Raw genomic sequence first — 60,906 nt, 5'->3', positions numbered from 1 at the left:
TTGCCTACCTTTCTTTTTAATTGACTATTTCACTAATCTAATTTTTCCTAGACCTAAAATGGCCTATTTGACTGGCCCTTGAACTCCTGAGCATAGTCGATCCTGACACTACATGCACTATAACTTGAATCATCATAGGCTTAAAGCCCTTTTTTTTTTTTTTTTTTTTTTTTCTTCGGTAATCAGTATCTATTTTTACATGGGAGATCTTTTTCAAGAGATCTTGTTATGGAGAAGAAGATTCCTCACAAAAGTATTTTATTAATGATTAAATTATAATAATATATTGTACAAAGTAAGATTCATGTTGGATTACCCTTAGTAACTTATGATTTTTCTCTCTCTCTCTCTCTCTCTCTCTCCTGGATTTGGTCATGGATTGGTGGTAAAGACTGTAGCACAAGCACGAGACCATTTGTGAGTCAGTCCAAGAAAGCATAATGCATGGGTTTAGTGATTCAAAGTGTACGGCACCAACCAACTCAACTAAACTAAACTAAAAATTAATGGTTTCACTGTTCTCTACATTTAGAGACAAATTGTGATCCCGTTCATGGAGACAAACTGCTTAGCTTTTCATTAGGTAGAAAGAGTTCTTTACCTTTTATTAATCAGTGTAGCTTACACTTTCATGTCTCTAAATGGGGCTTTGAGATTCTCTTTTTGGTGGAGAAATTTCATTGACCCTCGTATTTCTTTTCTCTTTCTTTTTTCCTTGGAACAAGAATCTTCTACTTAATTAAGTGCTATGTTGAGCTAATGATGATCTTCTAATAAGACAAAGTAGAAATTATTATCCAACATCACAATTCAGTGAAGTTGCACATACACTCTAGACTCTAGTTCAGCTATCAACTTTGGTTTCTCTCTCTCTCTCCCTCCAAGAATCTTGCTGCTAATTGATTGCGGCATTGAACTATTGGTTTTTCACCCAATACAGACATGGTAGCATAATGATTGATGAACTACAAGTCTACAACTCCACTTGTTCCAGATTTAAATGAAGGCTTTTGTTAACAGATGTTCCGAGGGAAGTAGTTGAGAAAAATTTAATGCCTTATTTGATAATGTTTTTTTGCAATGAATATGTTCATGTAAGTCGATGACTCATTAACAAGTGTATTTTATTCTTAAAAAAATGTGTATTACAATTCATAATTGAGCATTTATTTATCTTTAATACGTGTCCATTTGTTAATAGTACCCACTAAAAATATTCACTAATTATGTGATTTTAATTTTTTTTAAGACAAAAATAGTAGTGCTTCTTTTGCGTACACACGCACATGAACTTTATAGAGAGGGATGAGAAGATATTTCATGAATCACATATATGCATCATTCCTTTCATTGTGTGGGATGTGTGGATCCCACACAGTTATAAGGTTCACAAACTATAAGAGGAAAGATGTATATATTCAATGCATGCGTTGAATATTGCAATGAGAAATGTGTATTGCAATTCATAATTGAGCATTTATTTATCTTTAACATGTGCCTTTAGGGCATTTGTTAATAGTACCCATTAAAAAAGTCACTAATTTTTTTAAAGACAAAAATAGTATTACTTCTTTTGCGTACACATGCATATGAACTTTATAGAGAGGGATGAGAAGATATCTCATGAATCATATATATGTGCATCATTCCTTTCATAGTGTGTGGATCCCACACAGTTATAAGGTACACAAACTGTAAGAAGAAAGATGCGTATATTCAATGTATGCGATGAATATTGCAATGAGAAATGTATATTGCAATTCATAATTGAGCATTTATTTATCTTTGACATGTGCCTTTAGGGCATTTGTTAATAGTACCCATTAAAAATAGTCACTAATTATATGATTTTAATTTTTTTTAAAGACGAAAATAGTTTTGCTTCTTTTGTGTACACATGCACAAGAACTTTATAGAGAGGGATGAGAAGATATCTCATGAATCATATATATGCATCATTCCTTTTATAGTGTGTGGATCCCACATAGTTATAAGGTCCACAAATTGTAAAAAGAAAGATGCATATATTCAATGCATGTGATGATATTGAAATGAGAAATGTAGAAAATATTCCATAATTTCTTTCTCTTGGTAATTCTAATTCTCCCTCTTCTTCAAATTCTTGAATTTTATTATTTATTAAAATTTGATAAATTACCAATTCTTCCAAAAGTTTAAGTTAAGTGGTGAATCTAATTATTTAACAATTATTCTTACACTCACCATCATGCATGACCTCATACAATAATATATACAATAATAAAGTACCAATTATTTTGAAAGTTTAAGTTATTAGAAAATTATGAATTTAATCATATAATCATTATTCTAACAAGATTAATTGATTGCTCAATGAATTTGATGGATTCACTAATGTGAGTTTGGGAAGTGATTATAATTTAGTTTTTCGCTTATTTTATGTACTATTTGTGGTTCTCACGTTTTGTTTTTTTGTTTTTGTTTTTGTTTTGTTTTTTTGTTTTTTTTTTTTTCATATTATGCAAATAAACTACTGAAAATAAGTAATTCTCAAATGGGTACTGACTAGGATGAGTTGGTATTGATAACAAAATGGCAAATGCTTAATACAATATTTGATATTCTAGGTACAGTATCTCATTCCCTTTCTCTCCTATTGTCGTTGCTGTTGCTTTTATATTTTTTTTCCTCCCTCACATTGTTAATAGTATTTTTTTTTTTTTTTTTTTTCTGTAGCACTATGTAGCACTAACTATCATAAAAAGCCTACTAACCACCCATATGACGTGCATATGGTATATTCAGTCCCATCCATTAAGCAAGGAATTGAGGGCAACAAGAGCAATATGGCCGTTTCCAATTAGTTTTTTTCTTTAGTAGATGACAAACTACCTACCTTTTTTATAAAAAAGGAGAAGCATTTCAGCAAGTTGCAAAGGAAAGCATATAGTCCACTTTATTCTTACTTTGATCAACACCCTAACAAGTTGTAACCACATACATAGTATCACAGCTTCACACTTTCGGTCATCTGGTTTTCTCTATTTGTTGAACAAGATTCTGATTCTTAAACGGCTTTTAGTGAATCAAACATGGAACTGATGTATCTGGGTGAAGCTCCAATTCTTAGATAAGATAAAGAAACTGAGGAAAAGTTCAGACCGTTCAGTGGTTAGTTTTGTCATCTACTATAGTGTGAGTGTGATTCTCTAAATTGCTCCAATGGCCCACAAGGGATTATTCCCACAAAGATGTATGAATAATCTAGTGGGGGCTTACATTACATATCCTAAAAGGAACATAGGGATGGGATTATGGGAAGCAGCATATATCATTTCTCTATAGCATTAGTAAAAAAAAGCCACTCAAGGATTTTATATGCTCCTACAAGCAAAATACATCTGAGCATCAGACTATAACATGATGTTAAAATTTTGAAGTTTTGTGGAGAATGTGAGATTGTAATACACGAGATCAAATAATAAGCTAACGCGAATTGCTTACCCTTATTCAACAAACTTTAATTTATTTTCCACAAAAAAGCAGAGATGGACCCCATGCACTGTGCACAGAAAAATAACAATGAGCCTTAGTAGAAATGGGGCTGTGGTAGAATAATAAGAAAGGAATTGGGTGAATTCATACCCTAAGTACAGACAACTTTGATACCAAGGGAAAACCTATTCATGGATAAGCTGTTTCTGCATAAGTGGTGTTGAGAAACACAATTTGTCTAACCAGCCTTGGTTACACAACTAATCAGTCTGAAGAGTTCTCCTTGGTGCTTGTCAACCCAAAGCCTAGGGGGAATAAAGGGTCATATGAATTGATTCCAATATGCAAAGGCAATTGTTCGACCTGCTTAAACCATGTCACTGGTAGTCGGCCCTTGAAGTCATAATCCCCAAAGATCACATCAGTAATTCCCCCTCCTTCACTTCCAGGCAACCAAGCAGCAATCAGAGCATCCATCTTTTCCAAAAGCCATGGCTCTAAAACTAAGGGTCTTCCAGATACCAGAATCACCAATGTGGGGATACTGTTAGCAACCGAACTTATTATGTCAGCTCCATTAAAGGGGATTACAAGTTCTGTATTATCACCAGGGGTCTCTGCATAAGGTTCTTCACCAACAGCTACAATTGCAAAAGAGAAATCCTGACGTGCTAAGGTGTCTGCTGATGGAAATTCCTCGTAAACTACTTCTGATTCATTGCCCACTGCTGCTTTGATTGCATCCAAGATGGTTGTGCCTAAAATCCATTGACATCATAGGTTCAGTCCCAATGTGCATCCAAGAGTTATGTACTCATAAAAAGAAATATCTAAATTTATAAAATTTGTGCCCATAGATGTCTTCTTGGAACAAAGTTTTGAATATTTCAAAAATCTTCCATGCATTTAATGCAAGTTGTTCAAATTAACTTGAATCATATAGATTGCCGCACACTTTGATGCAGACCAGTTGTGACAAAATTTATGATATTTTTATTGTATCCTTTTTCCTTGTTACAATAAGATTTTTTTTTATTGTTTTGTTTCCCTGGTTACAAAGAGCACTCTACATTAGGAAGAGCTGGGATTATGCCAGATGCCAAATGGCTTCAGTGATAAACAGAACCCAGAGATATAAAACCAGCCTTACAAAGGTAAATAAACATAGCACAATGAATAACACTGAAAGTCTTAGCAAATAGCAAAATGAGTTTTAATAAAAACTAGTGCCTCAAAAAGCTAATATCTTGTCACTTTGATTGTGAGAGTCAATATATAGCTTAAAACTTAGTATAATGTAATTTGTACCAATTGTAATCCTGCCGCTGCCTCCATACCAAGTAGCTGTCCAGCCTCCACACTGATACCCAAGATTATCAGCATGTGTTCCAGTAACAAAAATTCTTTTAGCATTTCTGTCTAAAGGAAGAAAAGGTTTCTTAGAATCCTTTCCATTTTTTAACAGAACCAAGGACTTGCGGACTGCTTCACGTGCTAGATCTCTGTGCAACTGCAGAACATTTCAAAGCTAAAACTTTATGTGAGCTTTGAAATAATAAAATTAGTTGGGTTACTTGCATATTGTAGTTGGATGCTAACTAAAACCATTCAATTATTTCCAACATGTAATATGATACGATATATTGTAAATCATAGCAACAAAAATAGTAATAATGCAAGTATTTCTAATTTATTATCAGGATCCATTCATCCTCGGTGTTAAAATACTTTTGAGGGCTCAAGATGCATTAATTTTAGTGATTCTTGGCCTTTAGAAATGCTTCTTCCTCCCCTGATGTAGCTTTCCTTTTTAGTTTAGACACTGCTGGTGTGTATGCTAACAGGTTAACCACTATTGGAACTTCTTTATCTTTTAATTGAATGAAGCCTTAACTTAGCAAAATAAAATAATAAATAATGCTTCTTCCTCTTGCCTTATTTTCTCCCTTTTCTGTCCATAGTTAGTTGCCAGTGATCCATGCTTCTCACGTAATAGTACTTCACTTTTTTTCGTTACAATTCTTGTGTAATTATGAGGTTCCAGGTAAAATTCATGCATGAATGCAATATTTGGCAACAAAATAGGAAGTTAGATTTTGCAAATTTGGCAAGAACTATGAAGATTTATTTACAAGGATAGACTTTTAGCCTTTGGCTCAGGTCATCCCACCATTCTCACCAGGGTCAGTGTAGACAATTTAGGATATGAGAAAAAGGACCTAAAAAATCAGTTTGTTCTATCTTTGGGGAAAAAAAGAAGAGGAAGAAGAAGAAGAAATAGACTACTTCCTGATTCAGATTGTTTTTCTTCCTTTAGTGTATGTTTATCATAGACAGAAGGACAGAAAAGGAGGCCAAATTCATGGGAGAGATGACTAATTCAGCTTGATGAAATTTGGGAATGCTTCTGCATTTTCTAAAGATAAAACATTTAAACGATGCAAAAGCATCAATAGACCATGTGCTAAATTCTGCAAAAGTTACCTTGCAACCAACGGTATCTAGTAAAGATCTATCCGTGAAAGGAAATTCAAAAAGACCAGCCACAAACTTCACTCTAAGTATCCGTTCAACAGCGTCATCAATCCTGGCCATTGGTATCTTGCCTGATTCAACCAGAAATATCAAATCCTCCACAAAATCAAATTTAAGAGGCACCATCACCTGCATATTTTCTCAGTTAGGCAGAGGACAACTTAAGTCAAGGAAGCAACCTTAGCTTAGGCACAGTAATTGAAGTTCAATCTCTACCATGTCTATTCCTGCATTAATGGCAGTGGAAATGCAGAAGCGATAGTTTGAGCCTCGAGGTTCGCTAAGACGGTCAAGTCCTTCCCAGTCAGAAATTACAAAACCCTGTAGCAGAATACTGCCTCAAGATATATTAAGCTGTATATAAACCGTAATCTCATAACCCAATAAAAATAAAGGAGTTTGATTCCTGTGAGGGAAATTTCTCTAATAGCCTCACCCCTCCCCCACCTTTTCTGCAACCCAGTCCTCAAAGACCCAAATACTTTGAATTTGGAAAAAAAAATGTGAAAACAAAATTAGAGGTTTCTCTTTTTATGTAATTGATCAACAAGAAGAAAATTCGAGACTTGAAAGCTAGCAAAAAATAAATCAATCCTTTTTCCACTAGAATATCCAAATGCTTGATTATAAAACTGTATAATGACAAGAAAAACAAATTGATTTGTCTCACAAAATGAGTACTATCAGGATTTTTACCTTAAAACCTAGCTTGTCTTTTAAAACTTCTGTCAAGAGAAAATGGTCAGCATGGAGTTTACGGCCATTCCAGCTAGAATAGGATGCCATAACAGTGGAAACTCCCTGAGAAATACAGTCAAGATAAGGTGCCATATGGATCCTTTCTAAGTCCTCATATGATGATATGGTATCCCCCTCATTTATTCCCCGATCCGTGCCCCCGTCTCCAACAAAATGCTTTGCACAAGCAATAACATTGTTCCTGGAATCAAAAGTCAGATTATGAGAAAAAATCCAAAGGATGGCTGTTGACAGAGGAATTTACCATCAAGGTAATTCCACATTATGAGTAGAAGAATGGAGTCTGTTACATCAGCTGTATAACTACTTAACAATCAAAAGATATGAAAACAGGACCACATAATTTTATATATAGCAAATACAATACAACTGTGGAGAAAAATGAAGCAGGAATATTCTTCCTAGAGTCCAGATGAATTGCAAACAAGTTTAATTTAAGAAAGAAAGAAAAGCAAATTGTTCTTCAGTTGTCACATGTTTTCTGATCATTATGTTACATATTTAAATTGATGACTAATTTGGAAAATGAATTTGCTGATTAGTAAATTTGATTAAAGATACAAAATTTTTATTAAAAAATTGTGAATGGAATCATAACAATGACTCTTCTCTACCTCCCAGCCACAAAAGGGTAGCCTTTTGGGTGTTCATGAGGTGGCTGGCCCTGCAATCCTGTGACAATGGAAGTCATATTTCTAACAATTTCAGTGTCTTCACTGTAACTCTCATAGCATCTTCCCCATCTGGGATCTCTGCATACCTGTCAGAACCCAAGTAAGTGAGTTTTCTCAACAATATGTTTTTCACAAACCATATGTTTACAGTATACAACATGAAGAAGAAGATGAAAGAAAAGATCTATGTCCTAGTTGAACTAAAGCTCACAGTTTGAAATCCCAGGTGTGATATATATATATATATATATATATATATTAATTATAGGTTAAATCTCAGGTGTGATATCTTATTGAAAGATTTCGCAGTACAAATCTTACATCTCATTTGAATATTAAATCTTTGGTACTAAATATTGAGTTGTTAAAAAAACAATGTGTTCATAAAATGAGTGTAGTGGAAGTGAGATTGTTAAAACGGATAAGTAGAAATACAAGGAACGAAAGGATTTGAAATGGAGACATTCACTTAAAGATAGGGAGGCCACTATTAATGAAAAGATGATGGAAAGTCACTTGAGATGGTTAGTCATGTGGAGAGGAAAGCAACTAATGTACCAATGAAAAAGAGTGAGTTGATTTAAGTTGAGGGAATGAAAATCAAAAAATGTAGAGGAAGTTACCTTGACTCAGTAAAATGTTGGATTAGATTTTATAATATACATGTATACATGCATACAAAAATAAATAACTATGTGTCTAAAAACACACACACCCACAAAAAAAAAAAATTTAATTATATAATTTTGTAATTCATATGGTGGGAAAGTGAAATCTTGTGGAGCAGTGCAATCCTATAAAATTAGTATGGTTTGATGGTTTGGCCTTTTACGATGAAGATAAATAATGCAACAATAAGGTATCATATGGTTTTGAATTACCACAAGAATGATGGGAAGATCTAAAGTTCATTGGGGTATAAAAAAGGACATGCTGGCCTACAAATTTAACAAAATAGAACCCTAAATATAGCAAATGGAAAAGGAGGATTCACGTAGCCCACATTAGGCATTCAGGGTATAAAACTTTACTGGGTTGCTAGTTCACACATAGCTAATTTCTCTAGTGTGTTCCTTGGTGTGTGGGTGGTGACTTTAATGTGGTTAGGTTCCCTTCCGAACGATTAGGGTCTAATGCTTTCACTGCTGCTATGCGGGAGTTCTCCAATTTTATTTCGGAACAGGGCCTCATTGATCTGCCTTTGCAAGGGGGGACTTTCACTTGGTCAAATTCTAGAGAAGTTGTTTCGAAGGCTAGGCTGGACAGATTCTTGTTTTCTGCAGATTGGGAGGATAAGTTTCCAACAGTTTCTCAAAGACAGATGTCTAGGTTGTGCTCGGATCATTTTCCAATTGTCCTTGAGGGTGGATCTTTTCAAAGAGGGAGTAGGCCATTTAGATTTGAGAATATTTGGCTTAAGGATGAGGGTTTTGTGGATAGGGTTTGGTCTTGGTGGGAATCCTATCAGTTTCAAGGTGCATCGAGTTTTGTTTTAGCCAATAAATTAAAGCTCTTAAAAAATGATTTGAAAAGATGGAATGTGGAGGTGTTTAGTCGTGTTGAAGATTGGATTAAAAAATTGTGGAAAGACCTGAGTGTTCTTGAGAATATGGAGGATAGTCGGGGTTTATCAGCGGAGGAAACGGTAGAAGTGGGAAGAATTCGTGATGAGTTAGAAAAAGCTATTGTTGGAAGAAATTTGTTGGAGGCAGAAATCTAGAGTTCTCTGTGTTAGGGAAGGAGACAGGAATACTAAATTTTTCTACCGTATAGCTAAATCTCATAAGAGGGTTAATTCTATTGATAGGCTTATGGTGGATGGGGAGTTGTTTTCGGATTTGGCAGCTATAGCAAATTGTATCTCTCAGTTTTATAGGCAGCTTTATTTTGAGGATGTGGCTCATAGACCCGTCTTAGATGATGTGGACTTCTCTAGTATCTCGGTGGAGGATGCAAGTTGGCTTGATAGGCCTTTTGAGGAGGAAGAGGTGTTTGGGGTAATCAATGAGTTTAATGGTGATAAGGCACTTGGCCCAGATGGCTTTTCTATGGCATTCTTCCAGTCTTGCTGATGTGTTTTGAAAACAGAAATTATGGCTGTATTCCACAATTTTCATACTCAGGCGGTGTTTGAGAAGAGTCTTAATGCTTTATTTCTTACCCTTATTCCCAAGAAAGTGGATGCTATGGAGGTAAAGGACTTTCGGCCTATTAGCTTAGTTGGTGGGATTTATAAGATTATCTCTAAGGTGTTGGCTAATCGGCTTCGTAGGGTGGCGCATGGGCTTATTTTGGATTCCCAGAATGCCTTTGTGAAGGGCAGACAAATTTTGGACTCCGTCTTGATTGCTTCTGAATGTATTGATAGTAGATTGAAGTCAAGAGTTCTAGGTATGTTGTGTAAATTGGATGTGGAAAAGGCGTATGATCATGTGAGCTGAGATTTTTTATTGTATATGCTTAAGCGTTGTGGTTTCTCAGAGAAATGGAAAAAATGGATAAGGTATTGTATTTCAACTATAAAGTTTTCCATTTTGATCAATGGTAATCCATCTGATTTCTTTGGAAGTTCCAGGGGGCTTACGCAAGGAGACCCATTATCTCCTCTGTTGTTTGATATTGTGATGGAGGCATTAAGTCATATGTTGGATGTGGCTGCCGCCGCTAGGCAATTCTTAGGCTTTTCTGTGAGAAGTACGGCTGGCCCATTAGTAATGTTGTCTCACCTTTTATTTGCAGATGCACTCTGATTTTTGTGATGCTGATCCTTCTCAGATTGCTAATTTGAGGGCGATTCTTGCTAGATTTGAGGGGGTGTCAGGGCTTCGTATTAATTTGGGGAAATCTGAGTTGGTACTTGTTGGTGGGGTGCACAATTTGGAGGCTTTGGTGGGTCTGTTGGGGTGTGGGCAGTCTTCTCTGCCTTTGAAATATTTGAGCCTTCCATTAGGTGCTAAGTTTAAGGATTTAACTATTTGGAATCCTATCCTAGAGAGAATAGAGAGGAGATTAGCAGGTTGGAAGAGACTGTATTTATCTAAAGGGGATAAAGTGACATTCATTAATAGCTCACTCTCGTCTTTACTTATATACTTCCTTTCCCTTCTTCCTTTACCGGGTAAGGTGGTTAAGCGTATGGAGAAATTATAGAGAGATTTCCTGTGGAATGGGATTGGTGGTGAACCTAAAATACATTTAGTTAAATGGGCCAAGGTTTGTAAGCCGTTGCAGGTTGGGGGGTTGGATATAAGATGTTTGGGAAGCTTTAATTCTACCTTGCTAGGAAAATGGTTGTGGAGGTATAGCATGGAGATTGATGCTTTATAGAGGCAAAATATGGGAATATTTGGGGTGGTTGGTGTACGAAAAAGGTGACAAGTCTTTATGGGGTCAGCCTATGGAGATACATTAGAAGTGACTGGTTGAACTTCTCTAAACTCCTTGTACATGATGTGGGGAATGGTACTAGAGTGAAATTTTGAAAGCATGTGTGATGCGGGGATTGTACTTTCCAAGAGGCCTTTCCAGAGCTTTATTGTCTTAGTAGGTCAAAGGATTCCTCGGTGGTTGAAGTTATGGATTGGTCCGCTGGGAGATTTCACTGGAATGTGCAATTTGGTCGTCCACCACAAGATTGGGAAGAAGAAGCCTTTGATCGGTTTATGGGGTTGGTCTATTCTTCGACAGTGCGGGGGTTTGGCCTAGATAAGGTTTGTTGGAAGCCTGCAAGGAACAGAGGTTTTGAGGTTTGAGGATATTATAGCTCCTTCTACCCTTCTACTCTTGTTTCATTCCCATGGAGAATGATATGGCAATCGAAGGTTCCTCCAAGGGTGGCTTTCTTTTCTTGGTCTGCTTCCTTAGGTAAGATCTTAACAACAGACAACTTTCGTAAAAGACGTGTGATAGTGTTTGACTGGTGCTATATGTGTAAGAGATGTGGGGAGTCAATAGATCATCTTCTACTTCATTGCCCCGTATCTTGGGAGTTATGGTCTTTGGTTTTTTGCTTGTTTGGTATTGAATGGGTTATGCCTTATAATGTTCTTGAGTTATTTGAGGCTTGGCAAGGAAAGTTTGCACAATATCGTTACATTGATGTTTGGAGATTAGTGCCTCATTGCTTGATTTGGTGCATTTGGCGTGAAAGGAATGCTAGAAGCTATGAGGGTTGTGAACGTTCTTTGCTAGAGATTAAGTTTTTTTTATTGCACACTCTCTTTGAATGGTGTGTAGTTTTTTCTCATTTTTCTTGTTCTTCTTTTCCTATTTTTCTTGACCGTTGTACTTTTGTTTCATGATTTGAGCCCCCATTGTACATCCCCAATATACTCGGCTTGGCACTTTTTCTATTATTAATTGTAGGGTCACGTTTTTTAGGCCAAACCCAAGATGCATGGAACCTTAGACCAGTGAGCCCGATATAATGAATTTGTAGAAAGTAGGCCAAAGAGCTGGGCTTTAATGTATGGACAATGACCATCACAACACTCCCTATGGGCCGAGTTTACCAAAGAAAATTGGTCCTCGGCATGATCCGAGGAGCTTTTCCTGGCATCCTTGGTCTGTTGGGGGGTAAGGATCCCCCTTCTGTTTCTCTTTATCCCCTTTTATAGTCGTTTCCTTTTTCCTGAATGGTGTCCCTAGGGTAGATACTTGTCTCATCAGCCTCTCCCTTCAGTTGTTGGGAGTGGTTGTAAGAACAGAGAAGTATGGCTCTGTTAGGCACAAGGCACTGAATGCAGTAGTGGTAACCTTTCCCTTAGACGTTTCCGTTTTCTCTATTGTCTTTTTCTGCTTTAATGCTTTTCCTGCCTTGTGAAATGATATGGAGTGTCGCTACTGGTGGTCTGTTGCCTCTTTTACCCTAAGTTATATCTCAGTCGAGAAGGATTCTCCCATGACCGAGGAGGGGTTTTCCTTGGGCCGGGCCCCTGGCCCAATGTAGACATCTACATGGGCCTATTAGTCTTTTACCCCCCCCTCCCCACAATAGCCCCTCAAAATCCTGCTGTCCGGCTCCTCGGAGCCGGACGGAAAGGAGGGTTTTGGTGACATCGGGCCTCTGTCACAGTTTGCCAAATCTTGCCCTCCATTAATGCTAGCGTCTCTTCATTTGCCCGAGGCGCATTCTTGGCTATGAGACATTCTTCTAATCTATCCAAGCCACGTCCTTGTCGTTTCGGTACACAAGGCGCTTTTTAATTAGGACCCTTTCACGAGGTGACATAAATCCAACGGCTGAAGACTACTTTGGAACTTGAGCGAGAATGATCTCATTTGTAATTCCTTCTTTGGGTTTTGGGACGAATTGATTGCCTCCAGATTCGTCCCCTATATAAGATGCACAGTGGGAGATAGTCCCCCTTTACTTGCAGATCCTTGAGTTTTTCAGGTTTCTAACTCCCCAAGTGTTCCCAAAGTTCCTACTATGAGAGTGACTGAGACTTAGGGAGTGAAATGGTCATGGTTAAGGTGAGGGTGAATAAACCAAACCCTCTTCAGAAGCCTTGGGTGTCTCCGAGATTCAGAATGGCCCAGTCAGGACAAGGGAGATAAAGGCTCAAGACCTTTTTTCTCTTCGACAAGGCAAGAAAGGAGCCTCTTCTTCCTTCAGCCAAAATTCGAAGCGGGTGGAGGTCGCATCGGATTTTTGGTGTGACAGCATTGGGGCCCCCATCGGGTGTCGTATGTCATGCACATGAGGGCCCGGATTTCCCATCACCGGTACCATCCGTGCTTGCTCGATTGCTGCTAGAACGATACTTGCTCGGTTGCTGCTAGAGCAGGTATGGGGATTGGGCATCCCCGCTTCTTTCTCTCTTCCATCACTAGTGCCACCCTGGTGCCTCCACTTCTTCTTCTCTTTCATCACTGGTGCCACCCAGGTGCCTCTGCTTCTTCTTCTCTTCCATCACTGGTGCCACCCAGGCTTGCCTAGTCGTTGTTAGAGCAAAATTGAAGGATCTATCGTCCCCGTGTATTCCTTTTTTTTAGTTAGCTTATGATTACAGGCTTGTCTAAGCCCTTTCATGTATATTGTACAATCTCTTTATCCAATAAAAGGTGATTTTATTGCATTTTATGTATCTTTTCTCTTCTACAATAATTATCTTGTGAATGAATGTGCTGGTGACTTTTCCTTCGAACCATACTTAGAACCGATGCCTTCGTCGGTAGAGTTATTACTTTGAACTTATCGAAATCAACAAGCACAACAGTGCCGACTTTAAATAAGTTGACCATACAAGATTAACCGGGATAGCAGCCGCACGTTCTGTATTGCAAACGGGGTGATCGCCTAAGGATGTGTAATCCGAAATAAACCATCCGAGGGGGTCGCTGGGTATTAGGGTACTTTTCCGCATTTCTGATGATATTCGTAGCTTTAACTTGTTTTAGGTGTATGGTCCGAGGGCCGAGGAATGACTGTACCTGGTCTAAACACACAAAGGCACCATCGTGTGTTAGCTTCCATAAGGCCGGAGGTTCGAGGACCATGTAGTATCTCCATTCTGCCTAAGACTTAGGACCTTCTTGAAGTTGCTAATTTCCCGTGGATTTGAGTCCGAAGACCATGCAAGACCTTGGTTCTGTCCAACACTTAGACTTAGGCTCTTACAGTGTCTAGTTTTCCTATAGGCTTGAGTCCGAGGACCATGCAAGACCTTGGTTCTGTCTAGCACTTAGGTTTAGGCTTAGGCTTAGGCTCTTACAGTGTCTAGTTTCCCCATAGGCTTGAGTCCGAGGACCATGCAAGACGTTGGTTCTGTCTAGCACTTAGGCTCTTAGAGTGTCTAGTTTTCCCATAGGCTTGAGTCCGAGGACCATGCAAAACCTTGGTTCTATCCAGCACTTAGGCTTAGGCTCTTATAGTGTCTAGTTTCCCCATAGGCTTGAGTTCGAGGACCATGCAAGACCTTGGTTCTGTTTAACACTTAGGTTTAGGGTCTTACAGTGTCTAGTTTCCCCATAGGCTTGAGTCCGAGGACTATGCAATATCTTGGTTCTGTCTAGCACTTGGGCCTTTGGTTTGGCCATCAACTTCTCTCTCCATAGGGGATTTAGCGGACTGGACTACTAGGCCTGCGAGAACTAGCCCCTTGTCAAGTGCCCAAGGCACACGTCTGACGTCAGAAGCCCCTAGGACCACGCTTCACTTAACAACCCTTTCCACGTAATGAACGCTTCGAAGTGTGGGCCTGAGTGGAAGCTAAGTTACGATAATGATGGTGTGTTTTAGGAAATAATGGGGAGGCTTTCGTGTAGCTTGTACCACTGCCACAACAGTCTTCCTGATGGACTCCTACTGGCAGGAGCTTGATCCCACCGTGATTAACCGTTGCACTTGCTAACGCACAAGCTCTTCCCACAGACGGCGCCAATTGTAGGGTCACGTTTTTCAGGCCAAGCCCAAGATGCATGGGACCTTAGATCAGTGAGCCCGATACAATGAATTTGTAGAGAGTGGGCCAAAGAGCTGGGCTTTAGTGTATGGACAACGACCATCACGGCACTCCCCATGGGCCGAGTTTACCAAAGAAAATTGGTCCTCGGCATGATCCGAAGAGCTTTTCCTGGCATCCTTGGTCTATTGGGGGGGAAGGATCCCCCTTCTGTTTCTCTTTATCCCCTTTTATAGTCGTTTCTTTTTTCCTGAATGGGGTCCCTAGGGTAAGTACCTGTCCCATCAGCCTCTCCCTTCAGTTGTTAGAAGTGGTTGTAAGGACAGAGAAGTATGGCTCTGTCAGGCACAAGGCACTGAATGCAGTAGTGGTAGCCTTTCCCTTAGACGTTTCCGTTTTCTCTGTTGTCTTTTTCTGCTTTAGTGCTTTTCCTGCCTTGTGAAATGATATGGAGTGTCACAACTGGTGGTCTGTTGCCTCTTTTACCCTAGGTTATATCTCAGCCGAGGAGGATTCTCCCATGGCCGAGGAGGGATTTTCCTTGGGCCGGGCCCCTGGCCCAATGTAGACATCTACATGGGCCTATTAGTCTTTTACCCCCCTACATTAATAATACTCTTACGTTACTTATCAAAAATAAGCTAATTTCTCTAGCCATATTCCATGGGTCATTTGCCTAGGTCTCCCCAAGGTGGCAAATCATTGCTCCTATTACCAATAGATATGTGATAAACACAATAATCTTTTCTGAGAAATTATAAAATTAGAATATGGATCACCTACTAAACCTTATTAAGAGGTCTTGCTTGTCATCCTTGTTTGTATTTATTGAGCTTCTACCTTATGACACAAGCTTTTTCAAAATTTAAACAAGTTTGTTATTTCTTTACACTAGAGATTTTAACTAAATTATCAAAATGGTATCAACATTGAAAGACAAAACTCAGTTATATCATCCACAAATATTGCCAAGCATAAACAGCTGCCACATCAATAAAAAGATGCAATGTTCTTCCAATTAGAAACCCTTTGTTGAATTGCAAGAAACTGTGTTTGTAAGCATTTTTTTTCTTAAAAAAATCTGAGGACTAGCATAGTCATTTTTTGAGTATCTAACAAAATCTGCATTAGTTGGAGTGCATTTTGTTGAGCATTTGTTCGCAGTAATATACAGTAGACAAGACTATGGATTTGTAATGTGTGTTTTGTTTGGTTTTAGGCAGCCCTTAATGGGACAAGCTTGCTTTGACTTCTTACACAATGGAAGGAACCTTATCCACTACTTGTCAAAGTACTGGTATGGCCAATTAAATATCAATATATTTTGATACTCTCATATATAATATATGTAGTGCTAGTGTGCTAATTAAATGAACAGGAGAGTGTAAGGGAAGAGGTGTAGCCCATGTTTCTCACCACACAAACACACATTCCATGCTAATATATCAAGCAACCTTCTTGTTCTCATGGAGGGTTCATAATCAACATCATAAGGTGAGTCACATGTACCCACTCATATTGTTGCTCTTTTAATATACACTAGTGATTCTAGAGAGTGTTATAGATCTATTTGCTCATTTTATTATGTGGATCTTGATTTAGTTTTTTCATCATTTACAGCAAGTTGGGTTGCTAGAGGAAGCTTTACTCATAATTGGTATTACACTCTGAAATATACTTTGTTAGTTGACTCAGTCATTGCAACTGACATTTAAGAAATTATGGCCAAGCAATAAAAAAATTTACACATATACTTACAGCTACACAAGGAGCAAAAGTATAGTGAATGCCGCTAGCCCTAACTTCAAGTGCTGTTGCTTCCCCAATCTTTCGAACCAAATCTGCATCCCTATTACAAATTCAAAACTATAAGAGGTTCTGAAATTTCAACATTTTCCCAATAATCATACAGGGAATTAGGGAATACTATTGCTGCTAGTATTAATTAAGGCCAATATTCTATGAAATATAGTGCAATGTATGAATTTGAAGTATGCAAAGCTAGCTATTTTTTCAAGTTCTCTACATGGAGAGAACCACACAATGCCACTGAGTCACAAGACCCTTTAGTTTCCTTGTGTGTGTATTAGTTTTGCTGAAAAGTGAGAAATAATGTAAGATTGGCAGGGATAGAAATGAATTCAACACTAACCTGGTAGATCCAAGGCCCACATTGTGTGGAAATATAGTAGCACCATAAATACTATTGTTACCATGAACCGCATCAATCCCATATATAAGCGGTATCCCCAGCCGTGACTCTAGTGCTGACTTTTGAAACCCATCAACCATATCAGCCCAATCCGATGACAATGCTGTCAATGCATTATCATCAAAAGGTCCACTGCCACCAGAACTCAGTATACTCCCTACAAAAATATAGTTCACCAATTGTATGAAAAAATGCATGAACGAAACATACACTTGTTTTTTTCAATGTTTTTCTTCCATACACTTTAAATAGATACAAAAATGTCAAGTGGGTCCAAATAACTAGTACACTACACAAGGAAAAAGCAGTTCCACTTTACAAAGACACAAAAATATAGTTCATCAATTGTATGAAAAAATGCATTAACGAAACATACATTTGTTTTTTCTAATGTTTTTCTTCCATACACTTAAAATAGATACAAAAATGTCATGTGGGTCCAATTGACTAGTTCACTACACAAAAGGAAAAAGCAGTTTCACTTTACAAAGACTCAAACTTGAAATAAATTTCACAATAATAAGCCTTATAGTTTAACTGGTTGTCACTTCTTAGTGTTTTGAAACCTATCAAAATTCAAATACCCCCTCACCTTCATAACTATTGAATTATCAATAAATAAATAAATAATTGAGAGAGCTAGAGAGAGTACCAATAGAGAGGTCTTTGATGGCATCTGGGGTGGCAACACGGCGCTCAATCTGGGTCATCTGGCCAGCCTTCTCTTTCAAAGTCATTCGAGAAAGAAGGTCTCTGACACGAGCCTCTACAGGTTGGTTGGGATCTCTGTAAATGCAATTCATGTCCTCCTGTGCTCTGCTCATTCTGATCAGGCTTTTTTTCAGCTTCGATTCTAACTAGTGGAATAAGCAAGTTTTGAGCAGAGCCTTTTGTCTTTCAATATTTTGATGATTAAGTCAGAGAAGGACTTGTGAGAGTTTGAAGGAGAGATGTCTTTATAATATAATTTTATGAGCGGGAATGATAGGTGTGTGGGTTGGTAGTATTATTGAGCTTGTGTTGGGGAGATGTTGGGAACTACATTTTTGTGAGGACAAGGCTAGAGTTGAGCCAAGTGGTTTACCTAACTTTCTTTGGTCTTTTTAACCTCTAAAAGATTAAAAACTCAAAATGATTGAGATTTGCCTTATAATCAACTCTCAAATCTAACTTTCTCTTCGAGCTTTAAAGGTTAAAGCTTGATTGATACCGTTGATTTAACTTTAGTTAAATGACTAATATGAGAGAGAAAAAGAGGAATGATTTTTATTTTTTATTTTTAGAAATGACATACTATTAATAGTTGATGAATGAAAATTAATGCAATTAATAATTAAAAAACTAAATTAAATTTTGTCCAATAATTAGAATTTGTGTTTAATATAAATAATTAGTTGGAGAATTTATTTATCTATATCTTTTATTGATGAGTTAGTTGCTGATGTAACTAAGAGAGTCAATTTTATATTGGAGGGTGTTTTGGTTTGGCCTAAAAAATGATATATTTTAATACCAATTAATACTAGTGTACTCATCTCCTTGGGAATTTTAGCATTTTACCCTTATTTTTTTAAAAATTTAGCAATATGTCCCTGTTTTGAAACTATTTAGGTCCATGTGCCTATTTTGAAACTCGATTGCTTTAAAATCGAGTTATGCTCGATCAAACTTAAAAAAAAAAAAAAACTTGAGTTCATGCTCAAGTTCCATACCTATAACTGTGTTCAGGGAGACCTATAGTAGCGTTTTAAATGGAACTCGAGTTTCATTCATCATTTTTTTTTTTTTTTTAAGTTTAATCTATAGCTGCGTTCAGGGAGACCTATAGTGGTGCTTTAAATGGAACTTGAGCTCCATGAACTCGAGTTCCATACAATTTTTTTTTTTTTTTTTTTTTTTTTTTTTTTTTTTTTTTTTAAGTTTGATCGGGCATAACTTGATTTTAAAGCAATCGAGTCTCAAAACAAGGACGTGGACCTAAATAGTTTCAAAACAGGGACATATTGCTAAATTTTTTTAAAAAATAAGGGTAAAATGCTAGAATCCCCCTCATCTCCCTTTCCCTATATGTGTGTGTGTGTCTTAGAGAGTATTGTTTATCAAAAAAAAAAAAAAAAGGTGCTCAATGTTGTTGAGTCATTCCACATCGGTAAGGTGTGATATTGAGAAGGGGTTTATCACTTGTTTCGCAACACCAATTGCCGCATGCATTTTTTGTGTTGGCGTGTGAGTGTATTCCCTTGTCTCATCCCCTTTCCTTATACATGTGTGTGTGTCTTACAACTGCTACATACAGTTAAACTAGTGTACTGTTTCTTGGTTACCAAGACTTATATATTTACTTACATACATACATATATGTTTGTGTGTGGGAAAAAACACTCGTAGATAAAATTTAAAATCCACATATTTTAAAATAATAGATTTTGTAACCTTTTTTTAAAAAAAAATTATTATTATTTTTATAATACTAGCCAAAACACCATAAAATTCCTGATATGGCAGATACATTCTGATACAATTTGATATTTAATCCAGTATATTTTAAAGAAGAACCAATATCAATTTAAATGCATGGTACAGATAAAATGCTTAAATCCAAATGACATGTAAACTTTAAGAGGTAAAATCAAAATTACACTAAATTGAAGAGTGTAAATTATAATTTAGTGGTATTTTTATAATTAAAAATTGGAAACAAATTTTTGTTTGACCGACAAAAAAAAGAAAAAAAAAAAGAAAAAAGCATGAAGCACTCTAACTATTGACGTGCAGACCTTGATGAGCTATAAGATATCACTATTAAACTATCTTTCCGTGAAATAATTGCATAAAGATGACCGCAATAGGATAATCCTCCCATCTCCATCTCCTCTTTCCTTCTTGGATTCTTGTTTTAGAAGTTGGAGATGGGTTGTTGTGGCCCTCTCCTTCTTAATATATTCTAATAAATAAATACTAAATAGTCCACACGCTAGTTAGCTCCCCCATTTTTTTAGTTGCCAGTCAAGTGAGTTCACTGCCCTATGAATTAGTTTCACACCCAATTGATCAAACACAAATATCTCTATAACATTAGTAAATACAGCCACCAATCAATCCATACCCCTATAAGCAAAATAAAATCAGACTATAACATGATTAAAGGCACCTCAGGACAAGTGAGAACGATAAAAAAGAAGAGACATTAGTTGATATCTTAAAATTTTGTGGGGGATGTGAGATTGTAATACATGAGACAATAATAAGCTAACACGAGGATCCATTATAAACACTCGTCCATATAAAACAGCTGATCATGGCCAAATTGCTTACCCTTATTCAACAAAGATAATTCATCTTCAACAAAAACCAAAGGGCCTCATACCCTGTTTACAGAGAACAACTAGGATTCAGTGGAAATGGGGCTGCCATAGAATAGGAAGAGCATTGAGTGAATTCTTACATGAAGTACAGACAACTTTGATACATAGGGCTGCCTTAGAATAGGAAGAGAATTGAGTGAATTCATACATGAAGTACAAACAACCTTGATAGTAAGAGAAAATATATAGGCAGAGTTTTCCACCAAACTAGTTTGGAGTAATCTCTTCCATCTCATTATGTTGCGATTCATAAAAACCATCTACATGTTTTAAATAACGTGAGTCATTAAATAGGTTATATGACTAAAAGTGCACGTGGATGGTCATTTGAGCCGCCACGTTGTGCTTTGGAGGAATTTTCCTTCAAACTAGTTTGGAGGAAACTCTATCCAAAATCTATCTATCATGTTACAGCTGTTTCTGCATAAGTGGTTCTGATAAATTATTTTTATGACCGGCCTTGGTTACACAACTCAGTCTAGAGATCTCTCCTTATTGCATGTCAACCCAAAGCCTAGGGGAAATAAAAAGTCACACGAATCGATTCCAATATGCAGAGGCAGTTGTTCAACCTGTTTAAACCATGTCACTGGTAGTCGGCCCTTGAAGTCAAAATCCCCAAAGACAACATCAGCAATTCCCCCTCCTTCACTTCCAGGCAACCAAGCAGCAATCAGAGCATCTATCTTATCCAAAAGCAATGGCTCTAAAAGTAAAGGTCTTCCGGATACCAGAATCACCAATGTGGGGATACTGTCAGCGACTGAACTTATTATGTCAGTTCCATTGAGGGGGATTACAAGCTCTGAATTATCACCGAGGCCCTCTACATATGGTTCTTCACCAACAGCTACAATTGCAAAAGAGAAATCCTGACGTGCTAAGGTGTCTGCTGATGGATTTTGCTCATAAACTACTTCTGTTTCATCTCCTGCTGCAGCTTTAATAGCATCCAAGATGGTTGTGCCTAAAATCCAATGACATCATAAATTCAGTTCCAATGTGCATCCAGGAGTTACGGAATATATATATATATATATATATATATAAATGTATGAAATTCTTTTCCATAGATACCTACTAGCAAGAAAGTTTCAATAAAAGATCTAGCTATGTTGTTGCAATTAAACTAAAGAAACCCTGACAGGACATACCCAGATAATTTTCCTGGTCTTTTCTTTATGTTCTTGTTTTTTTGGGGGGGGGGGGGGGGGGGGGGGGGGGGCGCGGTGTTGAGGGGTAGATATTAACCTAGACATGCTTAAATAGTAACATTTTGCATGATTTCTCTTCACCACCAATGACAAATGTACAATCATATATCACTGAAGAAACAGAATGAACTGGGTAAGCCTTTGCATATTTCAATAATTTTCCCCACATTGCATTCAATTCAGTGAAATTAACTTGATACATATAGACATTCCTGGTTGGCCACAAATTTCTCAAGAACTAGCTTAAATGAGACTCTAAACACATGAATTTTGTAAAGTTCACTTTGTATTAGTAGGGCTGGGTTAAGGTAGATGCCACATGGCTTCAGTGATTAACAGAACCTAAGAGGGAAAAAAAAAAACTAGTCCTACAAAGTTAAATAAAAATTAGCACAATGAAAATCTTAGCAAATAGCACAATGAATTTAAATATTAAAAAAGTCTTAGAAAGCTAAATATCTTGCCACTTTGATTGTGATAGTCAACATATAGCTTAATACTTATAATGAATAACAATGTCATTGCGTACCAATTGTAATCCTGCCGTTGCCTCCAGACCATTTCATTGTCCACCCTCCACACTGATATCCAAGATTATCAGCATGTGTTCCAAAGACACAAATTCTCTTAGCATTTTTGTCTAATGGAAGAAAAGATTTCTTAGGATCCTTTCCATTTTTTAACAGAACCAAGGACTTGCGGACTGCTTCACGTGCTAGATCTCTATGCAACTGCAGAAAATTTCAAACCCAAAACTTCATCTCAGCTTTAAAGTAATAATTCAGTTGAGTTTACTTGCATATTATAGTTGGATGCTAACAAAAATTATTCAATTATCTCCACAATGCATTATAATTTGATATATTGTAGTTCATAACAATGAAACTAGTTATAATGCATTTGCTACTGACATAGGACAAATTGGGAAATTTGTCTGTGTGCTTGTGGTAAGCTTAGAGCTAGGAGAATTTGTGGCTTTGAAGTGTAAAGCTTTGGAAAGAAGGGTTAGAGTCTAGGAAGCATGGACACTTCATTTGGGGCACCGTACCCATGTCACTACTTCCTAGGTAAGGGCTAGGAAGGGCTAATTTATAAAAAATTGTTGTCACAGTGTTGTACCCGTACTAGTACCTAGGCTAGAGTTCAAGAATGACTAGGGCTTGGTAGGAAAAGGAAAAGATTTGCTTTAGCATTACAAAAGAGTGCTGGGCCAAGATACCATCTACATGTGAATTAAATTAATAATTTTAAGCAGTAGTGGAAAAACACACACATTCAAGGGAAAGATACAAATTGAGCTTGATGAAAAATGGGAGAGCTTTTAATAATTTCTGAAGAGAACATTAAAACAGGCAAAAAAGGTCAATACATCATGTCAGAAATTCTGCAAAAGTTACCTTGCAACCAACCGTATCTAGCAAAGATCTATTTGTGAAAGGAAATTCAAAAAGACCAGCAACAAACTTTACTCGAAGTATCCGTTCAACAGCATCATCAATCCTGGCCATTGATATCTCGCCAGATTCAACCAGATCTATCAAGCCCTCCACAAACTTTTTAAAATCATAAGGCACCATCACCTGCATATTTCTTAGTCAAGCAAAGAAGACATAAATCAAAAGAGCAACCTAAGCATTGGAATTGGAGTTCAATCTCTACCATGTCTATTCCTGCGTTAACAGCAGAGGAAATGCAGGAACGGTAATTTGTGCCACGAGGGTCACTAAGTCGGTCAAGTCCAGCCCAATCAGAAAAAATAAAACCCTGCAGCAGAAAACTAACCCAAGAATTATTGAGATGCAGAGGAATTTGATTACTGTAAGTGCAATTTCTCTAATAGCCTTCCCCCTCCCCCCAAAAAAAATCCTGAAAGACCCACATAAAACATAGGAAAAGAAAACAAATGTGAAAGCAAAATAGGTTTATCTTTTCATCTCATTGATCAACAATAAAATTTGGAGACTTAAGATCTAGCAAATAATCAATTAAAGTGTAGAAACTACTTTTTCAGTAGAATATCCAAACCCAAAGATGAAAAACTGTGGATTGGCAAGGAAAGAAATAGATTTGTTTCATAATATGAGTAATATCACAATTTTTACCTTGAAACCTAGCTTATCCTTTAAAATTTCTGTCAGGAGAAAACGGTTAGCATGCAGTTTACACTCATTCCAGCTAGAATAGGATGCCATAATAGTGGAAACTCCCTGAGAAATACAATCCAGATAAGGTGCCATGTGGATCATCTCTAAGTCCTCATACGATAATATAGTATTCCCCTCATTTTTTCCCCGATCAGTACCCCCATCTCCTACAAAATGCTTTGCGCAAGCAATAACATTGTTCCTAGAATCAAATGTAGGATTATGAGAAAGAATCCAATGGACAGCTATAGAAGGAGGAATTAACAACGATCCATTTCATTGCATGGATTAAATATTCCAAATCTAAATTGATCAAAAAGAGGAATTTACAATCAAGATATTTCAAGAAAGAATAAAACAAGTTGAGTACTAGTACAATGCTTGTTGTATGAAGTTTTGTTAGCTGTATAGCTACTTTAGAATCAGAAGATACGGAAAGAGGACAACATAAGTTTTTATACACCAAATACAATACAAGTAGGGATAAAAAAAATCAAGAAAAATTCTTCCCAAGACCAAGAAAAAACTCATTGCTTTGAACAGAAAAGAAAGAAAGGAAATAGATTGTTGTTCCATTGTCTTGTTTTTTACTTTACCAGTAAGATACATATTCTATTTGGAAAATGAATTTGCTAATGAGTTAATCTAATCAAAGATATAAAATGTTTGTTTTTTAAAGAATTGTGAATAGAATCAAATGAATGACTCCCCTCATACCTCCCAGCCACAAAAGGGTAGCCTTTTGGGTGTATGTGGGGTAGCTGGCCCTGCAAGCCTGTGACAATGGAAGTCATCTTTCTAACGATTTCAGTGTCTTCACTGTAACTTTCATAGCATCGCCCCCATCTGGGATCTCTGCAAACCTGTCAAAACGTAAATTAATTTTCTCAACATTCTGTTCATAAAACGAACCTCTACAGGAGAGAATAAAAAAAGAAAAAAATAAGAAAATAACAATAAGAATCTATGTTCTATTAAAAGTGTTAAACTCTCAAACTCCAGCTCACAATTTAAAATCCCAAGTGTGATATCTTACTGAAAGATTTTACAATAGGAAGCATACATCTCATGTTAATGTTAAAACTTTCAGAACCCACAATTTTATCTGATAGGAAGTTACCCGCCTCAGTACCCCAAATTGATTGGATATTGATTCGAATTAGATGAGAGTGTTGTGTGGGTGTGTGTTGAGTCACATCAATCATAAACTAGGTCAATCTAGGCTTTATAAAGAACTACAAGGAGCTTCAATTGTGACTAGACTAGTCATTTTGAGAGATATAGCACAATGTGGCTAGTGCTTTTCCTTAGGTAGTTATAAATAGTATCAAAGACAACCTAATAGTCCCATAAGGGCTCAAAGACACTATCCCACAATGTGGACCTTGACGAAGAGATCGAGGATTTAAGTGGGAGAGTTTATGACACCTAGATTGAGAGGAAATTTGCAATATAACATGATTTATGAAACATTTTCATTAATAAGCACGTTTTTGAAATTATTTTGTAAACTAGTATCTCGAGTTTGAGAGACTCGAGTTCAGCAACAAAATCGAGCCTTTGAGAATCGAGTTTCAGTGCTGGCATACAAATGATGTGAAACTCGAGTTTCTCAGACTCAAGTTCTATAAAAGTAGATCTAGAGAACGCAAGAACTCGAGTCTCTAAGACTACTCCAACTAAGATCGCGATAGCCTAATGGGTCAAAACAAACCCATCAGCTTGTGTGGATTGAGATGCGTTTCAATCAGAGATATCTAGGATTCAAATTCTCCATCCTTGTTGTCACTATTGAATTATCAAAACAAAGACAAGAAAACCACAAACATTGTGCTTGCTCCACTACGATTGAAGCTTGTCAACAAAACCCTCCACTCTTAAACACATGTTGACATATGAAAAAATATGAGAATTTCTCTACATATGGTTGGGGTGGGTTAAGGTTTAGGAGGATTTGTAAATTTTGGGGTTTGGAACCTTTATAGAAGAGGGGTTAGGGTTCAAGCGAGAAAAGATTGGATTTATGGTTGAAAAGAGAAGAAAAAAAAAATATAGAAATAGATTTTTTTGTAATATGTGAACAGTAATGATGAACAGTGCTGTGAATAGAACCAGTAAATAGTATTATGAACAGTACCCTAAGACACTTGTATAGACGCTACTCTTATTTAATAATTTTATCTATTGACTCTTACTTGTTTGAGTACAGAAAGACACTTACATGGACCCTAATCTTAGCCTCTCCTAGTAGAACTAGGACTTCTACTTTGACTAGTAAACCAAAATCCTAATTGAATTAAACCAAAACCCATACATAATGTTCATAAACTACATAAGACTTATTTATAGAAGAAAACCCATGGCCCATGACTAAGGCCCATAACAAAAAATGGGGAATTACTAAAATGCCCTTGACTCTAGAATAGAAAACCTAAAGAGTCAACGAACTGTAAAATAAAGGATAGGAAATCAATTAGTCAACACCTAAGCTTGCTTAAAGTCAGCACCAAGCAAAGGAAAAAAAACCCACTAGGAGTCAACACTTAGGACTGTCTGGAGCCAGTGCTAGACCAGTGGAAGAATTTCAAGCAAAATTTTATTATCAATCAAAATGTTAATTGTCTCCATAGTACAACAATGTCCTTACATTGAATACTAGGATTAAACCTAATCTTAACTGACATAGGAAATCTTAATTTTAATTGATTTGGGAGATCCCAATTATTAAATTACAAAAATAACCTTAAATCTAAGAAATTAAATAAAAATTTCTAATAGCTGAGTAAAAATCTAATTGACCAATAAAAACATTTTTTGATAAGTAGACCAATAAAAATATAATTGACTCCCAAAATTAAAAAAAAAAAAAATTCCTTGCTTCCTGCATCAGTCATCCCTTTTTTGTGAGTTATTTATTGAGCTATATGACACAAATTTTCAACATTCAAACAGGTTTGTTACTTTCCAAACTATAGGAATCAACTAAATTATCAAGATGATGACAACTTTCAAAGACAAAACTAAGTGAATATCATCAACAGATATTGCCAACTGCAAAACATAAACAGTTGCTACATTCGTAAATAACTGCAATCTTCTTCCAATTAGAAACCATCAGCTGAATTGCAAACAAATACGTGTTTACACCAAGCCGGTTTGTTGGGGAAAGCTTTTTACTCAGAATGGTATTACACTCTGAAATTAGAATTACTAGTTCACCATTACAACCACTTCATAACAAACAATGGCCAAGAAAAAAAAAAGTACATCTATAATACTTACAGCCACACAAGGAGCAAAAGTACATTGAATGCCGGTTGCCCTAACTTCAAGTGCTGTTGCTTCCCCAATCTTTTGAACCAAATCTGCATCCCTATCACATGTTCAAAAGTACAAATGGCTATGAAGCTACACTTGGCTCCTAAGAAATTTTAAGCAAAGAAATACAAAAATTAACTGTAATAGTTCTTTGTCATTTACCTTCCCTATAAATGAAATCATTTTTCTTTCCTATGTTTCATGTTTCAACTACTAAAAGAGAAAGTAAGCTGGTGGTTCATAGTCTGGCACTGTGAGATATTATAGTGGTTCACAACAAAGGATATTGATTCATTGCTCTTGTCCTTGACCTGTTTCCTTGGATCCTAAATTTAAATTATAAATTCCATTTTCTTTTTTTCCAACATTGTCATATTAATTAAATGGAGAAGCAGGGAATGCTCCTGCTGCTGCTGGTTTTGAATGAAATATGATGATTTAATTTGGATGCAATATATGAATTTAGAGGCTATGAAGCTAACCGCTTTGCTTCTTACTTTCCTTGTGTGTGTTTTAGATTTGCTAAAAACTGAAAAGTGACAATTATGTAAGATTCCCAGGGACCAGAAGTCCGTCTAACACGAACCTGGTAGCTCCCAAGCCAATATTGTGAGGAAATATAGTGGCTCCATAAACACTACTGTGACCATGAACTGCATCAACCCCATATATTAGTGGTATCCCCAGCCGTGACTCTAGTGCTGACTTTTGAAACCCATCCACCAGATCAGCCCAATCTGACGACAATGCTTTCTGAAAGGGTCCACTACCACAAGCACTGAGTATACCTCCTGCATATATAGTCCACCAATTGTACGGAAAATCATATAAGTGAAACATAAAAGGGCAGACATAGACACCTATATATCTGAAAAGCAAATGCAAACATTTTTCCCCTTCCATTTACTCAAATAGAATTCGCAAAATTACAGTCTCCAACATTTCATGAAATGACACTCATCCCAAAATGCCCTCAGGTATGTATAATAAGAGCATCTTCAACAGACTTTTCAAATTTTTATACTTTGGAGGGTAAACAGTTCATTTTACTTTTAGCCTACTTACTTTTTCAAATATACTTTTTAATAGACTCTCTATCTTATTTAAATATTATTTCTTCATTCATTCTTTATTTTTTTTTATCATCATTTATTTTTTCTATATTCATTCTCAACAATTATATTTTTCAATAAAAAAATGTTATATTCATAATATTTTTCACAATACTTTCACAGGAATCACATCAAAATCTTATGTGGAAAGTTGTTATTAGTTCTAATTTGAACTCACCACTGAAATTATTTTTTTACTCACCAATATTAGCTAATAACAATCTATTACTTAAAATTTATTGTGAAAATATTGTAGTAACATTTCTTAATTGCAATTTTTTTTTTCCAAACTTAATTACATCCATACGTTTCTTTTTTTTCTTTTCTTTTTTCTCTTGGTTTTTTCTCCACCACACACCTATCCCACTCCCATCTCTATCTACCCTTCTTTTTCTTTTTCTAGTTCATTCCAGATCTCAATTTCACTTTCTCTAGCTCTCTCTCTTTTTTTCTTTTCTTTTTTTTTTCTTTTTTTTACTTTTTCTATTTCTATTTGATTCTAGAACACTCTCTACAGTGATAAGAAACAAAGAAATTAAGAACGAGTGATTGCTTGCTCCACCGTTGATCAAAGGACAAAGGCAGGCGTTGTCTCATTTTTGCTCCACCGTGGGTTGCTTGCTTGCTCCACCGTGGGTCAGATGGCTTCTGTCTCTTTTTTTTTTCTTTTTTTGCTTTTATTGTTATGATTTGATTAATTTTAAGATTGTGTTTTTTATTATGCTTGAGTTTATAGATGTTTAAGAGAAAGGATTGTTGTGTTTGTAGCCGTTGTGAATGTTTGAATGAGACTGAGTTTAGAGATGTTTGAGAGAAAAGATCAAGAATAGTTCTGTTGTTACCATTGTGATTATTAAGGGAAAATTAAATATTTTAATTAGTTGTGATTATTGAGACTGAATTAATTCTTTTGCTCATGAACAGGTCTCTCTCTTTTCTCTTTTTTCCTTTTTTTTTCTTTTTTTTTTCTTATTTCATTTGGTTTATGAGAAAAATTATTTTCGTGTTTGGATTGTATTTTGTGTTTTGTAGCCGTTGAGATAAAGAAGAGAGAAAGAGAGTGATGAAGAAAGAGAAAGGGAGGAAAGAGAAAAAAGTAATTTTTTATTCAACCGGGCAATATTTTAAGGGAGGATATTGTTTAAAGCATCTCCAATAGAGCATGCATAGCTAAAATATAGAGAGTGAAACCGGAAAAAAGAGGAAAACTGTGCTCCAACAGCCTCTCTAAAACCTAAAACCGGTTTTTTTTTTCCATGAACAGTAACTCATCAAATCTTTTTTTCTATTATAATAATTAGGTGTTGAATAAAAAAATATTGGAAGATGTGTAGTTGTTAAAAAAAGAATAAATAATGAATGAAAAAATAATATTTAAATGAGATAGAGAGTCTGTTAGAAAGTGTATTTAAAAAAGTAGGTAGATAAAGATAAAAGTCACTGTTCATTCTCCAAATAGTACAAAAATTTGCTAATTTTGCTGGAGATGCTCTTAGAGGAGCTACACTAGAGAGATACTGTAGCAAATCTAAAAAAAAAAAAAAAAATGGAGATAGAGAGGCTGTTGGAGGGGTTTTTTTGTGTGTGAATAGTGACTTTTTTGGAGAAAAAATAGAGATAGAATGACTGTTGGAGATGCTCTAAATGCATCTGTTAGGAGTGACTTAAGTATATGCCCTCTCAAACAATTATTTTATTAACCCAATATTCCATTTTTAAAAAAGACTCTAGCTTAAACAATAGACAAAATGACACTCCTCTCCTTAGGTATGTATACAACAACAGCGGAGTTTTAGGATCCGTTTGATTGGAAGAGTGGAAAAGTGGAAGAATAGAAAATAGAGAGAGGATAGAAAAGTGGGAGGATAGAAAATATTTTAGTTTTTCCTCATGGTGTTTGGTTTAGGGTGGAAAAGTGGAGGGACAGAAAATATAATTTTTATAAATTTACTTTTATATCCCTACTAGATTAAAAAGAAAGTAACAAATTATAAAATAAAATAAAAAAGAAAAAGAAAAAAAAACCGAATCAAGTATAGACAAAAAACAAAAACCAATGAAGGAAATTAAATATTAAAAAAAAAAAGTAGCAGTTGAACAGAAAATGAAAAAACTAAAAAAATAAAAAAAGGAAAAAGAAGCAGCAAAACCTAGTTAACAATGAGCAACAACACAGCTGCACAGGGATTCTATAGTCCATTTATGTTCTCTCTAGTTTTCTTCTCAATTTGGAGAGAAAACATTTTGATAGACCCAGGAAAAAAACACGCAGGCCCCATTAGTTTTTTTTCCCTCCCCTCCCTTCAACCAAACACTCACAAAAAATGCTTTTTTTTTTTTTTTTTCATCTTCCCTAAAATCCACCCAACCAAACATAGTATTAGTCCCAACTTTTTTGGGCTTGACTATAGATTCTCAACATATTAATTAGGGTCGATCATATATATTCTTTTTCTCTATTCTATTCAATCTGAAGTCATACTCTCTGTTACTAACCTAATTGACATGTCATTTTTTATTACTTCTACTAATGTTATTTTTGGCCTTCCTCTATCTTCTCTTCAATCTCTCCATCCTTATGAATTATGAATTATTGATGTAAGATATCAAAAACTCTCGCTCTTTAGTATCTCTTAGCCATCAAGTTTTACCACTCTTTTGTCTCTATTTCTACTTATACTAAACTTACCTTCCATGTACTCTGTATTAGTCCTACATAAACAAAAGCCTTTAAATTCTAGGACGTCTCACCAAATTCCTAATTTGGCAGTAACTCTACTTCTAGTTTCATTCACTAAACTATTACATTTATAAAAACTTCAAAGGGGGAGTGTCATTTCATGAAACTTTGGGGGTGGGGGGTCATTTTGTAAAGCCTAAAAAGAGGTTGGCGTAATTTACCCAATAAAATTAAATTTAAAAAAGTAGTGTTTTATTAATTTCAAAAGTGTCATTTCATGCAAGTCCAAATGACATAACTTACTGTACAAAAAGCAAAGAACTTTCTTTTACAAGTGCATACATGCATACACACAAATATGAAGAAACTTTAAAGAGACTGAGAGAGAGTGAGTGTGTACCGATAGAGAGGTCTTTGATGGCATCAGGGGTGGCAACACGGCGCTCAATCTGGGTCATCTGGCCGACCTTCTCTTTCAAAGTCATTCGAGAAAGAAGGTCCCTAATACGAGCCTCTACGGGTTCATTGGGATCTCTGTAAATGCAATTCATGTCCTCCTCCACTTTCCCCATTCTGAGCAGGCTTTGTGAGCTTCACTATGACCACAGAACCAGTGGAATAAATAGGTGATAACATAAATATCAGAAATTTTATAGGAATATTTTTCAAGTTGATGTCTATTAAATATTTTCCAAACATTGACTTGAGTCAACCGAATGAGTTCAAGAATTGTCTCCTACATAAAAGAACTTTAGCCACACAATGAGGATATATGAATTTGATACCTTGTTGGTGCTAGTTTATCAGACTTTTCCCACTCAGAGACAGCAAAGCGCGTTTAATAATGTCTCTCTATTCTACTAAAAAAACATAGAATTGACTTGACTTGGACTCGACTAGCCAGTGGTTTGAATGATACCTTTGAAGACTTACAGAAAAACGACAGCATTTGAAACCTAATAATACTACTACTTAAAAGCAGTTTTAGGAACAACTTCAACGTACAATTTACAGCTACTGTCAGAGAATAGTAAAACAAATGAAAGACTTTTTGACATGGTGATTGTAGCAATTTGGTCTAGTGTGCTCTAGGGTTCCACAATGACGGCAATAATGTTGCGTTTGTGGATCTCTTTGTTTCTTAGGAAGAGACTTTTATCTTGCTTTGTGCTTAGCCACAATTGGCTTGGAAGACTTCATCAACACCATATGATTCACCACATTTGGCTTCTTTTCAGATTTTACATTGTCAACAAGAGGAGTTGATGCTTCTTTAGCCTTGACAAACTTCATTTCCTTTGGCACTTTAGAGTTTGAGCTACCTTCTCCAGTATACCCTTAGCCACTTCTATCCGAAGAGGGCTTTTGATAGATAAGCACTTCATCAAGTTTCTTGGAAGCAACATGCTCCACTCTGGCATTTGCTTGAACAACCTCAAGCTTAAGAAACTTTATCTTGGAATAGGCATTGTTTAGTTCTTCATTTAACCCTTCAACTTCACACTTGGTCTCTTTGTTCCGCGCGAGAATGCTTTTATAGTCCTCTTTGGCTTTCTTCATCTTTCTAATGGCTACCTTAGCCACTCTTACATATTCTCCACTCTTTTCAACAAGTGCATTGTAGGATTCTTGCAATATATTTGTTCCTTCATAAACGCACTCTTCTTCATCATCATCAGATTCATCTCCAACACCAATAGATTCCACTTCCTTTAGAGTACTTAAATCTTCCGAGAAATCTATGGGTGCAATGGCCATGAAAGCGAAGTAGTTTCCTTCCCCATCACAGCTTTCTTCAGACTCGGAGTTTGAGCTATCCGAATCACTAAGGGTTGTAGCAAAAGCTCTACCCTTTCCCTTCAAATAGGTAGGACATTCTTTCTTCAAATGACCATGCCCGTTGCACTCATAACAAGTGATTCCTTGAGAAGGAGAAGAGTCTTTGGAATCTTTCCTTTTGAAGTCCTTCTTGTCTTTCTTGAAATTGGAGAATTTTCCTTTCTCAAAGGACTTCCCATCCTTTTTGAACTTCAAGAACTTGCGAAAGTTCTTTGCAAGGAATGCCACCTCTTTTTCAACATTGTCCTCTTTCGAGGAATCTTGAGTTTCAATTCTCTCATTGATCGTTTTAAGAGCAAGGGATTTACTCTTCCTTTGAGATGGTAGAGTGAGCTCATATGTTTGAAGAGAGCCGATAAGTTCTTGGACCTTTATCTCATCAAGATCCTTGCTCTCCTCAATGGCGGCCACCTTGGCTCGGAAGCTTTCCGGCAATGATCTAAGGATCTTTCTTACTACTTTGGAGTCTTCCATCTTATCACCCAAGTTCAATTTTCCGATTACCACTTCATTCAACTTTCCATAGAATGAGTCGAATGATTCATCTTCACTCATCTTCAATTCTTCAAACCGAATGGTAAGCATTTGAAACTTGGTATCCTTCACCTTCTTGGTGCCTTCGTAGGTAGTCTCCAAAATTTGTCATGCTTTCTTAGCAATTGACACATGAGAAATCCTATGAAATTCATTCAGTGAGACACCACAAAATATAGCATTAAGTGCTTTGTTATTAGCATTAGCCCCGCGAGAGCTGCCTTATCCCAAGTGGATTTGGCAGCCTCAGGCCTTGTCCAACCAATTTCTACAGCATCCCACACACTCTCATCAATGGAGCACAAAAATGTACGCATACATACTTTTCGAAATGCATAATTACTCCCATCAAAGAAGGGAGGTGCATTGAGGGATTAAGACCTATCCATCCTAGGGGTCAAGGATCACACTAAGGATATAGAAATCCGACAAGGTGTACCCGCTCTGATACCAATTAAAAACTCATTTAGTGTATAATATACTTGTAAATGTTTAGACCCTCAAATACAAATTTTCCAGTACAAGCTTATATTCAAATGATATATATGCGGAATATGAAATATAAGCAATACCCAAATTAGCAAACTACTCTAAGCCCTTAATTAATCACAACCAGTAGAAATTAAAAGTAAAGAGTAAGGGAAAGAGAGATACAAACATAAGATAACACCGGTACGTGTTATCGAAGAGGAAACCGAAAAACTCGACGAAAAACCTCTCCGCCACTCTCCAAGCGGTAAATGATCCACTAGAAAATCAGTTGGGATACATGAATAGCAATAGAGCCTCCAAACCTAATCTACCCAATGCACCTAAGCCCTCCAAGCTTCTTGCTCCAACAAGGTTACGCCGAACCGTGTCTTCTCTAGCTTTTCAGATCTTGCAATTAGCCCATTGCATCAACCAATATGAATTGGTTCTATCTTGAACTGCTTCCCAAACACTAAGAACCTTCTCATTACTCTGAATTTGGTGAGGTAAGAATTTAGTTTATGATCCTCTCATGGGTATGACAATGGAGAGGGTAAAAATAGAGGAATTTGGAGAATCAAGTGTATAAGATTGTGGATAAATTAATCTTGTTTTTCTCTAGGGTTTCTCTCCTAAAATTCTCTCTAGAAATTCTCTATATTTCGTGAGTATAAGGGTATTTATAGTAGGGTATGAGATGGAATGTGAAAAGACAATTTTCAGCAAAACAGGGTACACTGACGAGTCATTCGCGACTGGGATGAGTCGCGAGTTCTAGTCGCTAGTTACCAGACTAGGCCAGACTATACTTTTTGTCCTGTAGTGATCCAGCTAACCTGACTCTTCATCTTCCTACATGCTTCACACATATGCTTCATTTTGGCGAGTCACCACTCGCGAGTCACCTTCTTGTTGCACACTCTTGATCAAATCTTCACACTCTCTCACACACAACCCTTATATTATTCCCACCTAAATACAAGGATTCTAAATGCTGAATTACATGCAAATTTGACACGAAATAAAGCCAACACATAATTGAATAAATTAAACTTTACACATGTGAATGTAAAAAGTGACTCAGCAAAAAGAAAAAATGTAAAAAGGTAAAAAACAAGTGGACTAAAAATAAAATTTTGGTTTTTAAAAAAAATAAATAAATAAAATATGAGATCAGGTCTTATGAATGTTCTCAATTTCATAGTTACAAACTTACAATAAGGGATGAGAGAAGATGGGGATTTGCTATTTGAACTTTATTATTATTTGAGGGTACAAACTAATCATTAAGCTCAATTGATAAATATTTTTTTTAATCGTAAAATAAGAAATTTGAGTTCAAATTTTGTTTACATTAAAAAGAAACCTAATGGTAAATAATAGTTATCATAGAGTAGATGTCGTGTTTAGGTAGAAAATTAAAGAAAAGTGGTGGTTTTAAATTGAAATTTCCTATTTTTAGGTTAAGTGATGGTTTGGGTTTTGATCAAATTAATTTTTAGCTAAGCTAAGCTAAGCTTTGTTAGTTTAATGGTTATAGTATTCAAATTAGTCGCAAAACTTTTTTAGAAGATTAATTTGAAAAAAATGAGGATAATTTGTCTTGATTTGCATATAGTTTTGCTAGACAACCTAATCCATGTAAGTTGAGTTGGTTTTTATACTTGCGATGGGTAGGGTTAGGAATTTCTCAGCCTAAAAGAGTTAGGTTGGATTAAATTGTTTTTTAACCCAATATAATCCATGCATAAACTTTTCCCTAGTTTAAACTCAAGGACAAGACAAATTTTAATTGATTATATGGATTCTTTAAAAAAAAAAAAAAACAAAACAAAATTTTACATAAGAGAAAAGGGCTTCAATTCACATTATTACTTTCTTAGGTAACTAGTATATATAGGAGCTATTGATGTTTTGTGTTTTGTTATTGATAAAATATTATTCATGATGCTTAGTTTTCTATTGGGTTTTCACCATAACATGTTAGTTTAAATTCATAAATAGAAACTAATACAAAGATTATAGAAACAACAAGGATTTCAGTTAAGCGAGGTGATTGACTTACTACAAGTTCAGCAATCAAAGACCTATAACAAAGGGCCAACCTACCAATTAAGCCAAAGACAAACCAATAGATTGGTCAAAGGCATTCTAAAAGTTAAGCTATTAAGGAAGTGAAAAATATTTGTAAGAAAAATCACATAGTAACAATGCAGTATATGAATACATACCATGTCCAGTAACTTGGAATAGGTAATTATTGAGTTTCATTGATAAGGGGTTGTGGCATTTTCCCACAAAAAATCATTACTAGATCTTAAAAACACATCATCCCTCTCAAATTGGCTAAACGGATGAGATTAGGGTGCAATTCCCTAGTTAGTAGAGTAGTGGTGCATGTCTTGTTAAATTTCATATTTAACACAAAAAATGAAAGATCTTAAAAAATTCATATTATGTTTAACTTTTCTGTACATTGCATGAATTACAAAATAATTTATCATAATTATACAAACCTCAAGAAGAATGTCATTTTATTTATAGTTTGAGGTTCATGAAATTGAGATTTTTTTCAAAATAACACTGAATCTCAAACAATTTCATTAGTTAGCATTTTCAAAACAATTTAGCAAACTAACTCGATTTTGTTGTGCTATATCGAGTGTGATGAACTCAAGTTCCACAAAACTCGAGTCTTTAAGACTCAATTTCCCTGAGAGCGATGAGCACCAAACATCATCAAACCAAATACCTAGACAAGAAAAACAACGAACCCAAAAGACCCAAACAAGAAAACAACGATTAGAGCAAAACCTTCGCCTGAAGCTTCATTGCCGCTGCCACCACCCCTTGGAACCTTCGCCGTCATTGCCTAGGTTCAGTCTGAGCTGAACGGTTTGGGTTAGGGAGATTTGGGTTTATGGGGTTTGCCTTCTTCATAGTTTCTGTTTGGGTTTGATCTTTCTGGTTTGTTCCTTCTTCGTGGTTTGTTGTTTCTTCGTGTTTCTTGTTTGGGTTTCTTCTTCGTGTTTCTTCTTGTTTGTTTTTCTTCTTCATTTAGTCTGGGTTTCTAGGTTTCTTCATTCTGGTTTGTTTTTCTTCTTTTCTTCTTCATGTAGTTTGGGTTTCTTCGGCTTCGTTTGATCTCTTTATGGAACTCAAGTCTATAATGCTCGATTTCCGCGCATACAACTCGAGTTCAATGTACTCGATTTAGCACAACAAAATCGAGTATATTGAACTTAAGACGTTAGTTTGCTAAAAAGTTTTGAAAATGTGTTAACTAATGAAATTGTTTAGGTTTTAGTGTTATTTTGAAAAAGAATCCCATGAAACCTAAAAAGAGGTTGGTGTAATTTAAACCCCCCTCCCAAAAAAAAAAAACACAAAGAAAAAAGAAGAAGTGAGAGTGTTCTTACCATTTTTTTAAAAAAAGAAAATCAAATGGCTGAGCTAGCTAAAAGTCACTTGAGTTCGTGGTTGTCAAAATCCCGATCTGAATCCTAGGATTTTACAATCTTACTTGCCCAAAACGATCCGGATCTTTTAAGGATCTTTGCGATTGTTCAAGATCGGTAGGATTGTACGATTCTGATAATCCCAAACATTCTTGGTTTATTGTAATTTTCTTTAACTTGACAGAAGGCTTAATCGGACCCAAATGAAAAATAACATTCCAATAGACCAAGTTTTGTTATTCTAATGTAGAGAGATAGAGTGTTAGTTGAATCGAAATGAAAAATAACATCCTAATAGAGTGTCACGTTTTGATGTTTTTGGCCTCTTTAAATGATGCTTACAAATGGATGTAGTGATGTATAGTAATTACATCAAATGGGTGCAAATTTATGAATGAATATATAATTTATATGATTATTTAACATACTAATGTGTTTTTTTTTTCTCTCAAATAATGTAGGATCTTACGATCCACAATCCGATCCTACAATTCACGATTCAATTTTACAATCCACAATCCCACCTACCTCTCACGATCCTACGTAGGATCTCCGATTTTGATAACCTTACCTGAGTTAGCTATGCTATGAACTTATTTCATCACCCACTTTTTTTAAATCAGAAAATGTATAGTCTTTTTTTTGGGTTTTTGATGGGAAGAAATTGTTTAGTCTTAGGATCCGTTTGACATTGACTATTTTTGCCAGTTTATTTTTGCTATTGTTCGTGAGTTTTACTCCACTTTTTGGTACTATTCATAAGTTTCACGTACTATTTCAACTAATTTTTACCTTTATTTATAGTACTTTCAACAACAAAAATTTAGTTTCAGCTAAATAAGTTGTTCTCAAACAGCAAGTTATTCATTCTTTATCATTGGTAACGTGTATTAAATTCAAAAGTACAAATCTTACTTTCTTCCAACAAAATCTCAGTGTGTGTATATATATATATATATATATATATATTTTTTTTTTTTTAATTCAGTCGTATACTCGTATCTAGCAAGACGACGGTCACTTTGATTTTCACCACCCACTTGTTCAAAGTCAAACACAAATATTAAACCAAAAGCTAAATCTAATAACTTTGAGAATCTGAGGCCAGGGAAGAAATGAAAAGGTCCAGTCGTAGTTCTTCTTTTCAATAGCCACTAACCAATAAAATTATTTGCTTATTCCTACCTAATAAGGACACTGAAAAATATGACATTCAAGTCTAGTAGTAAACAACAAGATAGTGCTTAAGAAAATTACAAAAACAATAAAAAAATCATGATGAAGCTAGTTTTCCTCTGGTTTAGCTTGGATTTCCACGTCTCCCTTATCCTCATCATCAAAATACCTCTTCCAGAACCAATGCTTTTTCCAAACTCTTTCATTCATTTCATCAATTGGAATTCCTTTTGTTTCAGGCAGCAGGAAGATAGCAAATGTGCCCATTATAATAATCCAAACCACAAAGAAGAAGAAGATTCCAGATCGCATGGAGCATAGCATTGAGAGGAATGCTTGAGCAACAAGGAAGGTGCAAACCATGTTCATGCTAACAGCAAAGAAAAATCCGGCATTTCGAGTCTCGAGTGGGAAAATTTCACTAGGAATTAACCAGCCCAAGGGACCCCATGACCATGCAAAACCAGACACGAAAAGGCAGATCAAGATCACCACAATTATTGCATAATTACTTGGCATAGCGTTGGTAGATTTCAGATGCACTGCTAGTACTGCCCCCACCATGGTCTACAAGAAACAAAGTTGAGCGTTGTAAGTCTAGCTAGTAGCACAAAACAAAATGACAATTGAATATTCTAACATTACAAGTTACTCAAAATATTAAAATTGACCATATTGTTGCAGTTGCAATTAATCAAATTGTCATGATCTAGAGTGTGTTTCAAACCAAATTACTACCAAAAGGAATCTAAGTTCTTTTTCCAGTAAGTAATCTGAAATAGAATACATTAAATTCTAGTGCTGATTAGTCCATTAATTGTATAAGTTGATGGCTAAAAAACCACTGTCCCACTCTTTTTACCATGTCTGATAAAATGACATGTGGTAGACTAAAACTCAAGAGTGGAATAGAGTATTTTTACACAATGGATTCATGCATGTAGCTTTTAAGATCTATCTCATGCTTTTAATTGTTTCTATGTTTAATTTGCTTACCTGGGCTATAAGCATTTGAATTGCAGCTTCAACAAGCAATTTCTTTCTTCCAATTTTATCAACTGTGAAAATTGCAACCAATGTTGATAGTACATTAACCAAACCAGTAACCACAGCAGATAGTAGTGAAGCATCACCCCCAAACCCCATAGTTTGAAAGAGTACCGGGGCGTAAAACATGATCACATTGATACCAGTGAACTGCTGAAAGACTTGTAGAATTGTGCCACATATAAGTTGAGGCCTACTAGAGCGTTTCATAAGATTCCTGAAAGAGTGCTTGGCTTGTTTAGCCAATTCAGTGGCATGCAAAAGTTCTTCAAATTCTTTGTCAACATTGTCCACACCCCTAATTTTCTTGAGAGTTTCCAAGCCTTTGTCTTTCTTCCCACGCTCAACAAGGCTAGTTGGTGTCTCCACAATGATGATGGATCCAATGAGAAGGAACAGAGCAGGCACAGCAGCACCACCTAGTGAGACCCTCCAACCATTTGGGTGCAGGCGTGAAGTACCATAATTAATCAAATTTGCACATAGAATGCCCACTGTGATCAGAAACTGAAAGCAGATATTAAGGCCTCCCCGGTGTTTGGCCGGAGCAATTTCTGATATAAACAATGGAACTGCCTGATTGAAATTTCCCAAGAAAATCAAAAGTTAGAAAGAAAAAAAATCCACAGTTCTTGAGTTTTAGAATTGTGATTAAGAAATTTAATGTTGGGAAAAGTCTCCAAAAAAAAAAAAAACAATTAATGTTTTGTCAATTTTTTTTATTTCCCATAAAAGTTGTATCAAAACTTTCTTAAAATAAATTGTTAACCATTACCCTAAAGGCACCCGTTAGCATGATCCTTTAATTTTATTATATCAAAGCCCAGACTTTATAAATTAAGACAATTTAAGTACTTAAATTCCAATAACAGAACAACCTATCTAGAGGAAGGAAAATTTTGATTGAGGTTTATTACACGAAAAGGAAAAAAAAAAACATGTTTTACTGTGTGTTTTCTTCTCCACATAAGAGAGAGGATAACAAAACATATCTATAATTTATAACCTATGGTATATATCAAATTGAAACAGTTTGAATTTTTATTGAACTTATAATATTGTGCCACATAAATTTGTAAAACCTCATAATTTTACATAACATTATATAATTATATTTTTATATTTAATTTATTTTTATTGTATTACTAATCCCTCCATTAGAATTTTGGTACAATATATTTTCTTTAATAGTAAAATATATAATTCCTTAAACAAATAAAACCATATTAAATGCCTAATATCTTCTCAAAAAAATATATTAAAATACCTAATATTAGTAGTATAGTTTCATTTACAAACACAATCATAATATATTTATATTAATGACTATCATAATTATTAAATTTCATATTTATAAATTAATTAATAAAAGAGAGATAAAATCATATTATGTTAAATTTTCACAGGTTTTCAACTAGTTGCTTACTAAAAGAAAAATTTTAAACATAAATAAGAAATAATGAAAACAATATTTAAGAGAGGGGAATTGAAGTAATGAGACCAAAAGCAGGTTATGGTTAGTAGTTTTTAATATAAAATAACTTATAAAGATGGTGTTTAAAATGACAAAATTAAAATTTTAGGTCTTAAGGCGTCACTAAGAGCACACTTGCGTTTTTTTTTTTCCCCAAGAACTTGCCCCTATGCATGTTTGTGATATTAGTGTTACCTGGTTACCAAATCCAACTCCAGCGCCAAGACACAACCTTCCTGCAATTAACATGCCTATGTCTTTAGCAGCAGTGTTTAAGATGGCTCCAGCAACAAAGAATATAGAAGCGGCTTGAATTGTCGGTTTTCGACCAAACTTCTTGCATGCCTTGGAGGCAAAAAACGAAGCCACAATGGCTGCAAGGTAGAGTGAAGACGTGAAGAGCTGGAGATATTGGTTATTGTACTTGCAGTAGTTGTTTTCTTTCACTTGGTGCTTCTTAGCGTAAACAGCAGGAAAGAATCTTATCAAGAAATCATCCATTGATGTCACTCCACCTATATCAACAAAATCAATCCATTAAAACTCTAATCAACACACCGTACAAAGTCACGATTTCTCTGTGCAAAAGTGTGAATTAAAATCGTATCTTGAAATCACGATTTCTCTATGCATAAGTGCCGTGTGTATAGCATGTGTAAGTAAGTGTGTATAAGAGACATTTACCAAAACAAACTAAAACTAGTAGTATAGTATAGATAATATTATCCTTTTTAAAAACAATTAAATTCAAACATGTGATGTATTGGTTCATATAAATATGATTAATTGTAATCTAATATACTAGATCTAGCAAACTGTATCCAAGTATTCTTTAAATATATATATATATATATATATATATATGATAATTGATATGGTTGACAGTACATACCTGAAATGCCAATATCGTAGCCAAACATAAGGCCACCAAAGGCTGCAATAACACTACAAACAATGACCTGCGTTGTAAGCTTGGCGGGGAACTCTGGATCGCCACCAGATTTGGCAATGACCATGGGAGCCATGGACACACTTTTGCTTATTCTGAGAAATGAACTTTAGCCTGATTTCCCTTCACTTTACTGAATGATCAAGTTTTTTTTTGAATTTTTCTGTGACAGATATAGATTATAGAAGGCCAAGATATACTAGTACTACCCTACGTATGAGTAGCTTGCTAAGTGCTAACTAGAAGAAAGATTCAGTTTTATCTTATCTTTTATCTAAGAAAAGTGCTATATTTATAACATTTTTATAATATTTTTACAATAAATTATAGGTGGTTTGTTGTTATTAGATCTAATGTAAACCTATTATTGAAATGACTTTTTTCGCCACTAATAACAACCCATAACAATCTGCCACTTAAAAATTATTGTGAAAATATTGTGGATATACCATTTCTCACATGACTCCGTAATTCAAAATCCTAAAATCTCTCACACAACTCCGTAATTCCCCAATTTGTTAGGATTTATCATCTTGACAACTTCCCTTCCTAGTCATCAACATATGACACTAACTTTATCCAAAAAAAAAACACACACAACACTAAAAAACTACCACCTAAATTGTTTTTTTTTTTTTAAATAAAATGCCATGGATTAATAAAAACTATAGTTGCCAAGAGCAGGGGCAGCTCCATGTGTTCTTCAGTTATATCTACCTTTGTATCCCAAAAATAAAAAGGTTATATATACCTTAAAAAAATTAATTTTAAATTAATGAGTTGTTGATCACCCTAGAAGAAGAAAAAAAAAATTGACCATCCTAAAAAAAAAAAAAATTTGAATGTCATAAATAAAAATTTAAGTCCATTAAAAATAAATTTTGAAATTACCAAAATTTTGGTCCATTGAAGGTTAAAGTAAAAAATTGCAAAAAAAAAAAAAAAATGCTATGTTCACAACATTTCCATAATACTTTCATAACAAATTGTAAATGACAGGTTATTATTGATTGTTACTAGTAAATAAAAAAAGTAATTTCAGTGGTATGTTCAAATTAGATTCATTAATTTATTGTAAAAATATTTGTGGATATAGCACTTCTCAAAAATTGCATAAACAAACAAATTAGCCCAAAAACTCAAATCAAATATTTAATTGTGATATTTTAAATTGTGTTTTCAAAAGACATATTTTAAAATCATTATTTTTTATCTATAAAAACAAATATTTTCAAATAGCTAGCAGTATGTATGGAGAAATTATAGAGTCATCTGGTGGACCATGTCATTTGTCCATCATTCCACCAAAAAATTTCAACTTATTTAAAATTGCTGAGTCAGTAATTAATTTCTGTTTAAAATTTTTTTCTAACTAACAATTTTAAACAAGTAAAAGTTTTTTAATGGAATGGTGGATCACATCACTAGTCACCATGTGGATCTTATAATTTCTCGTATGTAAGTGTTTGCTGTAGTATTTAGCTAAATTTGTTAAATTTATGTGACAAATTTTGTATAACATATATGTACTAAAATAATGTTTCAATACTTTATTGAATATAATTAATGTAACGGTTGAATGCCTAAATTGAATATATTGAATGCAATTATAGTTTACCCTTTATTCTTTTGCTAGCATTATGGACAAATTTCTTATAAAGAAAGCACTTGTATTGTAAGATTCATCTTCTAAACAAATTTTTATTGACTTGAATAAACTTCTTTCAGATCTTAGGTTATGAGATTTGTCTCATCTTTTCATTCTAATTAATGATCGAGATGAAATAAAAAGAGTATTAATATAAAGAGGAACTTGTCAACCTCTTGGCCATGATTTCCCTTAAAAAGAAATTAGTAGAGCATTGCATCAATTTAATCCTAATTAATTTAAAGAATACAAAAACAAATTGAAAAAAAAATCATTAAAAAAATGATGCATTTTATTTATATTGTTACTTATTTCAACAAGATATTGGTAATTGACTGGGAGAACAGTAATTTAATGATTAGTACTTGGTTGTGTATATTGAAAAAGATGTAGTTGATATATTCAAGTTTTATTTTTATTAATTTAAGTTTTTTTAATGACCACCTTGAAAAAAACAATTCAATTCATGTAACTGCCACTATGCAAGAGCCTTATAACTCAAAATAGTTTTTTTTTTTTTTTTTTTTTTTTTTGAGAATAAAGCCAATGCATATTATTGATGAATGTTGATCAAATCAGCCTGTAATACATAAAATAATTGAGAAATATCCAGGATTAATAAAAAACTATAGTTAAATAAAAGGAAATATTTTATTAATATCATCAAAACCATCTTAATAATTACTTAAATTTTTTTGAGGTAATAATAATTAATTAATAATGAATGAATCACTTGAAATTTTAATGAGTTTTAACCTAAGGTAAACCATCTTTTTACCTAATGAATCATATATCAAAAACACATTTATGATGGTGTGTAAAGCACGTTGTAAATTTACTATATAAAAACACAAATTATGATAAATAAACAAAATAACTAAAATAAATATTAAATTTTGTTTTAAATTACTTGAAAATTTTGATAATAAAATTTAGTTGGAGTACAATTTTAATTTCTTAAGACTTAGTTTATAGATTTTTACCCAAAATAAATCATTCTAACAACTAATATAATAAGTGGCTTCATAATTTTGTAATTGAGTTTTTTTTTTTTTTTTTTGAGAAGATTGTAATGGAGTTTATCTAAAGTAATTTATCTTATTCTTAATAATAATAATTAATATGTGTAATTTTTTTTTAAATGGGAAAATAAGTGTAAAGTTGTAAACACAATAACCACTGAATGCAAATACAGTTTCTAAGATCTAACTTTTTTTTTCATAAACATAGTACATGATTTTTTTTTTTAATTAATTTGTCTAATCTTTTACTAGAGAAGGAAAATTAAGGTTTTTGCCACGTGGACTTTTTCTCTATTCGGCCTGAACTGAACAGAGGTCACAGAACTTCATCTGCTTGTATGCTTTTAATCGCCATGGGACTACAAAGAGCTTCCAGTTTAAACAGAGATGTCACTTGGGCTAGAAAAGCCAATTATTTACATGTTTTGTAAAAACTTCATTTTAAAAGAGCAACTAAATATAGAAAAGATGTCTACAATAAGTGACGGGCAAGGCTCCAAACATCATTGTGAAGAAGTTGCAAAAGAAAATAAGTTTTGGAATTAGAATCATAAAAACAAAGCTATTTCATTTTTCCATGAGGGAAATGTTTACAAATAAATATTCAAAGAATCACTATTCTCTTGTTGTGACAACCATGAGTCTTTATTAAGAATTTTCTTGAGGACTTGATAGTGAGGATGACCAAGTCTATAATGCTACAGTTGAGTAGAGATTTTGGGTGTTGAGACAAACAGCAGGTTTTGAAGGAGAGTGTTTATGTGAAGATTGTGTGAAGAGGATAAAGACCGTTTTCACCTCCGGCCTTTGGAGAAGATTCTCCCCATAAGTTTTTCCTAGATTAGAAATAAAATAGAAGCAACAGAATTTTATGCTTAGAGAAGGTTTCTCTTGTTTGGTGGTGATGCTGGTGAATCTTAGTATTTTTCTACCCCTTTCCTGTATCATTTTTTTTTTTAATTAAACCTTTCCTGTATCATTGGTCTTGAGTAATCCATTATAGATATTCAAGATTTTTTTATTGAAGTGAAATTCCCTTCACTGTCATGCAGAAAATTTTCAGGACATTTAAGAGTTCCATCCACAAATCTGAGCAGTGAGTATTCTTCAAGAATAGAGATGAGTTGGTGTTTCCACAGAATATAGTTAAGACTGATCTAACTTTACACACACAGGATTGGAACTGTTGGATAGAAGAAGTATGGGCATTTAGTGGGGTAGATTTGGTGAAGAATTTGATACTAAGCATGAATTTGAGGAATAGAAATTCAAAGCCATTGTCAAAATGATCTTGGCTTTGATACTATGAAAGATTGGAAGGTGTTTAAGAAGAAAGAGATCAAAGCAGATTTGAGAAAGAAGTGTGGGGCTGAAAAATGCAGAGAAAGAAACAGAGGAAGAGAAATCTGTAATTCTTCCTCTAATGAAACTGATGTGTAACACGACAGTATTTATATGGATCAGGGCTTTCACAAGCTAATGAGATTTCATCACGTGATTGAAAAACAAATAAGTACATGCTTTTAGTTACGTTTTTAACAGATGGTTACAAGATAATGAAATTAACTTATTGCTAAATAACAGTGAGATTGGTTCAGCTGCCTAACTAACTGTGAGACTAGTTCAGTTGCAGTGGTCTTTCTGTTGCTGAGTTTGAGTCTGCACTCCAGTGTGTAGCATCTGAATGATCACTAACATCTATGATCTTCATATGATCATTCAACTTTCTGGGTAAGACTTCAATGGATGTGGATAAGATGGTTCCTGTTTAATGTCAAAGAAAAAGGTGCAGAATGTAAGTATACTGCCTCATCTATTTTTTCACAATACATTTATTTGTAGTATTTGAGAGATGTGAAAATTTTTGGTCATGGATAGTCAAAATTTGCAACAGATAACATATTTACAATATGGCAAATGATGAAGGACTACTGAATATACTTTTTAGAAAGGAGTTAATTATGTGTGATAGCTGCTGTGGTCAACTAACCATAGAGGTATATAGAAAAAAGAGTTGCATGAAAATGCTATAAGATTTAAGGATTTGTAATTCATTATTTCCCAGGATAGCAGCAAAAGTAAAAGAAGATTTTTTTTTTTTCTTTTTTCCAACTTTGGTGTTGAAATAGTTAAGTTATAAACTATGTCATTCTCTTCTTCTCTTCTTATTTCTCTCTTTTTACACAAAAGCCATATGACACTTATCCCAAAACTTAAGTTGGTAGCAAAGCATTTAATTACTTAACCATTATTCTAACAATACAAAAAGTGAAATACTAACCTCTTTTGCAATATTGGTAGGGGCGTTTGGGTATCCTTTTTCAACAGCACGCTTTGACAAATCTACTGCTCCATATACTGTCAAATTTTCAGATTCACCTCCAACATGTTTTATGGTTTCCTGATTGAATGTAGTATCAACAGACTTTGGTGGGTGAAAAATGGGATCATGTTCATTTGGTTTTCTTGAATCTTCAGTTTCTTCTTTGGTTCTTGATTTCTCAATTTCCTCAAATGATTTTGATGGACCAAGAATAGCTTCAAATTCATTCAGTTTTCTGGATTTTTCATCAACATTTATAAATTTTGAACTAGTTTGCTCGTCCGGTTTTGGGAAGTCCACATTACTCTCTTGTTTGATTGAGGATTGTGATTCACCTTTACTTTTTCCAACGGACTTACTCTTCCCCTTGTCTTCCTTTTCACTGACTTCTGGATCATTGACAATGTTGATAGTGTTGTCTTCTGCAGTAAACTTCCCTGGCTCCTGTTTGATGTTACAAATGGAGCATATGTTAGTCAAATCATCTATTTTTTTTCTAATTCCTTTTCTAAGAACAAAAAAAAAAATGTTTGTGCATGCATAAAAGATGAATATACTAAAATAATTGCTTGTGAGTGTGATTTATATGAAAACAAAGAAGGTTTGTTAATTGGTACTGTCTGACTCATCAAGACAATAGTCAAGCGTATTATGCAATAGCAGACAATTAAATGTAGCATGTCCATTGAAAGGAAAGGAAAAAAATGGAATTAACTCAGAGATTTCACAGCTAATTCAGGAAAGATACATCCAATAAAATAATGGTCCTTACCATGGTTCCAAGTATTTTAGTGCTGTCCTCTGCTGGTTTTGATGGGTATGCACGGCCATCGTAACTGATCCATGTTTCTGATTCACCTTTAATGGCTTGATGAGACTTTGAATTTTCCTTTCCTTCCTTGTCATTAATTTTGGGTACATGCAAGTAGTCAAAATTGTGGGTTTCTACAGCAGACTTCTTTGGAGGATTAGATGGTTCCTGTTCAATACGAGGTTGCAAACTTGCAATATAAGTCAGTCTATCTCTCTTTTTTCTTTTCTTTTTTAAGTAATAAACTTCATTGAAAAAAGATGCAAGAAAATACAGGGGAAAAAGCACACAGGCAGTGTGCTAGAAACAACAAAGATAGTACAGACTATCTCATTATTGAATGAGCATTGCTGTACCTATGCATATCCTGATATTTCTTTGTTACTATGAAAGCAACAAAAGCATGTGTCATATGGCAGCATAGGCATGCATGTTCATGAGAGAGAGAGATTCAAAGGTACAAAAGAAACGAAATTCTTTTGACTACAGATATGTACATAAGGAAATCTAGTAATATTCATGAAACAACAATAATAATAAGCAACATAAAAATATTCTTCCCAAGAGTAAGTGTATGCTAATGGTATAAGATTTAAGGATTAGTAATTCACTATTAACCAGGATATTAAAAAAAAAAAAGTTATTTTCAACTTTGGGGAATAGTTATGTTGTAATTTGTGTCTTTCACTTACTCTCTTCTTTTTCTTCTTATTTCTCTCTTTTTCCTCAAATGCCATATGACACTTAACCCAAAACTTAAGTTGGTAGGAAAGCTTTTAACCACTCAACTGATTTTCTTACAATACATAGGGAGAAGTACTAACCTCTTCTGCAATAGTGGTAGGGACGTTTGGGTATCCTTTCTCAACAGCAGGTTTTGATAAATTTACTACTTCATGTACTTTCAAATTTTCAAATTCACCTCCAACATGTTTTATGGTTTCCTGATTGCATGTGGTATCAGCAGACTTTGATGGGTGAAAAATGGGATCATGTTCGTTTGGTTTTCTTGAAGCTTCAGTTTCTTCTTTGGTTCTTGAATTCTTGATGTCCTCAAATGATTTTGATGGACCAAGAAGAGCTTCACCTTCATTCAATATTCTGGACTTCTTATCAACATCTATAAATTTTGAAGTAGTTGGCTCATCCGGTTTTGGGGAGTCCACAATACTCTCCTGTTTGAATGAGGATTGTGATTCACCTTCACTTTTGCCAACAGAATTAAACTTCTCCTTGTTTTCCTTCTCACAGACTTCTAGATCATTGACATCAAAGATAGTGTTGTCTTCTGCAGTAAACTTCGCTGGTTCCTATTTGATGTTACAAATGGAGCATATGTTAGTCAAACCATCTATTGTTTTTGTAATCCCTTTACTAAGGAAAAAAATCTTTTTTTGTGCATGCTTAAAAAAAATTCTGAAATAATTGTTTATGAGTGTGATTTATATGAAAACAATGAAGATTTATTAATTGGTAATGGCTTACCCATCAAGACAAAAGTAAAAAATAATACACAATTGCAGTTAATTAAAAATATTATGGAATTAACTATAGAAATTTCATAACTAATTAAGGAAATATGCATCCAATAAAATACTCTTCCTTCCAGTACCTTGGTTCCAAGTTTATTACTGCGGTCCTCAGCTGGTGTTGATAGGAAACCACTGCCTTTGTGACTGATCAATTTTTCTGTTTCTCCTTTAATGGCTTGATGAGACTTTGAATTTTCATTTCTTTCCTTGTCATTAACCATGGGTACATTCATGTTGTCAAAACTGTGGGTTTCTTCAGCAGACTTCTCTAGAGTATTAAATGAATCCTGTTCAATATAAGGTTGCATTATAAGTCATACTATCACTTTTTGAATAAGGATTGATGCTCCTATGCATATCCTGATATTTCTTTGTTACTATGAAAGCAACAAAAACATATATGTCAGAGGGCAGCATAGATGCATTTTCATGAGAGAGAGAGAGAGAGAGAGAGAGAGAGAGAGAGAGATTCAAAGGTACAAAGGAAATGAAATTCTTTTGACTACAAATATGTACATAAGGAAATATAGTAGTATTAATGAAATAAGAAAAATACTAATAAGCATAAAAATATTCTTCTCAAGATATGTTAATGCAATAAGATTTAAGGATTTAGTAATTCATTATTTCCCAGGATAGCAGAAAAAGTAAAAGAAATTTTCTTTTTTTCAACTTTGGTATTGGAATAGTTAAGTTTCAAACTGTCTTTCTCTTCTTCTCTTATTTTTCTTCTTATTTCTCTCTTATTCCTCAAAAGCCATATGCCACTTATCCCAAAACTTAAGTTAGTAGTAAAGCATTTATTCAACCGTTATTCTAACAATACATAGTATATACGAAATACTAACCTCTTTTGCAATAGTGGCAGGGAGGTTTGGGTATCCTTTTTCAACCGCAGGTTTAGAAAAATCTACAGCTTCATATACTGTCAAATTTTCAGATTCACCTCCAACATGTTTTATGGCTTTCTGATTGTATGTAGTATCTGCAGACTTTGGTGGGTGAAAAATGGGATCAGGTTCATTTGGTTTTCCAGAATTTTTAGTTTCTTCTTTGGTTCTTGAATTCTTGATGTCCTCAATTGAATTTGATGGACCAAGAAGAGCTTCATTCAATTTTCTAGATTTCTCATTAACATCTATAAATTTTGAACTAGTTGGCTCAACTGGTTTTTGGGAGTACACAGTACTCTCCTGTTTGATTGAGGATTGTGATTCACTTTCACTTTTTCCAACAGACTTCTCTATGTCTTTCTTCTCACTGTCTTCTGGATCATTGACATTGTAGATGTTGTTGTCTTTCTTAGTAAAGTTCCCTGGTTCCTGTTTGATGTTACAAATGGAGCATGTGTTAGTCAAACTCAAACCATCTATAATTTTTGTAATCGCTTTTCAAAGAAAAAAAAAAAAAAAAACCCTTTCTTTTTGCATGCTTAAAGTATATATATACTGAAATAAATGTTTGTGAGTGTGATTTATGTGAGAACAATGAGATTTGTTAATTGGTAATGGCTTACTCATCAAGACAATGGTCAACAATAATACACAGTAGCAGTTAATTAAATGTAGCAACCGTAGAAAAAAATTACAGATTAACTATAGAAATTTCATGCTAATTTAAGGAAAGATACATCCAACAAAATACTTTTCTTTCCAGTACCTTGGTTCCAAGTATATTACTGCTGTCCTCTGCTGGGGTTGATAGGAAACCACTGCCTTTGTGACTGATAAATGTTTCTGTTTCTCCTTTAATGGCTTGATGAGACTTTGGTGGGTGAAAAATGGGATCAGGTTCATTTGGTTTTCCAGAATTTTTAGTTTCTTCTTTGGTTCTTGAATTCTTGATGTCCTCAATTGAATTTGATGGGCCAAGAAGAGCTTCATTCAATTTTCTAGATTTCTCATCAACATCTATAAATTTTGAACTAGTTGGCTCGACCAGTTTTTGGGAGTACACAGTACTCTCCTGTTTGATTGAGGATTGTGATTCACTTTCACTTTTTCCAACAGACTTCTCTATGTCTTTCTTCTCACTGTCTTCTGGATCATTGACATTGTAGATGTTGTTGTCTTTCTTAGTAAAGTTCCCTGGTTCCTGTTTGATGTCACAAATGGAGCATGTGTTAGTCAAACTCAAACCATCTATAATTTTTGTAATCCCTTTTCAAAGAAAAAAAAAAATACCCTTTCTTTTTGCATGCTTAAAGTATATGTATACTGAAATAAATGTTTGTGAGTGTGATTTATGTGAGAACAATGAAGATTTGTTAATTGGTAATGGCTTACTCATCAAGACAATGGTCAACAATAATACACAGTAGCAGTTAATTAAATGTAGCATGTCCACTGTAGAAAAAAAATTACAGATTAACTATAGAAATTTCATAGCTAATTTAAGGAAAGATACATCCAACAAAATACTTTTCTTTCCAGTACCTTGGTTCCAAGTATATTACTGCTGTCCTCTGCTGGGGTTGATAGGAAACCACTGCCTTTGTGACTGATAAATGTTTCTGATTCCCCTTTAATGGCTTGATGAGACTTTGAATTTTTCTTTCCTTCCTTGTCATGAACCATGGGTACGTTCAAGTTGTCAAAACTGTGGGTTACTTCAGCAGACTTCTCTAGAGGATTTAATGGGTCCTGTTCAATATGAGGTTGCACTATAAGTCAGACTATCTCATTTTGAAGGGGCATTGATTCTCCTATGCATATCCTTCTATTTCTTTGTAACTATGAAAGCGACAAAAACATATATGTAAGAGGGTAGCATAGATGCATTTTCATTAATATGAGAGAGAGAGAGAGAGAGAGAGATTCAAAGATACAAAAGAAACAAAATTCTTTTGTACGTTTGGAAATAAAGTAGTATTCATGAAATAAGAATAACACTAATCAGAATAAAAATATTCTTCCCAAGAGTAAGTGTATATTAATGCAATAGGATTTAAGGATTTATTAATTCATTATTTCCCAAGCTAGTAGAAAAAGTAAGAAAATTTGACGTTATTTTAACAATACATAATGCGAAATACTAACCTCTTCTGCAATAGTGGTAGGGAAGCTTGGGTATCCTTTTTCAACCGCAGGTTTAGAAGAATCTACAGGTTCATATACTGTCAAATTTTCAGATTCACCTCCAACATCTTTTATGGCTTTCTGATTGTACGTATTATCAGCAGACTTTGGTGGGTGAAAAATGGGATCATGTTCATTTGGTTTTCCAGAATTTTCAGTTTCTTCTTTGGTTCTTGAATTCTTGATGTCCTCAATTGAATTTGATGGACCAAGAAGAGATTCATTCAATTTTCTGGATTTCTCATCAACATCAATAAATTTTGAACTAGTTGGCTCAACCGGTTTTTGGGAGTACACAGTACTTTCCTGTTTGATTGAGAATTGTGATTCTCCTTCACTTTTTGCAACAAACTTACTCATCTCCTTGTCTTCCTTCTCTCTGTCTTCTGGATCATTGACATTGTAGATGGTGTTGTCTTTTGCAGTAAACTTCCTTGGTTCCTGTTTGATGTTACAAATGGAGCGTATGTAAGTCAAACTTTTCAAAGAAAAAAAATATCTTTCTTTGTGCATGCTTAAAGGACATATATACTGAAATATGTTTGAGTGTGATTTATATGAAAAAAAATGAAGATTTGTTAATTGGTAATGACTTACACATCAAGACACTAGTTAACAATAATACACAATGGCAGTTAATTAAATGTAGCACTGAAGAAAAAAAAATACATACTAACTATAGAAATTTCATAGCTAATTAAGGAAAGATACATCCAACAAAATACTGTTCCTTCCGGTACCTTGATTCCAAGTATATTATCGATGTCCTCTGCTGGTTTTGATAGGTGAGCACTGCCTTCATGACTGATCAATGTTTCTGATTCACCTTTAATGGCTTGATAAGACTTTGAAATTTCCCTTCCATCCTCGTCATTAACCATGGGTACATTTAAGTTGTCAAAACTTTGGGTTTCTACAGCAGACTTCTCTGGAGAATTAGATGGGACCTGTCCAATATCAGGTTGCACTGTAAGTCAGACTATCTAATTTTGGATGAGCATTACTTCTCCTATGCATATCCTGAGATTTCTTTTTTACTATGAAAGCATCAAAAACATATATATCAGATGGCAGCATGGACATGCATGTTCATGAGAAAGAGAGAGAGAGAGAGAGAGAGAGATTCAAAGGTACAAAAGAAACAAAATCCTTTTTGACTACAGATATGTACGTAAGGAAATATAGTATTAATGAAATAAGAATAATACTAACCAGCACAAAGATATCCTTCCCAAGAGTAAGTGTATGTTAAATTGTGAATGCTATAAGATTTAAAGATTAGTAATTCATTATTCCCAGGATTGTAGAAAAAGTAAAGTTTTAATTTTTAATTTTTCAAAACTGTGGTGTTGGAATAGTTAAGTTATAAACTGTGTCTTTCTCTTCTTATTTCTCTCTTTTTCCTTAAAATCCATATGCCACTTATCCTAAAACTTAAGTTTATAGGAAAGCATTTAATCAATTAACCATTATTCTAACAACATAAGGTGAAATACTAACCACTTCTGCAATAGTGGCAGGATATTTTGGGTATCCTTTTTCAAGAGCAGGATTTGATAAATCTACTACTTCATCTGTCAAATTTTCAGATTCACCTCCAACTACTTCATATCCTTTTATGGTTTCCTGAGTGAATGTAGTATCAGCAGACTTTGGTAGGCGAAAAATGGGATCATGTTCATTTGGTTTTCTTGAATCTTCAGTTTCTTCTTTGGTTCTTGAATTCTCAATGCCCTCAAGTGATTTTGATGTACCATGAAGAGCTTCAACATCATTCAACTTTCTAGATTTCTCATCAACATCTATAAATTTTGAACTAGTTGGCTTGTCCGGTTTTAGGGAGTCCACAATACTCTCCTGTTTGATTGAGGATTGTGATTCATCTTCACTTTTTCCAACAGAATTATACTTCTCCTTGTCTTTCTTCTCACTAACTTCTCGATCATTGACATTAAAGATAGTGTTGTCTTCTGCAGTAAACTTCCCTGGTTCCTGTTTGATGTTACAAATGGAGCATATGTTAGTCTAACTATCTCTTGATTTTGTAATCCCTTTTCTAAGAAATAAAATCTTTCTGTGTGCATGCTTAAAAACAATATACTGAAATAATTGTTTGTGAGTGTTATTTATATGAAAACAATGAAGATTTATTAATTGGTAACGGCTGACTCATCAAGACAATAGTAAAAAATAGTACACAAAAGCAGTTAATTAAATGTAGCACGTCCAATCACGGAATCAACTCTATAATTTTGATTGCTAATTCAGGAAAGATACATCCAACAAAATATTGTTCCTTCCATTACCACTGTTCTAAGTATATTACTGCTGTCCTCTGCTGGTTTTGATAGGGAAGCACTGCCTTCATGACTGATCAATATTTCTGATTCACCTTTAATGGTTTGATGAGACTTTGTATTTTCCTTTCCTTCCTTTTCATTAACCTTGGGTACATTCAAGTCGTCAAAACTGTGGGTTTCTTCAGCAGGCTTCTCTTGAGGATTAGATGGGTCCTGTTCAATATGACGTTGCGCTATAAGTCAGACTATCTCATTTTGAATGAGCATTGCTGCTCCTATGCATGTCCTGATTTTTATTTGTTACTATGAAAGCAACAAAAACATATATGTCAGATGGCAGCATAGATATGTGTTCATGAGAGAGAGAGATTCAAATGTACAAAACAAATGAAATCCTTTTGACTACAGATATGCACATAAGGATATGCAGTAATATTCATGAAATAACAATAATATTAATTAGCCCAAAAATATTCTTCCCATTTTTTAGACTTAAAAGTATGGCCAAGCTTCATTAGCCTCAATCATTATTTTCTTTCTTGATATAATATGTGTGCAAAAGTAATCATTAATTGCAATAGGAATACTAACCATCAAGTTTTCGAAACCGCTGTTAGTAGATGGGGGAGCAGTGAAATTCTCCACCATAGGTTGTGCACCTGGAGTTATATTCAGAGGTGGTTGTTCATCCCATGAATAAGTATTTGCAATGTCCTCCAAATGAGATTGTAAGATGACTATGTGTAACTGTTGATCTGAAGTTGATGAGGAGGCTTGATCAGTTGGGATTTTTCCTGCTAATACAGAAGTTGGAGATGAGGATGAACTTGAGTCGATAGGGACCTCTTCAACCACCAACTCTTGTTGTGCAGCTGATGCAATGGGGTCATCAGAATTCTGGTTTAACCCAGAAGTTCCACTTTCTGTGATACTTTGTTCATTTTTATTCTCTTGAATTGAATCCAAGTTGTCATTGGCCTCGATTGGCTTTGAGATGTCCATGATGCCCTCATCTTCAGTAAGCTTAATTTGACTTCCACCAACATCTTCAATATTCTTTGAGTCCTTATTCCCCTCAGTTGGTTTTACAGAGTCCAATATGGCTTGATTCTCAGTAAGCTTTTCAGTCTCTTGCTTGATCACTAGCTGCGATCCACCACCTATGTCTTCATTTATCTTCAATTCTTTCATGTCAGTTGTGGCCTGAGATACTCCATAATTAGCATCATCAATGGTCTTCTCGTTCCTTGTAGACATCTCCTGAGGATAAGATAAATCCTGCTTAAGATTCACAAGGTCCAGTGGTGAGTATAATAATTTATATTTCTGTTCTTTCTTCTTAAATGAGAGATCATTACCTAGTGTTGGTCCTAAAGAAATAGTATATAAATATAATTTTGAAAAATATGATTTGGCAACTTTTGCAAATCTACATAAAATACTTTAGATACTCAACATAAAATGACATTTGATTTTGGTATAATTTATGTTTAAAGTTGGCCCTTGGTGCAATGGCAAGTGCCCTTCCACCAGAAGAGACAAGTCACAGGTTAGGTTTCAGGATTTAGCCTCTCCAAAAAAAAAAGTGGGGTTAAGGCTGCCTACCTTTACCTCTTCCAGAACCAGCAAAAATGGGAGTTTTGTACATTGGTACGAACTTTATTTATTAAATGTTTGAACTTTGAACCTCTCAAATTTTAAAATTCTGTGTAGTTTGGTTGTATAAACCAACCATTATATATTATAATAACATAAAAATGACTGACTGACCTTTGGTTTTTCAGAATAAACCTCATTAGGGGAATGGGCCATCGACTTCCCCACATGTATTTGAGAATCTGAATAATTCGAAGACTTGGGTTTGGGTTCCTTAACTTCTTCCACTACTTGTTTGATGTCATCATGGATCATATGTTTGATGTTTTTTGACTGAACTTGACTCTCTCCAGATATGTCAATTGCTGAAGATGACAACGAACTCATATCAGTTAACTCTTGATCATCCACCCGTTGTGGACCTATGGATGACATAATGTCATCGTCAAAATTCTTGTTCATTCCCAAAACTCCTACTTCTACAATATCCTTCTGACTGTCTTCATGTCCAGATTTTGATTCATAATCCTGTAGTCCGGATATGACAGACGAGGATCCCCACATTCCTTCGCTGCCAAAAGTGGCCTCCTTTTCCATGTCCTCATCATATGTCTCAGATTCTGCATCAATGGCTGAATTGGTTCCATCCAATGTCAGTGGAGGGGAACCATCCGAGAACTCCACTTGCAAATCAGAAGCTATGGAATGGGTTGGAGTATGACAATAGGCCTTATCTGGAAAAAATGCACTGCCCTCCCTTCTGTGCTTGCCATCTGCTGATGGGCTAGTATCAAATAAAGGTTCACTTTCAGGCTTAGGTGGTAAACACCTTATGGACTTTAGTGAAAGACTTGGTGAAGGACTTGGTTTTGGATTTTTTGAAAATTCAACTTTGTAATCATTGAGGGTCTGTTCATTTTCTTCAGATGAAGCTGATGAGTCTGAGTCGTCATTACTGCTTTCACTTAAATTTGGCTCCATGTGCACTTCACTTGTATACATTGACCCCATACCATGAGATCTCTCCATTTCCTCTTCTCCTTTGATGTCAGTGTGCACTTCACTTGTATACATTGACCCCATACCATGAGATCCCTCCATTTCCTCTTCTCCTTTGATGTCAGTCATGTTATCTTTAGTTATTTTATCCTCTTCACGATTAATTTCCGCTGAGTTTATTACCTGACTGGGAGCTTGGGCTCCAGTTTCAGCAAGATCAGGAGTGGAATCAGTAGGGAAAATGCTTTCATCACCATCTTTAGAAAATAGTCGTTCAGTTTGCTGATTAGGTTCTCCTTTCTCTGCAAGGGAAAAAGGTTATTGATTCAAATTTAGAAGCAGAAGTAACCTCAATATTCTTATCATCAGATGAAATAAGAATAGAACTAAGATCGATCTTAAAATGGAGGAAAAAAAATGAAAAATTGATCTTACTTGACTGCATTTGGAATCTTGAGTATCCTGGTCCCTCCAAATTCTGTGTTCCTTTCTCTGAAACAAAAGGAGGGTTGAATTTTGAGCCATTTCGATCTCGCATGGATTCTGATGGAAAAGAAGGTCCCAATTGGAAGCTCTCATGCCTGCAGAATAGCATTTCCTTTTGATTATCTGACATGAATTCTTGCTGAAAACTGCCTCCCATTAGATTAGGCTTTTCTTCAAGTGGGTCATAGGGGAGGTCAAATGGGTTTCCTGTTGGTAACAAAATACAAGGGGCTGAACTAGGCATTTGTAAGCCTTCAGTTTCCTCTGAAATGTTTGGGACATCAAAAGGGTTGCTTTTTGCAACAATTGGAGCAATTTGACCTTGTGGATTACTGTCCAAGTCAATCAAACCTTTCTCAGCCTGCATTCGAAATAACTTTCTTGCTCTTCGTTTTGCAATTAGACTTTCCAGCCTTTTGTTCCTTTCTAACTCGGATAGCCCCAAATCCCTAAGATTTTTCTGATCATCCTCTGTCCATTCCAATGCCTTATTCCCATCCTCTTGTGCCTCTTCTTCGTCGTCATCTTCTGCTTCTTCCATGTTGTCAGCCTCCAACTCAATGCCACTGTTATCAAATTTACGAGTCTGTTCTGCACCATCACTTGATATGTGCTCCGACCGTGATTCAGAATCTAACAATGCATGGTGTTCATCATCAACATTTTGAATACCTTTAGCTGCTAACATGTTAGCAAAGGAACTCTCGCCATGTTCAGAAGAATGAAATTCTTTCTCCTCCATGGTAATTTTACCAGTTGTGTTCTCATTTTCTTCCTTCTTACCAGTTTGAATATCCAATTCTTTGTTCTTCTCTTTCACATTTCTTCGTCGACTTGTATGACTTTGTAAGTGGGAGCCATCATTTCTGCTGACAACAACATCATCTCCAGCAGACTTAGACTTCTCCTGTAATATTACATTGCTGCTTTTCTCATCTCCATTGACACTTCTAATGTGGGATTGATGGGAACTCCAATAGGTTCTAAGAAGAACAGCAATAAAAACAAGAAATGGGGAAGAGCAGACCAAAATTATGAAAATGAGAGGAAAAAATATATATAGCAGGAAGAAGAATGAGAAAACACCAAAAACATATGGATGCTTTTGTACAAATCTATAACTGGTCTTCATGGAAAACTCAAGAACTCTATATACAAAAACTTGAACATCCCTTGCATCTATACCCATGTCTATTTCTTTGATTTGTATATATATATAGTTCAAAACCCACCTCTAGAAACTAATCTAAAGCAGCATACAACCCTTGCAGATTTTTGACAGTACAAAACAATGAGACTAACATTGAAAAGGCAATATCTGCATTTAGATAAACAATAAATACAAGATGGTTAATGGGTAAGAAATGCAGAGTTGGATATGATTTTTTTTTAATAGAAAACTGAAGGAAATGTGAGAAACAAATGAAGACGAAAGGAGAGGTCAGTTTTCCTACAAAATATTAAGAAGTCAATCTTAAATCTGGTCCCAAAAAATGTGGAATTGAGAAGCCAATTTAGGAAAAATATTGTTAAGCTGATAGCTTTTGGAGATCCTTGAATACCGGAGTTTTACCTAGTATTTGTCTTCCTGTCTTCATGGGATAATAAAAGGACAAAATAGAAAACAGGTATACGAGGGATCGGTGGTTGTTTATGCTATGTTTGTGAGTGTCATAACCTTGTGGTTTTTCAATGACCAACAGTTACCATACACATTTCTTGTTCTGCATGATTAGTGGGGCTCATCACATCTGATTATAAAATCATTTGAACTGATCAACAATTACCATACAGATTTCTTGTTCTGCATGATTAGTGGGCCTCATCACATCTAATCATAAAATCATTTGAACCTAATCATCTTTGTTGGAAAGATCAGAGAGTACCAAAAATTGCAAGACTGTTGACCCTTTTCCTACCAACTTTAGATAACATATTTCACACATGTTGAGTCATTTCCTAACTTTTAAAAATCTAAATTCTAGAAGCTAAAATAAATAAATAAATTATATATACAGCCAAGCCCCCAAAGCCATGTCTATCTTTAAAGGAAAAACGAAAAGTTAAAATTCAACATGATTTTTACTCACAACTCAGCTTGACTTCTCGTTTGTGGGATATCTCAGCTTTCTTGGAACCCCAGATAGTAATTGACATAACAATTTACAAAGAAATTAATAAAATCTCTCTATCGATTCCATTAAAAAAAATAATAAATAAATAAAAATTTTCAACCTGAGCCCAAGGTAAGTTTAATGGACTTGAAAGACATATTCTAAAGTCAAAAGTCTAAGTTTCATCTATCATATTATTAGTCTCATCTCTTGTAGTAAGGAAGTGAAATAGTTTGAACAAGAGTTTGGACATCATTTATTTTATATATAATAAATAAATAAATAAATAAATCTTGATCCTGGCCCATTTTGAAACGAGACAGGCCAATCTAACATTGTCTATTGCACAATTGAAGCCCAAAATAAATGCACCAAATGTTTGTTGCCGATTAGCCTAACTAAGTTACCATGGATTTCACCATTGATAACTCACCATACAGGTAAGTTGTGGTAAAAATTGTAAGTTTTCTTGTGTACTAACGTTATTCATTTATTTGAGATCCATAGGGGTGTAAAAAAACCAACCAACTGAATGGACAAACTAAAAATTAATTGAAATTTTCGAGCTTTAGTCAATTTTCTTTGATATCGATTTGGTGGCAATGCTGGATTTTTTCACCCTGACATCGATCGAACCAAATTGATATATATATATATATATATATATATATTAGTTATTTATTTAGGTAACTTAGAGTAAGTAACTTATTGGCATGCTATGCATTCCTCTCTCTCTCTCTCTCTCTCTCTCTCTCAAGAGATGCTACTGTCATGGTTTGTCTTCTTGATATGGGTATGTCTTCTTCTCTTTTTCTTCTTGCTTTTGTTTCTCACATCCCAAACACAAAAAATCCCACCGAATGAAACTGATACCGACTATAGTCAAGTCGGTTAAGTGCAAAAATTGCCTTTAACACTAACCGACCCGAACCGATTTCACCCTTAACAATCCTTATCTCACTCCATTTAACACACATATTTCTCATGCAGACCTCAACCTCTGAACATAAACACACGTGATTGATTGCATATGCCTACTCTGTTTGTTTCAGCATTAACATTTTTTGAAAATGGTTCATTTTCCAGAGAACATTTTTTGGAAAATTATCTCATTTTAAGGTATTTTGCAACAACCTTAAAATGTGTATAACATGTGT

General features: G+C 34.8%; 4 protein-coding genes across 11 annotated transcripts; all 4 read right to left on the bottom strand.

The window, feature by feature from the left end:
- Nucleotides 1–3,441: 3,441 nt before the first annotated feature.
- Nucleotides 3,442–18,121, bottom strand: LOC115985215 (beta-glucosidase BoGH3B-like). Of its 3 annotated transcripts, XR_004090568.1 has the most exons (10): nt 17,713–18,121; nt 17,001–17,217; nt 16,607–16,697; nt 7,383–7,528; nt 6,706–6,949; nt 6,226–6,330; nt 5,959–6,138; nt 4,783–4,984; nt 3,625–4,232; nt 3,442–3,541 (listed from the first exon to the last, which is right to left on the bottom strand). XR_004090568.1 is itself a non-coding variant. In XM_031108183.1 (9 exons), the coding sequence occupies exons 1-9, from the start codon at nt 17,882–17,884 to the stop codon at nt 3,739–3,741; spliced, it is 1,851 nt and encodes a 616-aa protein (XP_030964043.1). In that variant the 5' UTR covers nt 17,885–18,121; the 3' UTR covers nt 3,442–3,738. The 3 variants fall into 3 exon arrangements, 2 of the variants coding, with proteins under 2 accessions (XP_030964043.1, XP_030964050.1); XM_031108183.1 differs by having other exon boundaries at nt 3,442–4,232; XM_031108190.1 differs by lacking the exons at nt 3,442–3,541; nt 3,625–4,232 and having other exon boundaries at nt 4,916–5,002.
- Nucleotides 18,122–20,342: 2,221 nt separating this feature from the next.
- On the bottom strand, nt 20,343–31,600 carry LOC115985226 (beta-glucosidase BoGH3B-like). Of its 3 annotated transcripts, none has more exons than XM_031108202.1 (9): nt 31,294–31,600; nt 27,688–27,892; nt 27,066–27,156; nt 24,501–24,646; nt 23,742–23,985; nt 23,299–23,403; nt 23,037–23,192; nt 22,169–22,370; nt 20,343–21,392 (listed from the first exon to the last, which is right to left on the bottom strand). In XM_031108202.1, exons 1-9 carry the CDS (start codon nt 31,463–31,465, stop codon nt 20,899–20,901), a joined length of 1,815 nt encoding a protein of 604 aa, XP_030964062.1. In that variant the 5' UTR covers nt 31,466–31,600; the 3' UTR covers nt 20,343–20,898. The 3 variants fall into 3 exon arrangements, with proteins under 3 accessions (XP_030964062.1, XP_030964056.1, XP_030964068.1); XM_031108196.1 differs by having other exon boundaries at nt 23,037–23,219; nt 31,294–31,598; XM_031108208.1 differs by lacking the exons at nt 27,066–27,156; nt 27,688–27,892; nt 31,294–31,600 and adding an exon at nt 24,772–24,790 and having other exon boundaries at nt 20,614–21,392; nt 23,037–23,219.
- Nucleotides 31,601–38,258: 6,658 nt separating this feature from the next.
- Nucleotides 38,259–42,085, bottom strand: LOC115991785 (sugar transport protein 8-like). Its single transcript, XM_031115740.1, has 4 exons — nt 41,785–42,085; nt 41,088–41,407; nt 39,368–39,994; nt 38,259–38,938 (listed from the first exon to the last, which is right to left on the bottom strand). Exons 1-4 carry the CDS (start codon nt 41,915–41,917, stop codon nt 38,480–38,482), a joined length of 1,539 nt encoding a protein of 512 aa, XP_030971600.1. The 5' UTR covers nt 41,918–42,085; the 3' UTR covers nt 38,259–38,479.
- A 3,972-nt stretch (nt 42,086–46,057) lies between these two features.
- LOC115985190 (serine-rich adhesin for platelets) lies at nt 46,058–59,043 on the bottom strand. Of its 4 annotated transcripts, none has more exons than XM_031108160.1 (15): nt 57,585–59,043; nt 56,325–57,451; nt 55,146–55,832; nt 54,561–54,767; nt 53,755–54,246; nt 52,995–53,201; nt 52,216–52,695; nt 51,613–51,819; nt 50,837–51,271; nt 50,026–50,499; nt 49,258–49,464; nt 48,470–48,955; nt 47,607–47,813; nt 46,793–47,278; nt 46,058–46,275 (listed from the first exon to the last, which is right to left on the bottom strand). In XM_031108160.1, the coding sequence occupies exons 1-15, from the start codon at nt 58,822–58,824 to the stop codon at nt 46,231–46,233; spliced, it is 6,987 nt and encodes a 2,328-aa protein (XP_030964020.1). In that variant the 5' UTR covers nt 58,825–59,043; the 3' UTR covers nt 46,058–46,230. The 4 variants fall into 4 exon arrangements, with proteins under 4 accessions (XP_030964020.1, XP_030964033.1, XP_030964037.1 ...); XM_031108173.1 differs by having other exon boundaries at nt 49,258–49,363; nt 50,171–50,499; XM_031108177.1 differs by having other exon boundaries at nt 50,837–50,909; nt 51,686–51,819.
- Nucleotides 59,044–60,906: the final 1,863 nt, after the last annotated feature.

The sequence above is a fragment of the Quercus lobata genome, chromosome 1 (genome assembly GCF_001633185.2).
Source record: "Quercus lobata isolate SW786 chromosome 1, ValleyOak3.0 Primary Assembly, whole genome shotgun sequence".
Lineage (NCBI taxonomy): Eukaryota > Viridiplantae > Streptophyta > Magnoliopsida > Fagales > Fagaceae > Quercus > Quercus lobata.
The sequence above is the reverse complement of the archived record's forward strand: the minus strand, read 5'-3'. Positions and strand labels throughout refer to the sequence as shown.

What these genes read in the sequence shown, in the direction of transcription:
- LOC115985190 (XM_031108160.1), bottom strand. Translation starts at nt 58,824, where the DNA reads ATGGGTATAGATGCAAGGGATGTTCAAGTTTTTGTATATAGAGTTCTT. An exon ending in CTGCCACTATTGCAGAAGTG is followed by an intron (nt 53,202 to 53,754) that starts GTTAGTATTTCA and finishes GATATTGGACAG; the next exon opens with GTCCCATCTAATTCTCCAGA. An exon ending in GTAATATACTTGGAACCAAG is followed by an intron (nt 51,272 to 51,612) that starts GTACTGGAAAGA and finishes GACATCAAACAG; the next exon opens with GAACCAGGGAACTTTACTAA.
- LOC115985215 (XM_031108183.1), bottom strand. Translation starts at nt 17,884, where the DNA reads ATGAGCAGAGCACAGGAGGACATGAATTGCATTTACAGAGATCCCAAC. An exon ending in AAGACAAGCTAGGTTTTAAG is followed by an intron (nt 6,331 to 6,705) that starts GTAAAAATCCTG and finishes ATTCTGCTACAG; the next exon opens with GGTTTTGTAATTTCTGACTG. An exon ending in TAGATACCGTTGGTTGCAAG is followed by an intron (nt 4,985 to 5,958) that starts GTAACTTTTGCA and finishes AATGTTCTGCAG; the next exon opens with TTGCACAGAGATCTAGCACG.
- LOC115991785 (XM_031115740.1), bottom strand. Translation starts at nt 41,917, where the DNA reads ATGGCTCCCATGGTCATTGCCAAATCTGGTGGCGATCCAGAGTTCCCC. An exon ending in CTACGATATTGGCATTTCAG is followed by an intron (nt 41,408 to 41,784) that starts GTATGTACTGTC and finishes TTGTTGATATAG; the next exon opens with GTGGAGTGACATCAATGGAT. An exon ending in GAGTTGGATTTGGTAACCAG is followed by an intron (nt 39,995 to 41,087) that starts GTAACACTAATA and finishes AATTTCAATCAG; the next exon opens with GCAGTTCCATTGTTTATATC.
- LOC115985226 (XM_031108196.1), bottom strand. Translation starts at nt 31,465, where the DNA reads ATGGGGAAAGTGGAGGAGGACATGAATTGCATTTACAGAGATCCCAAT. An exon ending in CATCAAAGACCTCTCTATCG is followed by an intron (nt 27,893 to 31,293) that starts GTACACACTCAC and finishes CTATATATGCAG; the next exon opens with GAGGTATACTCAGTGCTTGT. An exon ending in ATTGGCTTGGGAGCTACCAG is followed by an intron (nt 27,157 to 27,687) that starts GTTCGTGTTAGA and finishes AACATGTGATAG; the next exon opens with GGATGCAGATTTGGTTCAAA.